The sequence below is a fragment of the Ambystoma mexicanum genome, chromosome 2q, assembly GCF_040938575.1.
Source record: "Ambystoma mexicanum isolate Mex_15411 chromosome 2q, UKY_AmexF1_1, whole genome shotgun sequence".
Lineage (NCBI taxonomy): Eukaryota > Metazoa > Chordata > Amphibia > Caudata > Ambystomatidae > Ambystoma > Ambystoma mexicanum.
Window position 1 is genome coordinate 487372439 of NC_090924.1, and position 72089 is coordinate 487444527.

The window sequence follows — 72089 nt, forward strand, 5'->3', positions numbered from 1 at the left end:
TGCAGAAACGGTTCCTTCCTCCTTGTAAGTCAACGAGTGAAGAAACGCAAATTTGCACAAGGGATGCGCTTAGATGGATTTCAGATATGTCGATATCTCCCTTAGAAGTATATGATACATATAGTCAGTATACTCCAGAAATGCAGAGGAAAGTGTTACAGGTAATGGTAGAATACCTGCAAGATGATTGTATAAAGAAAATGATTTGTTGTCCTGCAGAATTATTGAATACCTAGAGAGCTTTTGCATCTGATACTACTTCCACCACTTTAGCGCTCGATTTGGCTCTGTTGCTTAGCAAACGTTCGGAGTTGCCTACTTCTCAGTTGCCTATGAGAGAGGTTCCTCCGACATTTGTTCTCAAAGTTGAGATTCCGGCTAATGTTGCAACGGGTGCAGCAGCCTATGATATTGCAGCTCAATACGTATCACAGTTTGTTCATGTCCCGTTCTCAAAACAGGAAGTGAATACTATTAGACAGTCGATTCCAGACATAAGGAACAATCCAACAGGGTTTTACAAAGAAATAGAATCTGTCTTGCATTCGTCAGTCTTTACTCTGGTGATATAGACTTGTTGTTTCCTGTGCTCCTATCTGCTGATTTATGGAAACACATTAGGACTGTAGATGATCCAGCAGGGTTAGGTGACACCTGGGTTAACTTGGTTAGGTTTGATGGAGAAAGGACAGCTGGTGAAAGACCACCACAGGTGATATTGACTTTGCCAGATAGAATAGTAACAAAATTGAAGACTTTAATTCCCGAGAGAAGGATTGTTTGGGACAAACTCACTGCTTGTACCCAAGGAAAATTTGAAGGTGCTACCGAATTCTTTCATCGGTTCGAACAAGTATTCTCAGATTTCAGAGGACAGGATTTAAGCACTGAGTCAGGGAAAAGATTTTTTGTGGACAATTTTGTGCGTGGATTGTTGCCTGATAGCCAGTCACAAATTATGACTTCTGCGAGTGCTTGCCAAGCTAAATCACAGTCCTAAGTATTGCATATGGCTCAGTATTACAAGAATAGAGTCAATAATGAGAAAGAAAGGATTGAAAAGAAAAGGGGAGATATGAAAACTAAGGTATTATTGCAACAGATGGTCAGAGGGCCTATAGGCAGAAGTATGCAGTTTCAAGGTCAGTTTGTTCCACAAAGTAATGTGCCTTTGGGTCCTGTACACGCGAACCAATGTGCTTATTGCAGACAAGAGGGTCATTGGCGAGCACAATGCCCGATCCTCCAGCAAAGATCGAATAACACATATGGTGTCATGGGTAGAAGATCCAGAGGCAGCCCTGCGGTAGGGGGTTCTGGTAGAAGCCAGTTTGCTCAAAATTCTCAGTCTTTCTCGCAAGATAATCAGCAACCTAGTGTAGATAGCAGAAATATTTTTGATAATCATTTACCTGCCTATCTTTCCGAAGATCTTGTCTTCGATGATATATTGTTCCGCTAGGACAGCCCGAAGCAGGGTCTGGAACCGATGCCTATTCCTGTTAATCAGAAAGGTCCCTACGTTGAGATGATGGTGGGAATAGGAAGCATCTATTTTTGATAGACACAGGAGCACAGAAGTGTTCCATTGATCATTCACGGGTTCCAGACATTCCACTGTCAGGGCAGAATAATGTTTCTGTAGGGTTTCCTGGTACACCAGTGGTTAGTCTGGTTTCTCTGCCTGTACCGATTTCACTGGGTCCATTTACAGATCACTGTCCATTTCTTCTGACAGTGAACTGTGGAGAGAATTTGTTGGGGTTGAATCTGTTGAAGAAATTAAATGCAGTAATTCATTGTTCTTCAGATGGAGTGCGTTTGATGTTTTCACCACAACAATTTTCTGCCTCACAGTTTCTGACTAGACCTTTGCCGCCAGAATTTAGTGAAGTTCTGGCATTGTTATGGGCGATTGATGACAATGATGTTGGTATTTTACAAATTGAGCCTGTTAAAATCGTTTTGAAACCAGGAACTAAGTTGCCACTAATTCCACAATATAAGATTTCAGTCGATGGTGAGCAAGCTTTCAAATGTATAATTTCCGACTTAGTACATCGTGGAGTAGTGGAGTGGAGTAGTGGAGTAATTGAAAAAATTGCAGGAAGTTTGTGCAATAGCCCCATTTTACCAGTCTATAAGAAAGGGATAATGCGATTCCTTTCCGTTTCATTATCGATTTATGAGCTATTAATAAGATTGTTGCTCCACAATTTCCAATTGTGCCTGATATAACGACAATACTAACAATGATTCCAGCTTCTGCTACTCATTTCAGTGTGGTGGATTTTAAGAATGCCTTCTTTAGCATTCCCCTACACGTGGATAGCAGATATTTGTTCGCGTTTACCCTAGGGGAACGCTCGTTTACATTCACCCGTGTGCCACAAGGGTACACAGAGAGTCCGAGCATTTATAGTAGGGCTTTGAAAGAGCAGCTCGATACACTTGAGTTGCCTTCTACTTGTACAATGCTACAATACGTCGACAACCTTCTCTTAGCTGCAGACTCAGAAAGTGCTTGCAAGGAAGGCACTGTGTTATTGCTTATTCATTTAGCAAACATGGTTATAAAGCTTCAGTATTGTCGACAGGAGGTCACCTATTTCTCCTGTCAAAGGAGGAAAGAAGATTTACACCTGAACGAATTAAGAGCATTTCTATCATGTCTGTCCCATATACACAGAAGGAAGTCAGAGCCTTGATAGGAATGGCTTCTTACTGTAGACAGTGGATCCCTAATTTCTCACTAGTGATCAAACCATTGTTGGCATTGACAAAGAAGGGCATTTCTTTGCCACTAACGTGGAACTTGGAACACAAGAAAGGTTTTGATCTGCTCAAGACTGCACTGTGTTCAGCACCAGTTTTGGGCACACGAAATTATGTTAAGGAGTTCAAGTTGTATGTGCATGAACATGATGGATGTGCTTTGGCTGTGTTAACGCAGGAACATGGGGGAAGAATAGACAGTGCGGTTATTTTTCCTCCACACTTGATCCTGTTGCATGTGCTTTGCCAAGATGTTTGAGATCTGTTGCTGCTGCTGCTGTGTCTGTAAAGCAGAGCGAGGGTATGGTCTAGGCCATACTTTAACTGTGTTGGTACCTCACTATGTAGGCGTTGTATTAAATAGAACGCAAACGCAACACCTTACTTGCGCACGATTAACAAGATACAAACTGATCTTATTTGCACTGCATATTCAAATTAAAAGGTGTTGTGTATTGAATCCGGTTGAATTGTTACCTCTTCCGCAAGATATTGCTTGCATTGACGAAATTTCACATGACTGCCTTGATACCACATAGCAAGAAACTAAAGGCAGGATCGATTTGAAAGATACACCTTTGAATGATCCACAAGAATATTCAAGCTGATGCCACTCTAGAAGAACTTAAACATTGGGCTGAGGGTTTGGCAAAGTTGGATGAGGAAGGGTGTTGGGTAGATAATTCAAAAGGTAGATGGATGTTACCCGATGCATATGTCATCGCCATGATCACAATGGCCCATGGTCCCACACATATATGTGCTAGGAAAATCTGCAAAATGTTAGAATCTGTTTGGGTGAATGTTAACATCTCAAAAACTGCAGAGCGTTTTGTCCAGAACTGTATGGTTTGCTTACAGCATAATGTGGGGAAGGGTACGATGACACAGAGGGGTAGTTTTGGTCCCCCCCGTGCCTTTTGAAGTAATTCATTTTGGCTTCATCGAGATGGAGCGCTATAATAATTACAAATATGTCCTGGTAGTCATTTGTGCCTTTAGTAAGTGGGTTGAAGGCTTCCCTGTGAAAGATGCTACAGCAATGACAATGGCAAAAACCATGCTTAAGGAATATTTTCCTAGGTTTGGTTTGCCGAGTGTCATCTGGTCGGATAATGGTCCACGTTTTATCACTGCTTTTATTCTGTAAGTATGCGCGGGATTACAGATCGATAAACGGTTCCATTCGGCTAGACACGCTGAAAGTCCTGGACTTGTAGAATGCCACAATGGTATCTTGAAGAATAAAATTGCCAAGGTCTGTGCTAGCAGTAATTTGAAATGGCCATATGCTTTACGTATAGCACTACTGTCCATGCGGACAACCCCACAGACTAGGACTGGGCTCTCCCCATTGAAATTGTTATGGGGAGGCCAGGTAACATTTTGAGCCTGCCCAAGCCAAAGCAATTAAAGGATGTAGAGCATTTGCTTCTTTCTGAATACTGTGACCAGTTAACTCAAACTTGTATTTGATTTATCAACAGGTGCAAGAAGCCCTCCCAGTTAAATACGAGGGGCCAGGTCACAGAATTCGACCCGATGACTGGGTGCTCACAAAGTCTTTTGAGTGAGCATCCAGCCTTGCACCGCATTGGAGAGGACCATTCCAGGTCTTGTTGGCTACACAGACTGCTGTACGAGTAGCTGGAAAACGACCTTGGATACACGCGACACACATCAAGAGTATACCTTTCCCTTTGCCACATGAAGGAGAAGAAAAGATGAACATGACTTGCTCTGTTTCTGATGACCAATCGGTCGTGAATGACACCAAGGGTATTTCAGAGACTCTTCCTGAGCCCGAGGAGCTTGGGAGACTGCTGCATTGTCTCTGAATTCTTCTTCCGATCTTTCTGCATGTTTGAACAACCTTACTTCTGTTTCACCACTTCCATCAGGAAGCAATGACACACTGTTCGCAGATCACGCAGTACCTCGAGTCTTAAGGTACGATCTGCATCCACTAGACTTACTGCACAGCATTGCTGTGCCCACAGGAGACAATTGCTGAGCTTGTCCTTTGCCACTTTTGCACAGAAACATAAGTAAGTGGCTGGGGACCAGGAAAAACTATCTTCAATCAAGATCATGTGATCAGGAGATCACCACCAAACGAACTACAGTATTTATCACAGGAACTTTTCGGGAAAGAGCTTCGAGGAACAATGCCTATCACTATCGCTACTCGTACGGAGCAACCAATTGATTGTGTGGCTAACAAAGACATTGGACAGAAATTTACATGGTCCTTGAGGACGTATTGTTTCCTTGTAGTTATGTTAACCGGTCTGACAGTAATAATTGCTCTTGGGTTTTGGTACAATGAAGGGGTGCGTCCACTTGAAACATGTTTACCGACTGAAAGTGTTCCGACTATGTCTACACCTTTCATGCACCTGCACACTCTATCTCCTAGGGATTCCCAGCACAGACAGAGTTATCACAATAATACACTTTTGTTAATAATGTATGCGACTCATGCGATCCTGAACAGAACTAATTGTTGGATCTGTTCGCAATTGCCACAACACGGGGGAAAAGGGTTGGCTGGTATATTCATTCTTTGCCTCTAACTACTGCATGCTATGCCTCTCTAAGGGCATTATTCTTTGGTCTTTGGAACGATAGCATCTCAGGGAACTTTGATGGGACGAATTTGAATGAGTTTGAAAGGCGAGTCCTGACGCCTCTGGGATGCCTTCTTTTTGCAAATAGGAGCAAGCTTAATGTTGCTTCTTTTAGGCCTTCTGATAGACTATCTAGACCTTTTCAATCATTAATCTTTTTCAAGATGGCTCCCGCAGGCAATCGGGATGCTACGCCTCCTTCCTATACTATCAATCATAGCCCCAACTCTGTTTCCTTCTGCATACAAAGGAATGGTTCTCAGTCAATGGGTACTTTTGAGGGTTGTACTAATGTTGCGAACTTGACTAGTGAGGACAGACCTTTGTATGTAGGTGATCCTGTTTAATCATTTGCGGTAATTAAACTTATCTGTGGCTACCTAGGGATTGGCAAGGTACTTGTTATTTGGGTATCTTGCTACCAGTGGTATATGTAGTTAGCACCTCTGAGGTCTCTAGGGCTCTTCCAAGGTGGGACAAGAACAGTGATACTCCTTCACAAGTCATGGGTGATGTAGCAAAATCCTTTGTGCCATTTTGGGGACAGATCATGAATTCCAAGGATATTAGAAGACTAGCAAGAGTATTGGGGAGAACCATCAACCGGACCACCGATATACTTTTCAACATGATGCTAGAACAGAAAGTAATTAGATTAGTGGCTCTACAGAACCGGGTGGTGTTAAGACGTCATCCTGGCTGAGCATGGTGGAGTATGTAAATTGGTGGGATCTGCTTGTTGCGTTTTCATACCGGACTCCTCCCCGACCACATTCAAGGCAATACAAAATCTGAATGTCCCAAGTACAGAAGCGCATGTTCCCGAGGGAAACTGGGATCTTAGTACTTGGTTCTGGGACTTTTTACAGTCTTGGGGATGGAAACTTCTTTCAGTCTTAATGGTTATCCTTGGTATTCTGTTGTTCTGTTGTTGTTGCATACAATGGGCCTCATTACACGGTAGGCAGTGACCCATGGCGCTATTAGCACCATGGCTCATGCCGGTAAAATACCGGCACCGCATTGGCGGAAAGGGGATTTACCACCCCATTCCAAGGTTGGAGGGGCGGTAAATCCCCCTTCCACTATTGCCCTTCCCCATTCCCATTTCTGCCCCATAGGGCTCTATGGGAATGGGGATGGCGCAAATTACAGCACCGCAATTTTGCGGTGCCGTAATTAGCTCCGAGGTCCCTTAGCGGGTTGGATTTTAACGCCTGCAAAAAGCAGGTGTTAAATCCCTCAACCCGCAAAGGGACCTCGTAGTAAGGCGGTAAGGATTTACCGGTACCGGTATTTTACCGGTACCGGTAAATCCCTACCGCCATCCGTGTAATGAGGCCCAATGTCTTCCTGCCATATGTTCGATGTTAGGGGGATGTTGTGCGCAAACTGTAGGAACATTAGGACCGAAAATACACACACCTGAGACTATGACTAATGTTTTTGTAATGAAGGATATTACTGTTAAGGATTTGATGGCAATTGATATATCTCATGAATGTGATTCAGGATGTATGGACATTGAAACATGGAGTTACGAGCAAAACAAATATTTTTAGTAAGGCTCTTGGTTTAGGCCAAAAGGAGGGTTTGTTAAACGGTAATTATATAGTGCCTCCTTAGTATTTATATTGGCCTAAGTCTACTTGCGCTACACGGAAAACGGCATTGCAAATTTCCGATTTTTGGGTTAACTTCGCCACCATTTTAAGATTCATCTGCCATTTTGATTTCTACTTGTGTGTTCTTCGTTCTAAAATGGTGGACTATGTTTTCAACTTGCAACCAAGCCTTCCGACCTTTGAGTTCTGTTAATGTTTAGGCTACCCGAGAGCCAACTGTTTAGACTAAGTAACGAGACCTTGTGCTTCATATGAACTGTTGTTTAAGTGTTGTCTGCGCTCACAAGACTCATCCTTGTATTAACATTGGGACAATGAAGAACAAACCTCGAGCGTATAGTTTGGTCGAGCTGTATTGTAAAGGAACATTGTACAAGGTTTACCGCGGGATCCGAAAACATACATCACTATTGTGCCTTCATGGAAATACAAACCTATGTGATCCTTTGCATAATATTGTATAATCTGTATGTGAACTAGGCACGAACTCTAGACCACAAATTATTAACGTGAAGAGGGGCTGGACAATATGACACAAATTGTATAAAAGCATGAATGTTTAGATGTCCAGCACTCTCTCACCTCTCCCTGTTGGCTAGTACACATTGTGAGGTGTTGGGAGCCAGATAACTATCTGTTTTGCTTTGTAAACTGTACAGTAATAAAATATCTGTGAATCGTTTTAGCCCGTGATTGGTGTATTTCCTTTGTGGTACTCAGCCTCGATATTTCTTTGGTCTTTCATTTTAAAATGTCTTGATATACTCCTGGGTGTCACATTCCAACTAAATGTGACATAGAGGACTGCACCTGTAGGCAGTGTCCACCCAGAGTACACAGGTCTATGTGTTTGTTGTGAGGTAAGCATAGGAAAATGTGTGCAGATTAGCCCCGCACATTTTCCAGAGGTTGATCTACCATCATTCATTTTCATATAAAATTTTTAAAAAAGCCCATGTGAGTGCACGCCCACCGTGCTGATGGTCGAATTCCTCACAACGCCTGAGGCTTGCCTTCCTGTTTAACAACCATGCCTGGGCGGGCTCTAGCAAAACTCATAAAATATCTAGTTCTGCATGCAGCTGCATCAGACAACGTGGGTGAGCAAAAATAGAGTTGACAGGTTAGCCGAGACAGAACAGCTCTGTGCCCCTCTGTTCTAGCGCTCAGGATCAGTGACGTACAGCAACTAACAATTAAGTGCTGTTGTTATACAGACAGCAGTCCAGTGCATAAACATCTATCGACATAGTGCATCAAAACTTCAGCAAGTCGGCCAGCGAGCACGGGATGAGGACGTGATTCCTCGGAGCTCCCGCGGCCGTCAGCCAAATCCTGAAAATATCCTGCTATTTGGGCACCACAACGGCCGAAATTATATCCAGGTGCGGCGGAACCTTGGACGCTCAGGTCGCCATACTACCGACCCGAAACACAGCACCAGTCGGGCACATTTGGTCCGAGAAGCCCGAGACGCCGACGATGGACAAAATGGCGGACTAGGAGAAGGCGCGTAATACGGCGCCAACGGCAAGAAGCAGACACCCTGCCCCGATGGTGCCTGGAGCAGCCGCTCAGGGTTACAGCAAAGAGCGGAGGGGAGAGACGAGCCCGTGGACTCCTGCCGGGCGGAACGGATCATACAAGCGGGAGCCGCCTTCGATTGGGAAGGTAGGCGGTCCCCGCTGCTAGCGGCCATATCCTGCCGTGTGCTTTCGGGCGCATACGAATCCGATCCCTGCAGCCCCCGCGGATGCGTTTGGCCGCCGGAGCGGCAGGCGAGGAAAAAACGCCAACTGAAGAAGGCAGACACCCTGCCCAGCTGGAGGGCGGAACGGAGCGAGCTGCCCGCAGTTGGGAAGGTAGGCGGGCCCTGCTGCTAGCGGCCACATCCTGACGTGTGCTTTCGGGCGCACATGAATCCGACCCCCGCCGGAGCGCTATCTCACCGGAGGCAGGCCTGATCCCATACCCCCCCCCCGCGTGACAGAGCCTGAGCAGATCCGGGGGAAGGGGGAAAGCCGTTGGAAGTCTGGGGCCCTGGGGACCGGTTTTGGGGGGACGGCACCGCGACGCACTAAACCAGCAAAAAACACTATATGAGCTGGGTGCCTGGGACGCAATCAGCTCCACAACCAGAGGCCAACAATCAAACATATAGTGCGGCAATAGAGGAGTAGGGTCCTTGCGGAGACACCACAAGGAACACACAAGGAAAGGGGGTACAGAAGGGGGTAACCCCCAGGTGCGCAAACCAACCCACCCATCAACCGTTGGGCGCCAACATATCCTATCAGCTCCGGAACGGGGTGCAGCACCTACCCGCCCTACAAACCGTCCTAATGAACATACGCCGCAAAGCCCTATAAACAGTGCGTGAGTGGGACCTCCCGCGGTCCACTATATACCTTCAGAAATGGGTAAAGATAAGGCAAGAGGCATGACAACACAGAGCAAAATAGAGCAGTATACGACCCCCGCCCAAGCCCTCCCGCCGGAGCAACCCAATACTAGCGCAACACCAGAAACAGAGGAGAACATTTCGCTGAAGGATGTCATGAACGCTATAGCAAGTTCGAGAACCTCCATGGAAAAAAAGATGGATGGCATCAGTGCAGATGTGTCATTATTACGCCACGACCTCCAAAAACTCACAGCCCGTACCGGAGAAGCTGAAGGTCGAATATCTGAAACAGAGGACAATTTAAGAACAATGAACCAGCAAATGTCAGGAGCGCTAGCCCGCCTCAAAGCATTGGAAGAAAGGGTGGAAGAAGGGGAGGGCAGGGCAAGACGAAACAACATTCGGATCCTCGGTCTGCCGGAAAAAAAAAGCGGAAGGAGCAAGCATGGAACTGTTCTTAGAGCAATGGCTCGCAGACATCTTTGCCCCCAAGACCTTGTCGAACTTCTTCTCAATTGAACGGGCCCACCGAATGCCAACTGGCAGGCAAATCCCAGGTGCCCCACCCCGCACAGTGATTGCGAAACTTCTGAATTATAGAGACCGAGATGCAATACTCCAAATGGCCAGGGCCAAGGGCACTATAACGTTCAACGGCTCCAAGATAGGTTTCTTCCCGGATTTCACTAGAGAAGTGCAAAGAGCTAGACAATCCTTTGGCCCTCTTAAAAAACGTCTCCAGACCCTCAACGTAAAATACGGACTCTTATTCCCGGCGCAGCTGAAAATATACTTTAATGGAACAACTGTGCACTTCACGGACCCAGCTGAAGCATGGAATTGGGCAGCAAGACACCTGGAGGGTGATTGGAGGCCAGACGGAAGACAAGATAATGGTAGGAATCGCCCGAGATGAGACAGGATGTCCCCTGAACTCCCGCAGCATCAACCCCAGGCACAGCCAAACAGGGACAATGACTGAAATGAAGAATAAGGTACCCACTCGTAGTTACGCTTTGAGACCCGGCGCCATGTTATTAGCCCATGTTAACAGCGAATTAAATGTGAACCCGATGTCTGTATAACTGACGGCCCGGACCACGCAACCCCCACGGCCGGAACAAGGCAACTTAAGATTAAGTAGTGTTATACCACTTGTGGAACAGTTCTAGGTTGATGAGTTGACTGTCCCTTGACAGTCGGTTGTATTCGTATGTTCGGGCGACAGGTACTTCAAGTTGGGGTGGAGTATGGGGTGGGGGATATAAGGGAAAGTTTTAAGGTTGCTTTGTTAGTTCGGATCCATGGCATGTCCAACCACAGACCTAAAAACAACCCTCTGCACATTACACCCTGCTGTACTAGGTATTGGGACCACATTCCCGACAGATACACCGAGGGGAGGAAGCTCTCCCGACACAAGCATCCTGTGTGCCCTCTAACGGGAAGCTCTAGATGACACACCCACAATTGCACCCACCCGATCGCCCCAGGTCCCTCAAGCTGCTCAGTTGGAATGTGAACGGAATGGGCTCTGGGATTAAAAGACGCCTGATTAAACAACTGTTGAATAGGTACTCTCCCGACTTGGCCCTTCTATCAGAGACGCACCTAGCGGGAACACACTGCACCCTTTTCCAGAGAACAAATTACAGGACCGCATTCCATGCAGGGTACACGATGGGATCCAGGGGCACCCTTATTCTTATACACAAGAGGCTCCCGTTCTCCCCACAAGTTGTGGAACTGGACCCACGGGGTCGCTATGTACTCATTCTAGGTTCACTCTGGGGTGAAACGCTGGCCATTGTGTCAATATATTCCCCACCCGGACTGGGCCAGGGACTCTTGGAGGACGTCACCACTCTCCTGGGGAAACACCAACCAGATCGATGGGTCCTGGGGGGAGACTTTAATGATGTCATGTGCAATACTATGGACCGTACCCATCTTAGAGGGCGTAATCCGGATGTTCCCACGAAACTCTCCAACTTTGTGTCCGCCCTAGGCCTCCGAGATGTGTGGCGCGAACTGCACCCCCAGGATAGAGGCTACTCGTTCCACTCTGGAGCCCATGGCTCTCTCTCTAGACTGGACTACCTCCTGGTCCCGAACACAGACCTACACAGGGCAATATCCGCAGAATACCTCCCTCGTGGAATCTCGGACCACTCCCCCCTATTAATTGAAATACGAACGCACTCTGTAACTCCCCTTAGAACGTGGAGGCTAAACAGCTACCACCTTGGCTTCCCAGAATTGGTAGACCGCCTTACGGAGGTGTCTGATGAATACTTTGACATAAATATACCAGCAATGGATGACCCGGTGGTGGTGTGGGAGGCTTATAAAACAGTGCTGCGTGGGGAAATCATCTCCTGGGTAGCAAACAAAAAGCGGGAGAGACTCCAGAAAATAGTAGAGGCGGAGGCTGAAATGGTCCAGGCCGAAAGCACGCATATTCTTGACCCTACCCCGCAGACTCAAAGGTCCCTCAAACTAACTACAGAAACCCTTAGAAATATTATGCTAGATAACGCCAAGCAGGCCCACTGGGACACCAGAGCGAGGATATACGAGCTGGGGGACAAGGCGGGTAAAATGCTGGCCTGGCTGGAGAGGAGGGAGGAGGGGAGACGTCATGTCAGAGAGATTGTTGCCCCAAGTGGTGTTGGGTACCAGACGGATGCTGAAATTGCAGAGGCGTTTGCCCAGTTCTACGCGGAACTCTACCGAGCCCCGATAACACCTTTCGACCCGACCCTACTAGATGAAATTACACTCCCAGCACTGACACCACAACAACGGGAGGAGCTAGACTCGGATCCCTCTGAATCCGAAATAGCCGAAGCCCTAGCGCAACTCCAAACAGGGAAAACACCGGGCCCTAATGGTTTCCCGGCCGAGACCTGGCAAAAACTCGGGGGGAATAAAATGGCGACCCCCCTTTACAGGATGTTTCTTGGTGCCCGCGACCAGGGCACCCTCCCACCTGACCTATGTAAAGCCACCATTGTGGTCATTCCCAAACCCAATAAACCCCCGGAACAGTGCGCCTCTTATCGGCCTATCTCGTTAATTAACAGCGAGGCCAAAGTTCTTGCTAAGCTCCTTGTCAACCGGCTGCAATCAGTGATCCATACCTTGATCCACCCGGATCAATGTGGCTTTATGCCACACAAATCAACGCGTATGAACCTGCGCCGGCTCCATCTGGCACTGGAGCGGGCCCCGATCATTGACACCCCTCTCGCCCTACTGGCAGTGGATTTCGAGAAGGCCTTCGACTCGGTTAGGTGGGACTGCCTTTGGGAGGTCATGAGGCGTATGGGGTTCGGAGACAGCTTCTTGAAATGGGTGAAACTACTCTACACTAACACCCGAGCGGAGGTCAGAGTGAATGGTTGGCCGTCCCGGTCCTTCTCGTTGGGAAAGGGCACGAGACATGGATGTCCCCTTTCTCCCCTTCTCTTTGCCCTGGCGATTGAACCTCTGGCCCTTTGGCTTCGACAAGACGCTGCATGGACGGGGTTCAGATGGCCTGAAGGACATGAGGACCGTGTCTCCTTGTATGCAGATGACCTCCTGATCTACCTGGGAGACCCGGCTCGGTCCTGCCCCAAGGTGACGCAGATGCTTGCCCGCTTTGGTGTCCTTAGTGGGCTTAAAATCAACTGGGGAAAATCAATCCTCTTCCCGGTGAAAGGCAATGTGCAGGCTGACCCTCGGGAATGTCCGTACCGAGTGGAACCGCAAGGTTTTCGATACTTGGGGATCTGGGTGACCGCGAACCTGACTGAATACACACTACACAATTTTCAACCGATCCTTGACCGCTTTGTCAATGACGCCCACCACTGGAGACTTCTTCCTCTTACGCCCATGGGAAGAGCCGCACTCTTTAAGATGATGACTCTCCCAAGGTTTCTCTATGTCTTACAAAATGCCCCACTAAGGATCCCAGACTCTGACTTTGGGCGGGTTGAATCTCTCTTTCGGGAACTGATGTGGGGGGGTGGTCAGCCGAGGATAGCACTGACTACGCTCCAAAGATCGGTCTGGGAGGGTGGGATAGGAGCCCCGCGCCTCCAAACATATTACTGGGCTGCACAGCTGGCAGTGGTCAACGACTTGCTTCATGGAGATAGGGAGCTCCCCCACATCAGGGCCGAGGTTGCAGCCATGCACGATACCGACCCATGGCAACTACTATACCAAACTCTTCCGAGACCCCTTCCACCAACGACCACGGTCCATACCATCGTGGTTTGGAAACAGGCGCATAGATTCGTTGGGTGGGAAAATAGTGTAACTGTGGCACAACCCCTGTGGAGAAATAGTAACCTGCCCGAGATAAAGAAGCTTCAACCATGGCCCCGATGGGTGAGGGCTGGGATTCTGAGGGTTGGGGACATTCTTGAGGAGGGGGATATAGCCCCGTTTGAAACTATCCAGCAAAAATTCCAACTCCCGGGCACTGAGCGATACCACTATGTACAGCTGGCCCATGCCCTAAGAAACCACATACCTGCAGGCACCAATATCCCGGACTACACACCAATAGAACGTAACATATTACCAGCTCTCATCCCCACCAAATGCACCTCCATCCTATATAATGCTATTGCATCCTTTGCTACGCCAGAACTCACGACCCTGAAAACTAAATGGGAGGTGGATGTAGGGGTGATAGATCCAGAAGACTGGATCCAAGTACTAATGCACCCAAGGGAGGTGGCCATCTCTTCCAGGATTCGACTGGTTCAATTAAAGATCCTGCACAGGGTCTATTACCCCAGGACGATACTATATAGATGGGGGAGAGCCCTGAACCCGAACTGTCTCTGTTGTGGGAATGAGGAGGGGACCTTCTTCCACATCCTGTGGGAATGCCCCCAAATCCGCACCTTCTGGAGTGAATGCTGTACTGTACTCGGCAATGTCTTGGCGTGCCGCATACCACTAGACCCGAAGATTCTCATTTTGGGTGCTCCGGATGAGATTGAACTTACTAAATGGGGCAAGCTGCTCCTGAACACAGCAGCGGGACTGATGAAGCGCAACATAGCGCAGAAATGGGGAGCCCCGGAGTCCCCAACGATGGAGCAATGGGCAACAGACATGAGCATTTGTGCCACTATAGAGCACCGAGTATATACTGCCAGAGGATGCCCTGCTAAGGCGGATAAGATATGGGGGAGGTGGGAAGAAAATGGACCCTAGAACCGGCTGGACCCTGTTGTATGCAGGGAGGGGGATACGATCGGATGACACTAAAACCTGGGGAAATGTCATGGGAGATTGATACTTGATCTGTTAATGGTTGAATTTTGGAAGGACATGCCAATCCGCACAAGCTGTTGTTGTGTAGTTTTGAATGTAAAACAATAAAAAATGTTTTATCAAAAAAAAAAAAAACTTCAGCAAGTCAAACAAAAAGTGGCACATTGTAAAAATGTGTAATTTTCTGTTCCTTACCCTTGAGGCCCATTAAGCTTACCATTCTCTGTGCTCCAGTGAGTGAAATACAAGTGAATCATTATGCTTTTTCTAATTAGCTACTCCATACCTTAAGGCCGCAGGAAGCAATACAATTGCATCTCCAGGTTACAATATTCTACTCTCTGTGTGCTGATGATTGACTGAGCATGTGTGTGTCTACAGACCAGCCGATGATCAATAGGCACATACCATGCACTAGAGAGTTTTAATTGGTTTACTTTTATTGGCAAGGGTAGCGGCAAGCCTCAAACAAGTGCTGCACATTACGTCACACAGATGCCCTATGGCATTCCCAACGTGTGCATATTAATGAGCTGAATGGGAAGTGTAAATGTTTCAGTGACTCACTAAGATCCATCTGTCCAGCCACTGAAAGCAAGCTACACATATTGCACTTTATTGATTTTAGTGCAATGTGGAGCATGCATTTATTACTTATGTTGAAGACAAAATCAAACATACCAAAATAAAAACTTCCCACATGGGTTGCCACTGCCAGACTCGTTCGTTCGGGTGGGTTGTCAGCCCGACCACCCAGTTCAACACTGCATTGTCCTACTCTCAAGGAAGTGGTTTGGAAAGGAGGGGGGTCTAGGGAATGTTGAGGTGTGATGATGTTCATTGTGCTATACCCCAGGTGGTCGTCCTTGTCCCCAGAGGTGGAGTCCCTTCCCATGAGGTCCGTCTGCATTAATCCACCCTCACTGGACTATTGGGTACGCGGCCTGACCTCGCTGGCGTCATGGTAAAGGGCTCTGCCCTGGGTAGAAGTGGCGATACCTAGCAAATCATCAAATACCCTTCCCCTAATGCTGCTGGCTTCCCCTTTTTCCTCTAAGGAAAATCAGGAAAGGAAATCAACTTTGCCTTTCCTATGTTCCACACTAAAACAGAAAGGCTGGAGACTGAGTAGCCAGCGCATTATTCGTGGGATTGCATCTTTTCTAAGACTGACCCAGGTGAGTGGAGAGTGGCTGGTTATTAGTTTGAACTTTCTACCCGTCAGATAGTATTTCTAGTAACCCACCATCCATTTGCTTAACAGGGCCTCACGCTTGATAGTTGCATAATTATTCTCCCTTGAGAAGAGCTTCCGAGTGATGTATAAAACAGGATGCACTATCCCATCATATTCTTGGGATAATACAGCCCTATTCCCACCTTGGAAGCATCCGTCTGAAGGATGAATTCTTTTTTAAAATTGGTAACCTTCAGGATGGGTTCACTGCACAATGGTCCATCTTTAGACCTTCTTTCCTCTTCAGGAACTACCTTTAAGAAGGTGTTCGACTGTATAGGGTAATTCCGCAGAGCGAATGCTAGGTTGGGAATTATCTCTGTCTCTTCACCAGACATTCTAGGGGTTGCTGGGCTCACTGTAGATGGGGAATCTTTATCAGGCTCTCTGAAACCCTGAGTAGCTCTTTCCATGAGCTTGTCCCTTAAGCTCTACTGGTTTGTGAAAGAGGCCCCTTCCTAGGATTCTCTGTCCAGTTTTCATATGGAAGGTTTGTTTGCCATTGTTCTGAATTTATATTTTTACATAATCTCTGTAGTCTGGGTCTATCATTCCTGTCATTAAGTCTAAACCGTATCTCCAAGCTAGGATGGAATTGGACACTAGGCAGATGTAGGTGCCTTTAGGAGGCGACAAGATTAGTCCTGTGGGGATCCACTGATGTTTTCCCACCTCTATAGAAACATCCCAACTACTATGTAGGTCTAAACTGACAGACTCATTAATAGCTGCATTGGGACCAATTGTTGGCTGCTCAGTTTGGAGTATTTCAGGTATCCCTAATTTATATCAGTTGTGTCATATCCCACTTTTCACACTGTATATAAGGGTGTCGAAGAAGGAAGCTGACACAAGGGTTGTATATTGGTTGTTATACACTTTTATTTATAGTATAGGAAATCCTCACTATCCCTATCCGGTGGAGGGTTTCCCTGCTTCAAACTAATACTGAAGGATCTATCAGAATGTCAATCAAAATCAAACTCCACCATTATGTATCACAACTTACTTCTATCCCTTATATTACATCTAAAGAATAAGATCATTGAAACGAAATATCTTTCTTCATGAGAATGACTCCCTTATCCTGATATATGGACGTTGTTCCAAAATGTCCCCTAGCACAAATACATCAGGGGGAATGCCTCCCTTCCCCAGGCTTGTGGTTCCAATCAGTCTTGGTACAATTTCTCTTTATCCCTTCTCCTGGTATTGCTAAGCACTCTCCAATATAGTTCACAATTAGGCCAGGGGTAATGACTCCCTTCCCCTGGTGATTGTAAAGTCTACTCAAAAAGTCTGTTTCCTCATCAGGAGAATGATTCCCTTCTTCTAGTGTTTTGAGAGATCCTTCTGGGGTCTTTCCAACTTGGGGTTTCTTTTGCTACCCTCCCAATGTATCAATAAAGTCCCAAGATCCTAGTTGTTAGTGGGCTTATCTCTGCCACTGTTGTGTGGATAACTTCCTCTGGTGTTTAGTTTGCTTTCTGTTAGTCAGTGGGCTTCTCTCTGCCACTGCTGTGAGGACAACTTCCTCAGATATTTGGTTTGTTTATATCGGGGTGCCAGACCCTTCTCTTGTGGTCAGTAGACTTATCTCTGACACTGCTGTGAGGACGACTTCCTCAAATGTTTACTTTGCTTACTTCCGGGTGCAGACCCTTCTCTGGTTGTCAGTGGGCTTATCCCTGCCACTGCTATGAGGAAGATTAACTTGGATGGACGGCTGACCCTTCTTAGATCCACACAGCCATATAACTGCTCATGAGCCGGGTGAGCATCACCTGAGCCTGCCCTACTTGCACAGTGCAATAATCTTGCGATGGCCCATGGGGAGCATTGACTTATGCAGGGGTGGCATGAACTACTAGCACACACACACAAACACACATACACACACACACACACAAAGCATAATGGGCTGGCACCTGGGGTGGCCAATACGATTCCAGGGGTAGCATGTGCCACCTGGGCTTGAAAACGTCTTTAGTCCATTGTCTCTTTTTATACATTGTTGCCAAATCCTCCCGGGTGAATTGTAAAAGTCCTTTGCTTATTTTGACACTTTGATCTCTACTCCTCCTCAGGGCCTCCTCGTACCAGTACTAGCACAGTCAGTAATCTTCATGTCTTCTGTGCTCTTCTCCATCCTCATACTTTATATTTCACTGCATCCAATATACTACAATAATACATTGTCCTACTCTCAATGAAGTGGTTTGGAATGTAGGGGGGTCTAGGGTATGTTGGGGTATGGCATTGTTCAGCAGACTATATCCTAGGTGTTTGTCCTTATCCCCGGAGGGGGAGTCCCCCACATGAGGTCCTCCCAAATTAGCCACCCCTAGGGGGACTATTGGGTAGCTCCTTAGCCTCATGGGACAGCGATCACCCTGAAGAGAAGTGATGATACCTAATGAATCGCCACACAGCTCACACCGTCCCCTCTACTTCAGGTTTTAGACTACAAAATAATTATTCTGTCTTGGCTGTTGACAAATGTAGCAGCTGGGAATGTGTAAACTTTTGATGATGTGGTTGTTAAACCATATACACATAAATACTGCCTGATTATAAACATTGGCCTAAGCCATTTCGCATTTGTATTAAAAACCTATGCTTAACTAGATCTAGACAGAATTGACTTTAGCCGCCATTTTGGAAAACATCTGCCATTTTGATTCTGACTCTTGCTCTCTGTTCAGAAATGATTAACCATGTTCTCAGCTGCCAGAGCAGACTGACCTTTGAGCCTATGTCAACACTAGAGCTGCCAAGAGCAGACTATTTGTTCTGTGCAAAGAGACCTTGTAGTCAGAATTAACTCTCATTCAAAGTGTTATCTATGTCTACAGACTCATCCTCCCTCAAACAGTGACATACAATGCAAAGTAACTAATGCAGTGAGTTTTCGAAGAAATCCTTTGTGCATCTCTTGGAACCGGACTTATCCTAAAGCTCAAGAAAAAAGGAAAGATCTACACAGCTGGATAAAACAAAGTTTGCCAGTCTCTTTAAGGAAACTTGGAGCCACAGTGAACTTCAATTCAAAGTGTTGTCTGCATCAATAGCATCAGCCATTTACAAACATCAGAACTGAATGGTGTCAGCACAGGCTTGATATTCTTGCCAAAGAAGTGGAGGTCAATCTTGGCAGTTGAACCCGTCGTATAGCCGATGAGTTCTTTCTGCCAATATACCCTTCAGAGGGACTCAGAAATACCCACTGACGGATCTATTAACCAAAAGATGGATGGACGCCACAGGAACCATCAGCCTGCAAAGGAAGTCACAATTAGCAACAGCCAAATAACAGTAATAACCCAATAATGGAAATGCAACAAGGTAATACCTGCAAGTCTAGAAGTAGTCAGTAAGAGGAACCATGAGCTATCTAACCTATAAGAACACCACAAATATTAGACACTAATCATGGATATAACTAGAGTACTGAATGAAAAGTTAACATGGAACGCTCTTACCATTTGTATGTTTCTTGCAGGGTCATGAAGAAAAGGAATATGGGAATCCAAGGTAAGTCTGGACAACCCTAACACCCGCCAGCACGAGGATGCTGGTTAGTCACAATCCCAGTGTCCGTGCAAAAGGAGTTCAGATATCCACCTACCCACCGCCGGCACGAGGGCGCCTAATCAGCAGCACGAAGCGTCTCTAGTTCAGAACGCCGGGAGGAACTGAAGTCCACGGTAAGTAAGGCTCCAAAGTCCAAATGAAACATCACAGATCCGAAGGAGGTCGAGGAAGCAGTCCGAGTCAGTACAGTGCAGGTAAGGAAGGGACCAGGGTTAGGCATTAGCAGGTCGATGAGTAGTCCGTGGGTCAAAACCGAGCAGGAGACAGATGACAGAATCACGAAGCAGGGAAGGTCGATAAGTGGTCCGAGGTCAACAAAAAAGGTTCAAAAGCCAGGAGAGAAAAGGGCAATCCAAAGAAGTCCATTAAGCACGCCAAGGTCAAAAGAATACAAGGTTCAGAAGCACAAAAAGCAAAGGCAAAAGAATACAAATTCAGAAGCGAAGCGCTCAGTTTGAACGTCCATTAATACTCCTAATACCGGTCACGTGATCCGCCACAACTGGGCTCAACGTGAAAAGACACGTGATCCCAACAACGCAGAGCATCCACGTTGCCATGGCAACCCCCAGCACTTTCGGAATGACTGAAAAAGTACCTTATGCGTACGGGTACGCCTACCATAGGGAAGTGCTCTATTTTCATGACTGTTAAGGCAGATACGTGTGGAAACAGCAGTTGTAACAAGTCTCGCTACTTGGCAGCTGGCTCCGGACTGTTCTGGATTCCGGATCCCTCTATGTTTCCTGACAAATGGTAGACAAACTAAAACTATGTGCCTTAGCAATAAACTATTGAATTTGTTTCTTGAAACTAGGATCAACCTATACTGGAGAACCAACATCGCCATTGAATCATTAAGGATAGGACAACATGTCAAAGTGTATACTAATATTGTTATATTTGTTATGTGAACTGGGCACAAACTCAAATGTGTAACTTATTAGTTTGGAGAAAGACTGGGCTATGACCAGGACTGTGTATAAATACTACGTGATTTGGGATGACCACTACTCACTCCCCTAACAGTGTCTGCTGGTACACAACGCAGGGCGCTTGGGAGCCAGATAGCTATCTGCTTTGATATATGAATCTGTACAGAATAAAGATATATTCATAACTTTGACTTTGAGACTGGCGGATTCAATTTTTGGTGGTACTAAGCCTCAATATTCCTAGCTGATCTATCAGATGGTGCCCGAATAGGAACCCTCAAGATTGATGTCACTTTGCTAATCAGGGACGCAGCAACCGGACCGGGATCAGAGCGTGAGAAAGGGGCCCCTTTTTGTATGAGACGCAACACCTCGACAGTACTGCACGATCTGTTCCCTGAACGGTGAGCAAGCGGTTCAAGAAGAGATCTTGATGAAGGTCCCCATATCCAAGTGGGTATTTTTGCCAGAATCGCCAGCCACGTCGATCCTTTGTAATCCAATCGGACCTCCTTTGTTTTGAAATCAGGTGAGTCGTGCCCCGAGTCCTAAGAATCCAGATATTGGTTGCAGTTTTTCACTTGCAAGTACAAACGATGCCAGGTAACACCGGTGATCTGATATACCTGGGAAATTGTCTGCCTGTTTCAGGGTTTTATTCCGCAGAGACAGACAATCTTTGGGATATGGCCGACCTGTGCCACCGGAGGGGTCGCCAGCGTGTACTCTGTACTGTAAGTACAGCCTTGGTAGTATAGTATTCACAATAGTTGGCACAGACAAACTAGACATGCTCCCGTATTTCAGTGGCCAGTTCATGGTAGTTTTGAAATTGCCCGTATAAATTATTTAGAGTCTATATTGTTAAAGAGAAAGGGCAGGCCGGCAGCATTTTATATAATTAGGAATTGGAGAAAGGAAGCTATGCAGAAACTTAAGAGTAAAGAGAAACGTGCACGTCGACATATGTCTAACTCAGAGAAAGCATTATTGTATGACCAACAGAAACAGTTGGAATCTATTCGAAGCATGCATAGGGCTTTTCAACTTGGGGTACAGAAAATATATCCGTCTGAGGACTTTCATGCCTCAGACAAGCTAATCGATAAGCTTTTAAATGAGCGTAGGCCTGTTGCTACTGCACCACCTCTCTATGTGACTCTCCCTGTTGTTTTACCTCTTCCTGCTGTTGCACATCCTCCCGTTGTTATTCCTGTTATTCCTGTTCCTCCCGTTGCTGCTCCTCCAGTCATATCTCCTCTTCCTGTTGTTTTTCCCCCTTCTGCACCCCCACCATTATCGATAGTTACCGTTCCCTTAATTCCGTCTCCACTGCCAGTGGTAGTGTATCCACTACTTATTGAACAGTATTTGACTGAATTTCCTTTTCCAAGTGGTTCTGCTCCACTTGCAGTGAATGAAGGAGCGGGTGCTGATTCAAGAATAGTGACTCGAAGAGCAGTATCCAAAGCTAGAAAAAGATAATTGTATGCATGGGCTAAGAAATATATAGAAGAAGGTTAAGAATCAGCTCTTTTAGTTGTGATTTCTGTTCAAGAAAGTATTCCCGAACAGGCTATTTTGATAGAGGGGATGGGAATGCATTTAGCTGATATTTGGAGTTATTTGACAGACATGAATGTCCCACAGGGGTTGCACGATTTGAATGTCCTTGCCCACTCAAGAGGCACTGTGGAGAAAGTACATGAGCATGTTGAGAAGGTATTTGATTTTAAAAGGGAGCTAGATCGGTTACAGAAAGATTAATTGGATAGTAATAGATTGGAAGCCTCATATGTGCAGGAGCAGTTTCTTCCTTCATTGAAACCAGTGAGTGAAAAAATGCGCATTTGCACAAGAGACGCTCTTAGATGGATTTTGCATGTTTCAATTTCTCCCATTGAAGTGCATGGCACGTTTAGTCAGTATGCAAAGGAAAGTGTTACAGGTGATGGTGGAGTATCTACAAGATGAGTTCATGAAGAGAAAGGTTTGTTGTCGAGCAGATTTGATGATTATTTTATAAGAGAGCATTTTTGCCCGATACTGCTTTGACTACTTTGTTGCTAGATTTAGCTTTATTGCTTAATAAACGTTCAGAATTGCCTATTTTACAATTGCAGATGAGGGAGGTTCCTTCAACATTTGTTCCCAAAGTAAAATTTGAAGCTATGGGAGTATGCTGCGAATAATGATTTAATCATTAACCAGGAGAAAACTCAGGTGATGATATTCGCAAGTAAGAAGATTGCACGCCCTAGGCTTCTACTGCGTAAAATTGAAATTAAGTACACCCAGCAATATAAATATCTTAGGGTCGAAATGGATGTCAAGCCGGGCTATAACTCCTGTATTCAAATGAGACATCGGGCAGCTCAAGTAATGTCGCTGATTAGCCAATTTGCAAGACAGAACTGTGGATTTACATTGCACGGAATCCGTCAATTATATACCCAGGTGTTAACCCCTATGGTTGTTTATGGGCTGGAAGCCCTGCTGCAAATGGACTTAAGCTGGCTGCAAATCATAGAGGGGAAGTTTTGGAGAAGAATCCTAGGGCTCCCCCAATCTATTCCAATGGCATTGTTAAGATTGGAAGTGGGGGTTTCCTCTTTAGATTCCATTGTCCTGAAAAGGAGAGCCAAACTTTATCTTAGGATTTCCAATCAACCAGAGAATCGGTTATTGAAAGAATTTGCCATTGAAGCTACAAAGGAAACTACCAAATGCCATCTTAAAAAGGAGACTGAAGCCTTCCTGAGGGTAATAAACTGGACTAAGAGTGGAGAGAAGTTTGATGATCCCCAAAAAAATGCCCTGTCCAAAGAAATTGCCCTCTGGGACTGGTTGGAAAACTAGGCCCATCTGGATAAGCTTCCAAAATACAAATTCATCCACTACATGCTCTATTCTTTTAAGAAAATGCAGCCGTATCTAACCCTCTGTCCATCAAGCAGACTCAGGGGATTCTTACTTCTATTGAGGGTTGATAATTTACCGCTGGTGTCTAATAAAAGTAAATATAATGGTTTATCTTCCACAGAGAGGTATTGCCGACTATGTAAGGATAACAGATGTAAAGAAACCGCTAATCATGTACTAACTAAATGTGTAAATATGATGGATACTTACAAAGTAAGTTATAGCAATTCTGTCCACGATACGGCATCCATTGGGGAATCTGCATTTTGGCTTCGCCTTATGAATATGCAAAGTCGGCAGCTGCAGATTGCTACCTTTAGAGTCTGGTTGGTAATTGAAAGAACTCTGAACATATATATATGAACCTGTCTGATACTATGATACTGACTCTATTAGAGGTTTGGTGATCTCTATTTTTCGTAGGAGCAACTTTATATTTTCGTAGGAGCAATTTTATTAACAATTAATGTTTAGAATAATAAGTATAACATGCCGGAGTTGTGCTTAACTGTTTTTTTTTTTCTCGATCAATAAGCAATATATGTATTATGAGATCGTTTTTTAGGCTAGTTTTTAGTTTTTGTCTATGCTTAGTTATAGTTATGTTTAAATTCTATCTTTAGTTTTTTTTTTTATGTGTAAAGTTTAGAATAAACTGTAACACATTATTAATAAATAAAGTAAAAATTCCAGCTGATGCCATGGCAGGAACACTAGCCACTACTATTAAAGCACACTAAGGACCCGATCCATAGAATTAATGTGTGCTGAAATTTTCAGCGCAAGCGTGCGAAAGCGTGCGAATCGCAGTGCCAGTGCGAAAATCGCAGCGAAACCCGGGCACAGCGATTCATGGAAGTCCGTGCACGAGGAAATTCCAGGATGTGTGCCAAAATTCTGCGTGGTGCACGCTGGCGCACACGTCTCCAAACAGCGTGCGCTAAGCGCAAAGAGAAATCGCACATAGCGTGGGGCACACACAAAAGTAGAAGGAACAGGGGGCGTGACATGCGGAATGGGGAACAACTTGTGAAAATGTGGGCGTCACGGGGGAAGTACAGGAGGCAAGTGCGCGGAACGCCAACACGCTCGCCTACAACACGTATTCATGGAATCGAATAGGGCAAACCAGTGCACGGGCAAAGACGCGCACAGGCCTAAACACGTCTGCCACACGAAGGCAGGCGGTAGCGTCCCTGCGCATGAAGAAAATGTGCGCTAACAAAAATCACGTACATACAGCTATGATGAATGCCCCATACTGTGTCCCTCTAGGACAAATGACGGGCAAAGGGGTATGCGACAAACACGGACATCCGCTGTGTGAAAAATAGCGTGTGCGTGTATTTCGGGGGTGCGCGGGAAGTTTCACACGCGATAGGCCTTGGGCGAGTGGGGTACGTGTATAACTGGGATTTGCGTGCAGTTTCATACGCGATTGGATCCGGGTACGTGTATGTCTGGGGTGCGCGGGAAGTTTCACACGCGAAAGGGCCTGTGCGAGTGGGGTACGTGTATTTCTGGGGTGCGCGGGAAGTTTCACACGCGAAAGGGCCTGTGCGAGTGGGGTACGTGTATTTCTGGGGTGCGCGGGAAGTTTCACACGCGAAAGGGCCTGTGCGAGTGGGGTATGTGTATTTCTGGGGTACGAGTGGAGTTACACACGCGATAGGCCCTGTGCGAGTGGGGTACATGTATTCCTGGGGTTCGGGGAAGTCTCACACGCGATTTCAGCATGGTACGTGTATTTCGGGGGTGCTGGGAGTCCTACACATGAATTGGCAGTGTGGGTCCTCCCAGGTGTTCCCTCTACACCCTCCACGGCCCCTGCAGGCAGCCCACACCACAGAGGACTCCCCTGCACCCCTGGTCATGTCCCGCAGGCAGCCCATCCACCATGGGCATGCCCCCCAGCCAAGCCACATGTCACCTTGCACTACTGATCACCAAGCATGACCCCCTGCACCCTCACCCCCAGCAGTGCAGGGCAACTGCCAGCAGGCCCCCACACATGTCCCCCAGCACCCCCGTGCAGTCAGGGGCACCTGCCAGCAGGCCCCCACTCATGTCCCCCTGCACCCCCACCCCCCAGCAGTCAGGGGCACCTGCCAGCAGGCACCACTCATGTCCAACTCATGTCCATCTGCACCCCCAGCCCCCAGCAGTCAGGGGCACCTGCCAGCAGGCCCCCACTCATGTCCCACATATGTCCCCCTGCACCCCCACCCCCCAGCGGTGCAGGGCACCTGCCAGCAGGCCCCCACACATGTCCCCCAGCACCCCCACCCCCCAGCAGTCAGGGGCACTTGCCAGCAGGCCCCCACACATGTCCCACTCATGTCCCCCAGCACCCCCACCCCCCAGCAGTCATGGGCACCTGCCAGCAGGCCCCCACACATGTCCCCCTGCACCCCCACCCCCCAGCAGTCAGGGGCACCTGCCAGCAGACCCCCACACATGTCCCACTCATGTCCCCAGCACCTCCACCCCCCAGCAGACAGGGGCTCCTGCCAGCAGATCCCCACACATGTCCCCCAGCACCCCCACCCCCCAGCAGTGCAGGGCACCTGCCAGCAGGCCCCCACTCATGTCCCACTCAAGTCCCCCAGCACCCCCACCCCCCAGCAGTCAAGGGTACCTTCCAGCAGGCCCCCACTCATGTCCCACTCATGTCCCCCAGCACCCACACCCCCCAGCAGTCAGGGGCACCTGCCAGCAGGCCCCCACACATGTCCCCCACTCATGTCCCCCAGCACCAAGATCAACATTGTGGCATGCACAAAACAAATGAGATAAGACGGTCTATGGTCAAAATCACGAATAAATAAATCTCGAAAAAATAAATCTCGAAAAAAAAGGCCGAAAAAAAAAGTCTAATTTTTTTTTTGACGTTTTTTATTCGAAATGGGGGGGGTTCCCCCTCCAAACCCCCCTTTTTTTTGTTTTTTTACCATTTTCTTTTTAATCCCGGACCCCAAAATAAATATATAATAAAAAAAAAAATTGACTTTTTTTTCGGTCTTTTTTTTCGACCTTATTGTTATTCGAGATTATTTTTTCGAGATTTTGACTGACCACCAGATAAGACCACATCAGTAAAGAATATAAAAAATGTGTATTCAATAATTAACCAAATGAATAAAATAAAATCACAAAATAATGGAAAAAATGAAGAAAAAGCTGCATGTCCAAAACATTAAAAAAAAATGTGTGAAACCAGAATCCAAATCAATCCAAAAGCAAATGTGTCCAAAGAGTCTGTCCGTCCAACCAAATCCAAAGTGTAAAAATAAGACACATCCTTTGATCCATGGTAAAAAAGAAACTTAAATGAAATGAAATCCAGTTTAGAACTATATACAAAGTACAAATCCAGGGTCCATGAGCCCAACCATTGAAAGGAAACCTACAAAAACCCTACCTAATGAACAACTATGTTCAAAAAGGTGGGGCATTGTCCAAGCGCCCCAAATGAAATGAAAAACAAAAGGAAACCTAACACTAATTAACTATATACAATGGCAGCAGGCTAGTCCGACGGCTCACTTCCTGATTTCCAGGGCCAGGGCATCATCAAACTCCTGCTCGATGTCCAATGGAATCGCGTGAGTCTGCTGATGCACTTACGCGCTAAGGCCCTTTCCTCGAATTACACGTTGACGTGCAATTTTATCACGTGCCAAATCACTCCGTATCAAGCTGGCCACGCGAAAACACACGGAAGACCACGCTCCTGCACTGAAGGCCATTTTCCTGCCCCCAAGAGCCCCAAGCACGCTCCCACCTGCCATCTGCTGCTGCCTGCCTGCCTGCTGCCCACGTGCCCTGCTATTTGGAGCCTGCACCTCAGCCATCTGCAGGGGTGCAGTTGCTGTGACCACTCCTGCTGGAACAGAAGACTTCCGACTGCGATACCATCGCTCCACAGCCCAGCCCCAGGACCCAGTTGCCCACCCACGCCTGCCTCTGGGGTTGCCATGTCGGGCACACCACCATCTGAGACCACTATCAACCCCCAGCCAGAGAGGCAGAGGGCCACCAGCTTCACTGCAACCGAAGTTGGTGTCCTGGTGGAGCAAGTCCTGGGGCAGTATGATGCCCTCTTCAGAAGTTCGCGCGCTGACAAGGAAGGACGGACCAGGATCTGGACGGACATTGTGAGTGCCATCAACGCGGAGGGGGTGGCAGTTTGAAGATTATAACATGTCAAGAAGCGCTGGGAGGACTTGAGGTCCGGGACCCTCAACAAGGCCCGGCTCCTCGTGGAGGGGGGCCGGGGCAGCATGAGTACCATCCAGATGAGGGTCCTGACGCGTAGGCCCAGCACTCCACCCCCAGATCCTTCGGAGGCAGACCCGTCCGGAGTTGAGCGGTAAGTGGCCAAGCATTGCTGTGTGAGACAGGGCATGTTGCAGGGTGCTGGTTGTCTGATACTTGCCTTTATGTGTGACATAGGCCATGTACGTATGTGTGTGTGCAGGGATATCATGGTCATGCATGTGAGACCAGTAATGTGTGAACCACATGGTTGGTGCATGTGTTACAATGCAACATGCGGAGCAGCATGGGGAATGCACACATTAATGCATGCCTGTCTCTGTTATTGGACACGGATGGGGTGTGAGAGATGGGTGCTGCTGTCATGGACATGTATGGTGTCCATGTCTGTGTGTCTGACTTGTGTGTCTGTGACTTGGAAATGCCATGGATGCATGACACATGTCTGTGACAATGTTCAGATTCACTGATGCAGCCTACTCATCCTTGTACCCACTGTGGCTGGGGTGTACGAGGCCAGATGAATGAAACTAGGGTGAAGTGTGTGCATGTGATAGGCATGACCCATGATGCATGTGCGTTTCAAACCAGCATTGTATGTTTCAAGAGTCCCTTGGACATGTATGCTAATGTTCATAGCATGCGCCATGCCTGTTACTGCATGTGTTTTGCCTGCACTGACCCATGTGTTGTGGAGGGACATGATGGAAGTGATGTTTGACAGTGCCACGCATCTGCTATTGCTTCCTGTCTAGAGGACCATTGTACAGTACCCTGATGCTTGTGTTCTATGTCTCCCTCTACACAGCGGCAAGTGATGAAGAGGGCAGAGACGGCGCTGTGGAGCAAAGCGGCGGAGATGCCCCCACCGGCCGGTGACGCAAGGCCCATTCACCCTCCCAGAATTTACCATCGTCTGGGAGTGAGGGGACTGGTGCTGCGTCTGCCACTACCGCTGCAGCGGAAGGGGTGGGTGAGCCCCCACAGGGCCTTGCAATGGCGGAAGACGGTGTGGAGCCATCCAGGTTGGTGGTTTCCACAGAGGAGGAGGAAGCCGCTACTGAGCCATACATTGGGCCTGGTGGGGGTGGTACCACTGGTGCAAGTGGTGCAGTCCAGGGCCAGGGGCAGGAGCAGCAAAGGTCACCGCGGAGAGGCCTGTGCATGTCGCTGTCCCTGACCCTGTGACTGCACCACCATGCACCAGCAGGGATGCCCCATCCCAGGCCCGTCCGCAGGTAGGGGGGATGTCCATGTCATCTGACACTCCTCTACCTGTGGACGAGGGGACCCCTGACCGTATGGAGAAGGTCCTGATTGGTGTCGCGTTGCACACGCGTGACATTCGTGATGCCGTGCGTGCTTTCCGGGGGGGCACGCATGTCATCACGAAGAGCAGCGTGCAAACGTGCCCAGTTGGGAGTTTCCATGGTCGGGGGTTTAGTACATGTGTCGGCCACTCTGGCGGCCCTCTCCTCCTCTGTGGAGACTATGCGCCAGTTGTTCTCCATGCCGTCTTCCGGCCCAGATGCCACCAGGGCCCCCTGTGGACCTGCCCTGACCAACGCAGCCAGCCCGGTGGGGATCCCATCCCTGCCACAGTCGGAAGTCGAAGGTCCAGCAGGGGTGGACACCACAGCAACTGGACCCCAACAGATGGAGGATGTGCCGCCATCATCGAGCAGGGCACGTGCACGACGGCGTCGGTGGATTCCATCAGCCTGGATTCCGTCGTTTTACAGTGTATTTTTCTCCTTCATCTTTATTTTTCTTCACCATGGAGCAATAGAAATTACGCTTTTCTTTCCCTTTGGATTTGCTTTGTTTGACGGTGACTTTGGACACATTTTCATTTGGATTAATTTGGATTCTCATTTTTTTTTATTTATCTTTTTTTGGGACATGCTGCATTTTCATTATTATTGGCATTAATGTGTGTTTTTATTTCATTCCCTTCACTTTGACTTGATTACATTTTTGTTTCTTACTTCAATGTGTGGTCTTCTCTCATTGGTTTCATGCATGTCACAATGTGGGTTTTCTCAGTCATGTGTTTCCATTGTGTGGGTCGGACAGACTTGTACTCATGCGCATACTGCTTATTTGTGATCTATCATGTAATGGGGATTTCAATTTGGAGTGGATGTAAAGCTTGGTTGGGTGTTTCGACTGGGGTGCTGTGGGGTGGGATTTGTGTGGCCATAAGAGCCAGGGATCTGGATTGTGATGACGTGTTGGCTGGGGGACATGTGTCAAGGCCTGCTGGCAGGTGCCCCTGACTGCTGGGGGGTGTGGGTGCAGGGGGACATTTGTGGGACATGTGTGGGGGCCTGCTGGCAGGTGCCCCTGACTGCTGGGGGGTGGGGTGCAAGGGGACATGTGTGGGGGCCTGCTGGCAGGTGCCCCTGACTGCTGGGGGGTGGGGGTGCTGGGGGACATGTGTGGGGGCCTGCTGGCAGGTGCCCTGCACTGCTGGGGTGTGGGGGTGCTGGGAGACATGAGTTGGTGATCATATTGCAACGTGACATGTGGCTTGGCTGGGGGGCATGCCCATGGTGGATGGGCTGCCTGCGGGACATGACCAGGGGAGCAGGGTAGTCCTCTGTGGTGTGGGCTGCCTGCAGGGGCCGTGGAGCGGGTAGAAGGGACACCTGGGAGGACCCACACTGCCAATTCACGTGTAGGACTCCCCGCGCACCCCTGAAATACACGTACCCAGGCCAATCGCGTGTGAAACTTCCCGCGCACCCCTGAAATACACGTACCCAGCCCAATCGCATGTGAGACTTCATGCGCACCCCTCAAATACACGTACCCAGCCCAATCGCGTGTGAAACTTCCCGCGCACCCCTGAAATACACGTACCCAGGCCAATCGCGTGTAAAACTTCCGCACACCCCTGAAATACACATACCCAGGCCAATCACCTGTGAAACTTCCCGCGCACCCCTGAAATACACATACCCAGGCCAATCGCATGTGAAACTTCCTGCGCACCCCGGAAATACACGTACCCAGCCCAATCACCTGTGAAACTTCCCGCGCACCCCTGAAATACACATACCCAGGCCAATCGCGTGTGAAACTTCCTGCGCACCCCGGAAATACACGTACCCAGCCCAATCGCGTGTGAAACTTCCCGCGCACCCCTGAAATACACGTACCCAGGCCAATCGCGTGTGAAACTTCCCGCGCACCCCTGAAATACACATACCCAGGCCAATCGCGTGTGAAACTTCCCGCGTACCCCCGAAATACACGTACCCAGGCCAATCGCGTGTGAAACTTCCCACATACCCCCGAAATACACGTACCCAGGCGAATCGCGTGTGAAACTTCCCACGCACCCCTGAAATACATGTACCCAGCCCAATCATGTGTGAAACTTCCCGCCCACCCCTTAAATACACATACCCAACCCAATCGCGTGTGAAACTTCCTGCGCACCCCTGAAATACACGTACCCAGGCCAATCGCGTGTGAAACTTCCCGCGCACCCCTGAAATGCACGTACCAAGTCCAATCGCGTGTGAAACTTCCCACGCACCCCCAAAATACACGTACCCAGGCCAATTGCACGTGAAACTTCCCACGCACCCCCGAAATACACGTACCCAGGCCAATCGCATGTGAAACTTCCCACGCACCCCCGAAATACACGTACCAAGCCCAATCGCGTGTAAAACTTCCCGCGCACCCCTGATATACACGTACCCAGGCCAATCGCGTGTGAAACTTCCCGCGCACCCCTGAAATACATGTACCCAGGCCAATTGCGTGTGAAACTTCCCGCGCACCCCTGAAATACACGTACCAAGGCCAATCGCGTGTGAAACTTCCCACGAACCCCAGTAATACACGTACCCCACTCGCACAGGCCCTTTCGCTTGTGAAACTTCACGCGCACCCAGTAATACACGTTCCCCGCTTGGCTTTTGCTGTTTCGGAGCCCTGTAAACTTGTCCAGGGTTAGCGCAACCCTTTGCGCTGAATTGGGAATTTTGATGGCTTTTCCTTGCGCGAGGGCATTCTTGGGGGCGTAACTGGCGCTGCTGCAGGGTCGCTGCGCCACTCTGCGCCACGGCTGGTTTTGGACGCTAAAATCCATGAATACGCTGTGCGCGGAAATCGATTTTAGCGCACGCGGCTGGCGCAGACATTCGCACACGCACCCTGTGCGCCAGCCGCGTGCGCCACTTTTGTGCGAAATTCTATTAATTACCCTGTAAATCTCACAGTTTGTGCATGTACCATTTTCTAGACAGGAAGTGAATATCATTAGACAAACATTCCAGATATAAGAAGGAAGCCAACAGGATTTTATAAAGAAATTGAATCTGTCTTGCATTCATCAGTTTTCAGACTGGGTGATATAGATTTGATGTTCCCTGTGATTCTAATTGCTGATTTATGGAAACAGATTAGAACTGTAGATGATCAGGCAGAGATGGGTGATACATGGGTTAACTTGGTACGGATAGATGGAGAAAGGAAGGCTGGTGAGAAACCGCCACGGGTGATATTGACACTGCCAGAGAGAATAGTAACTAAATTGAAAACTTTGGTTCCAGAGAAAATAATAGTTTGGGGCAAGCTTACAGCTTGCATCCAGGTGACATCTGAGGGTGCTACTGAATTTTTTTATCGATTCGAACAAGTGTTTTCAGATTTTTGCGGTCAGGACTTAAGTACTGAGTCAGGAAAAAGGCTATTTGTAAACAAATGTGTGCATGGATTGTTGCCTGATATCCAATCACAAATTATGATTTCTGAAAGCACCTGGCAAGCTAAATCATAAGTCTGAAGTATTGCACATGGCTCAGTATTATGAAATAGAGTCAATACTGAAAAAGATAGGATAGAAAAGAAGAAAGGCGACTTGAAAACTAAAGTACTACTGCAAGAGATTGTTGGAGGGGCCAGATGTGGAAATACACCGTTTAGAGGTAAATTTACACCACAGAGTAATGCGCAACTGTGTCCTGTACACATGAACCAATGTGCATATTGTAGACAGGAAGGTAATTGGTGAGCACAATGCCAGATCCTTCAGCAGAGGTCAAATAGCACATATGGTGCCATGGGTAGATGTTCCAGGGGACGTCCTGGGATAGGGGCTTCTGGCAGAAGTTAGTTCACTCAGAACCAACAGTCATCTTCACAGGATATTCAGCAACATGGTGTCAGTAGTGGGAACATTTTTGATAATCCTTCAACTGTTTATTTCTCTGATGAGCTTGCATTTGATGACATACTGTTGTGTTAGGACAGCCCGAAGCAGATTCTGGAACCAGTACCTATTCCTGTCAATCAGAAAGGGCCCTACATTGAGATGCAGGTGGGGAATTGGAAGCATCTATTTTTGATAGATACAGGAGCACAGAAGTGTTCCATTGATCATTCACGGGTTCCGGATATTCCTATGTCAGGGCAGAACAACATTTCTGTAGGGTTTTCTGGTACACCAGTGGCTAGTCCGGTCTCTCAGTCGGTACCTATTACACTGGGGTCATTTACTGATTTGTGTCCATTTCTTTTGACGACAGATTGTGGTGAAAATTTGTTGGGATTACATTTGTTGAAAGAATTGTATGTCGTAACTTACTGTTCTCCGGATGGAGTGCATTTAACAATTTCGCCTTAACCAACTTCTGTCTCACAGTTTTTGTCTAGACCTTTACCATCTGAATTGGATAAGGATCCGACATGTCTAAGGGCAGTTAATGACAATGACGTTAGCATTTTGCAAATTGAACCAGTTAAAATTGTGTTGAAACCAGGTGTTAAACTACCACGTATTCCGCAATATAAGATTTTGGTTGAAGGTGAGCAGGCTTTGAAGAGTATTTTCTCTGATCTTGTACACATTGGTGTTATTGAGGAAATTGCAGGGAGTGTGTGTAATAGTCCGATTTTGCCTGTGTATAAGAAAGGGGAAAATGTGATTCCTTTTCGTTTTATTATTGACTTGCGGGCTGTTGCCCCACAGTTTCCGATTGGACCTGATGGGACTACAATATTGACAATGATTCCAGCTTCAGATACTCATTTTAGTATTGTAGATTTAAAGAATGCTTTTTCAGTATTCCTGTACATGTTGACAGTAGATATTTGTTTGTGTTCACTTTAGTTCACTTTAGTTTACATTTACTTGTGTGCCACAAGAGTACACTGAGAGTCCAAGTATCTATAGTAGATCATTGAAGGAACAGCTTGATAAACTTGAGTTACCTTCTGCTTGCACGTTGTTACAGTATGTGGACGATCTACTTTTAGCTGCCGATTCTGAAGTTTCTTGCACTGAGGGCACCGTTTTGCTGCTTACCCACCTAGCAGAACATGGGCATAAGCTTCACTGAACATTTTTCAATATTGTCAACAGGAGGTCGCCTATTTAGGCTACCTCCTGTCGAAGGAGGGAAGACGACTGACACCTGAACGGATACAAAGCGCCTCTAGCATGACTCTCCCAAATGCACAGAAGGAGGTCAGACCTTTGATAGGCATGGCTTTGTTCTGTAGACAGTGGATCCATAATTTCTCATTAATGATAAAATCAATGTTGGCATTGACAAAGAAGGGCATTTTTTGCCTTTACCGTGGAACTTGGATTGCCAGAAAGCTTTTGATCTGCTCAAGGCTGTGTTGTGTTCAGCAACGGTTTTGAAAACACCAAATTATGAAAAGGCCTTTGTGTTGTATGTGCATGAATATGATGGATGCGATTTGGCTGTGTTGACGCAGGAGCATGGAGGGAAGAATAGACTGTGCGGTTATTTTTCCTCCACACTTGACCCTGTTGCATGCACTTTTCCGAGATGTTTGAGAGCTGTTGCTGCTGCCGCTGCATCTGTAAAACAAAGTGAGAGTATGGTTCTTGGTCACCGCCTAACCGTGATGGTACCTCACTCTGTAGATGTTCTATTAAACAGAACGCAAATGCAACATCTCACATCAGCACGATTAACAAGATACAAGCTGATTCTATTTGCACCGCATATCCAAATGAAGAGATGTTGCACATTGAATCCGGCCGAACTATTGCCTCTTCCGCAAGAAATTGCTTGCAGTGACAAGATGTCAGATGAATGCCTCTATACCACAGAGCAAGAAACTAAAGGCAGAATTTATTTAAATGATACACCATTAAAAGATCCACAAGGGGAGCTGTTTTGGGATGGCTCCTACTTCAAACTTCCGGATGGTACATCCACTGCTGCTTATGCCATCACTACATTAAGTACTATTGTTCAAACCAAAAGAATTCTGCATAACTCGGCGCAGGACACAGAGATTATTGGATTTCGAGCTTGTGAACTTTCCGAAGGGCTTAGTGTGAATATATTGGGGTGGTTCACAACTTCAGTAGATTATGGGCAGAAAGAGGTTTCTTGACCTCACATTGAACTAAGATACAACATGGCACACTTTGACAGTTCGGCTACTCTCAGCACTTGCGCTTCCTACTCAACTAGCAATAATGAAGTGCGCAGCACACCAGAAAATAACATACGATGTGGGAAAAGGAAATTACTTTGCTGACAGAAAAGCCAACCAAACTGCCATTGATTTACATTCTAAAATGTATGTATTGGACCCTACAAAAGGGGTCACTAACACTTGTGTGATAGATGAAGGGATTGGTTGCATAAAAGAAATTCAGGCTGACACTCCAGATGAAATCAAACAGTGGGCTGAGGGTCCAGCAAGTTTAGATGATGAGGGTTGTTGGGTAGACACTAAACAATATAAATGGATGCTGCTCAATGCTTACATTACTGCTATGGTGACAATGACAATGGCTCATGGTCCAACTCATATGTGCCAAAACGATTTGTAAACTATTATAACCTGTCTGGGTTAATGTAAATATTCCAAAGACTGCTGAGCGTTTTGTCCAAAATTACATGCTATGCCTACAGCATAATATTGGGAAAGGAACACCGACACCAAGCGGTAGTTTAGGCCTCCCTTCTATGCCTTTTTAGGATACCAGAGACAAAGTTACTAAAAGATATTGAGAATGTACTTCTTTCTGACTATTGTGACCAGTTAACTCAGAACTTGTATTTGATTCATCAACAGGTGTCAGAAGCCCTCCCAGTAAAATACGAGGGGCCAGGTCATCGACTTCGACCCGGCGACTGGGTGCTCACTAATTCTTTTGAAAGAGCATCCTGTCTCGCACCTCGCTGGAAAGGACCGTTCCAAGTCCTATTGGTCACACAGACCGGTGTACGAGTAGACGGAAAACAACACTGGATTAATGCAACCCACATCAAGAAGATACCTTTTCCTCTGCCTCACGACAAAGGAGAAGAGAAGGAAATAGTTCACTCGGTTCCCCATCACAAATCTGTTCTAACCGGCAGCAAGGGTGTCCTGAAAATCCTTCCTGAGCCCGTTCGAATGACAGTATTTCTGGGAACTTTGATGGGACTAATCTGAATGAGTTTGAGAAACGAGTCCTAACACCTTTGGGATGTTCCCTCTTTTGCAAATAGGAGTAAACTCAATGTTGCTTCTATTAGGCCTACTGATAGACTCTCTAGACCTGTTCAATTACTGATTTCTTTCAAGATGGCTCCCGTAGGCAACCGGAATGCCATGCCTACTTCCTATACTATCAATCATAGCCCCAACTCTGTTTTCTTCTGCATACAAAGTGATGGGTCTCAGCCAATGGGTTCATTCGAGGGTTGTACCAAACATCGTGAATCTAACCAGTGAGGACAGACCTTTGTACGTAGGAGACCCCGTTTACTTTGTCTGTGGCGATGAAGCTTATCCTTGGTTACCTAGAGATTGGCAGGGTACTTGTTATTTGGGTATCTTGTTACCAGGGGTATATGTGGCTAGCACCTCAGAAGTCTCTAGAGCTCGTCCAATGCGGGATGACAATGGAGATACTCTTTCACAAGTCTTGGGTGATGTAGCAAAATCCTTTGTGCCATTTTGGGGACAAATAATGAATTCCGAGGATTAGAAGACTAGCAAGGGTACTGGAGAAAACCATCAATAAGACCACCAATATTTTGTTCAACATGATGCTAGAGCAAAAGGCCATTAGGGGAGTAGCCCTTCAAAATAGAATGATGTTATACATCATTCTAGCTGAGCGTGGTGGGGTATGCAAAATGGTAGGATCTGCATGCTGTGTTTTTGTACCCGACTCCTCTCCTACCATATTCAAGGCAATTCAAAATCTACATACCTTGAGTACTGAAGTACATGTCCCAGAGGGAAACTTGAATCTTAGTACTTGGTTCTGGGACTTGTTACGATCATGGGTTTGGAAAATCTTTGCAGTCTTAATGGTGATTCTTGGTATTCTCCTGTTCTGATGTTGTTGTGTGCAATGCCTCCCTGTCATATGTTCCATGATAGGAGGATGCTGTGCACAAGCAGTAGGTACACTAGGACCTAAGATACAAATGCCTGAAAAAGCAACCAATGCCTTAGTAATGCAGGAAATAACTATTAAAGAGGTAATGGCAATTGATGTTTTTGAATCCAGCAACTCAGAGTGTCCTGCCTATGATGCATGGTCATCGTATGGTCAGAATGTTTGAATTATGCTCTTGGCTTAGGCCAAAGGGAGGGTTTGTTAAACCATATTCGCATAAATACTGCCTGATTATAAACATTGACCTAAACCATTTCGCATTTGTATTAAAAACCTATGCTTAACTAGATCTAGACAGAATTGACTTTATCGCCATTTCGGAAAACATCTGCCATTTTGATTCTGACTCTTGCTCTCTGTTCAGAAATGATTAACAATGCTTTCAGCTGCCAGAGCAGACTGGCCTATGTCAACACTACAGCTGCCAAGAGCAGACTATTTGTTCTGTGCAAAGAGACCTTGTAGTCAGAATGAACTCTCATTACACCACGTTATCTATGTCTACAGACTCATCCTCCCTCAAACAGTGACATACAATGCAAAGTAACTAATGCTGTGAGTTTTGGAAGAAATCCTTTGTGCATCTCTTGGAACAGGACTTATCCTAAAGCTCAAGAAACAATGAAAGATCTACACAGCTGGATACAACAACGTTTGCCATTGTCTTTAAGGAACCTTGGAGCCACAGTGAACTTCAATTCAAAGTGTTGTCTGCATCAATAGCATCAGCCATATACATACATCAGACCTGAATGGTAGACAAACTAAAACTATGTGCCTTAGAAATAAACTATTGAATTCATTTCTTGAAACTAGGATCAACCTAAGCTGGAGAACCAACATTACCATTGAATCTTCAAGGATAGGACAACATGTCAAAAGTGTATACTAATATTGTTATATTTGTTATGTGAACTGGGCACAAACTCAAATTTGTAACTTATTAGTTTGGAGAATGGCTGGGGTATGACCAGGACTGTGTATAAATACTGCATGCTTTGTGATGACCAGTACTCACTCCCCTCACAGTGTCTGCTGGTACACACCGCGAGGCGCTTGGGAGCCAGATAGCTATCTGCTTTGATATTTGAATCAAGGACCAGCAAGGCAAAGTCCCCATTGAACGCACTGTGGTGGACGCATGTATCATAACCCAGTATGCCATTCCACCAGAAGAATGGTTATAGAGACGGACAATAATGATGACGCCCTTTCAAAAGCCAAAGACCTAGACAGGAAAGGTTAGCCTCAGGTGAGGAATCTCGAGGACATTCCCAAGCCATACGCCTCAATGAGTGGAGACTTATCTATGGACTTATCTATGGAAGGAGACCTATTTAGGAGGGGAGAGAAGTCCATGCCTGCAATTGACGTAAGGAGCCTCACTACTGCCAGGACACACATATTGGTCTACTGGATTGTCCACCTTCAGTGTTTGGTGAGAAAACAAAGTTATTGGCTGGGAATGTATATAGAGATTGATAGATGTGTCTATGAATCCATGGTATGCAGCCAAAGTGTTAAGACCCTCACATCAGACATTCCACTCTGTCTCCATCGAGTATGTGCATGTGACCTATGCAGAAAGTAGTACTGGACTGTATAGGCCCCTTCCATATTTCACACAGTATTAGGCACTCTAGCATTGTGATGTTCGACTACTACAGCCATTGTCCAGAAGAGATATTAGTTAGGGAGACATCCATAGAGACAGCGATACAATGTAAGTCAGAGATATTCCAGGCAGAAGGATTCCTGGTGACACAACTCACAATGGTACCAAACATACATCTACCAAAATGCAGGAATTGCTCCAAATGCATGACGTTGAGCACATAATCACACACCCGTGTATCATTACCGAGCCAATGGGGGTGATAGTGAGGGTGGATAGCTCAGGGGCAACATTCTCGCCTTGGAAGCAAGATGATACGGAGCAACATAGGTTTGGTCCCCAGGTCCGCGCTTAGAAATCTCTGTGTATTAAGCGCGTTATAAGTAACCAATTATAATTATAACCAATTATAAAGGAGAGAAGAATCCCAACTGAGATGTTATGTAAGACTTGGGAAACATGATCTAGCCATACAGAGTGAGGGCAGACCTCACAAGTGTGGTTCAGTCGAGCTCATGAAGGGCAGAGGGCCCAAGGACACTAGGTTGCCTCTGTGGTTGCGCAAGAGGGACACGATTTGCGGTGGAACAGTGTCCACCCAGGCTTCCAGTGTAGTTGCGTATCAATACGCAGACAAAAGCAAAGTGGCAAATGACAAGAAGAACTGAGTTAGAGACAATATCTTCATGGTTAGAGACTTAGTGAAAGTGAAGTTATCAAATGCCATACCTAACACTGAGTCTAGATATAGTAGAGTCCTCAGGGTGCAATGGTATTCAAACGCAGTGTAGTTACTCAGGATGGAAATTTATGGTGCTTGGAGAAAGTATTTTTTTATTGAACATTTGTATGCCGCCTATTCAGGAGAACGTGTTTCCAGGCGCCTCATGACTAAGAAGGGAAGAGGGAACAGAGGAGGATAAAAACAATAAACGGCCCTACTAGGCCTTGTGACATTCAGATCGTGCAAGTGCAGCAAAATGAAGTGCAGGGGGTGGAGGGGAAGGACAGGGCGAAGGGAAGGCAGGGGGGCATAAAGGAAGGAGGGGCCAAGGGGCTAGGGAAGTGCTACAGGGATCCTGGAGGGCAAGTGTGCTAGGGAACAGGAAAAGAGTCAGCTAGTGCGATGAGGGGTAGACCAGACTCAGAAGCCAAGTCAGGGGAGGGTGCCCGAAGGCAAGTGCTAGTAGGGAGGTGCTGAGTCAGACTGGTCAAGGGAGGGCCTGGTCCCTGTATGACTCTGTAGCAAACCCACCCTCAATTGCTAATGTAACATGTTTCCGCCGCCATGAAACACCCCCCTAGCACTAATTTCCTATGTGTTAGTCGAGTTTTTTACTGTTTTCCAAACAGTTCCTCTCTCCTACTGTTTTCCCTTGATTTTTACCCTACTTCTAATCTCCCATTCCTACTTTACATCAAGACATCCACCTTTTACCAACAATTTACTCCATGACAATTAAGGGAGGATGTGTTGTATGTATTCTTTGCTAGTAAACTTCTGATGCTATCATGTCACCAAGGTGATGTTCTCACTTATCGTTATCTCCTATGATAAGAGATTCTGCAATGTCATGGGATGATTGTCAGTTGCTGAAGGAGGAGGTTGCGTGTGGCCTTGACTACAGCAGGCAATCTAAGTGCATGCAGTATTATCATTCACAACAAAAGCTAACTTCAGTTTCCATAAAATGACATTGCAGAGAAAACTAAAACACAGAATAGTCGACATTCAAATGTCACAAAACACATACATTGTTAATCAATTAAACACGTGGGATACATAAAATGCAGACAGTGTTCAATACTCTAAGATTCCCTCTGAAAAAGTGGACATTCCATGTCACCGCTGGAATGGTGTGGAACAACTATTTCAAGAAATTAAAATCGATGTTTTAAAATGGAATTTCCATTTCCTCGAAAATGTTGCAGTAATGAAGAGAGACAATGAGACTGGAAGCTGAGGTTCGCTGCAACATTTGAGGACTGTATCACTTACCTGAGACCTCCAACATCAGTCTCCTATCATTCCACATTTGCCCAGTAGATAGAAGCTAATTAGTAGAGGGTGTGTAAGGGTTGATTTGTTTTTTGTGGGACGGGGCACTGACCTTTAATGTGAATGCCCTGTGTCAGACAGTGCATTGTCACAACCTGAATATGAGTGTCCACCTGGAATCAGGGCAGTGCTTCCTGCCATTAGCCACTCTCGGTTCTGAGACCATATTAATTGGAGTGTTTTGGCATCCGTTTGCTGGATTGGGAAGGCTATGGGAGGTGAGATGGTGAGTAAAGTGCGATACAGTCAGACAGGTACTGAGGAGCAGGGCCATTGATAGCTTTGCATAATAGGAGCACTTGAAAAGAGAGAGGTTGTGCATGAGGAGCCAAACAGCATGTTTCTGATACATAGAAGTGGGGGAGGATCTAGGTAGGGTTCATTTTATTGTTTAATTTTATTGTTTAAAGTGCAGACCTAGCTCGAGAGCATTGGAATGCTGTACAAGCATTGGGTAGCCAGCGGTTGGGCTGGCATCATTTAACAGTACCACAGCACTGTGTGTTGCATTCTGTGCATCCATTGGGATTAGACCATGGCCAGGGTGTAGAGAGCGTTGGTAGAAGGGTTGAGGACTTTGTTTAGAGTGAGGAAGGAGCAGAGAGGAAGGCCAAGGAGAAGCTTGAGCAGTAGTACAGTTTGCTGAGCAAGAGAGAGGAGATTAGAGTGTTTGTAGAGTGTTTACCAAGAAAAGGATGAATGTGTCCCTCTTGCGTTGGTAAGTCACTTTTGTTCTGAAGAAATGCACCTGCTCTGAGCAGGTGGTATTTGTTGGTACTTGTGCATGCAAAAACAGGTTTGCTCTTTCAATATTATTTCCATAGGAGTTTTCCAAATGCAGTATTTTGTACCTTAAATGAATGCTGGTAAAGACACACATTCAATCTGTGTGCTTTCATTGCCTTGCCGGTTCAGTATTAACAAATGTCTTTACACTTTAACAGGCATAAAATGCAACCTTTAAGGCCATTTAGAGGAGGATGTTGTGACACGTAAATGTAAGGAGTAAAACCTCTTTGCCTTACTTTCATGACCCGCACTGACCTCAAACAGGCCATCGTAATGTATTTTCTTTCACTGGATGTGTGACATAATGCCATCTACGAGAGTGGCAAAAGCCTCCGCTTTTTTGATTGTTCATGATATAATAATGCAGGTAATTCTGCATCATGTGTTAATCTGATAATCAAGCTTATTCTTAAAATTCTCCATGACAAAAAGTATTGCACGCCCATGTACATCTGCTTTGACTGTCTACTGACACCCCCCGCCCAAGCAGCAGCCTTGCAGTGGCGACAGGGCAGGTTCAGACATTACGTGTATTCCTGAACACAGCTTCTGGAAGACACAATTCCAAGACACAGGGGTGGCTTTTTAACTGAAAGCACCTCTGGTTCAAAATATCAAAACGGTGTGCCCCAGACATCTATTTGCAGTTTTTAAAAACTAAATAGAATCCATGTCTGGTTTTGACATGGTGACTACTGGGATTACACTTCGAAAGAGCCACAAGCAATTGATCTAATTTTATTGCAAGCAGTATATAGTTCATGACAGGGCCTGACTTTTATTCCTCTGTTTGGGTTGGCTGTACCCAAAACAACCATGTGGTTCCCATCCAGGAACACTCCCTTTGGTCCTCCATAGAAGTCTTGACACATTGTTCACGGAACATTAGCACTCCCTTGGCGTTCAGCAGGGAAATAATGCTCCAAGGACAGTCCTAGCATTACAATGGCTGCTTCTCAGCAGGGTACAGATTACTGGAGTGCTTTTAATTCAGGCAGACAGAGGAAGGGGCAGAGTTATAGTGGCCCAGAAGATAGTGTCAGTCCACTGAGGAGTCCCACCATGTTGGATTTTGCTAGGACTCTCAAACGTCCTGTTCCCTTCCCAGAAGCACTCTGGACATGACATCAGAAGGCAAAGGACACTTGTTACAGCAGCCTTGAGTGGACCCTTAACAACAGGCTTGGTATGGAATAATTAGCTGTGGTGTTTGGCCTCTATAAGGGGGAGAGACCAAACCCTTAGTTGATTCGTCTTTGGTATTTTCTTGAAGGAAAATTCTTCTGCATCCTCATTGCGAATACAGTCTACTCCAGATTATTCTGCCTGATAGAATCTCCAAGGAAGAGGAAAGCGCTCCTCCTTAACCATCCAAAGGGAACATCTAGAGTTACTACTGTGGCTAAAAGCCCACCTGCTGCCTTTACACTGGGACCAGGATCCTGCCTATTGGAGGTGAAGCATCCCTGCAGGAGCTCTTTGGTGACCTTCCTGGCATGGAAGTGCAAAATTATCAAGTACTCACCTTGCCCTGGAGACCCTGGATTGGTGACCCAGCACTTTAGAAGCCCAGAAGAAGCTCAAAATCTTTCTCCTGCCTTGTGAGGCTTTTCAAGCCGGCTTGACCGAACTCGAGTCACTTATTTGCACTACAGGCGCTATGGTGCTGTCTTTGGCACTATCCACATACCTGTTTTTCAAACCATCATGATGTCGACACACCCCTTGAAGCTAATCTTCTCACGTCAAGTTGACTGCTAGCTCAACTCCATGCAAACAACTTGCTTGGTACATTTCAAACTCTGACTCGACCCAGCAGAATCATTGAGAATCAACACCAACTTGACCACTTACTCAACACGCCAGCAACCATTAACTCGACCCCTCTTGAAAGCTGACTCAATCTGAAGCCCTCACCTCAAATCATCACTGGCTCGACTGCAGTAAAGTGCCCAGAAGCCTTGATCGAGCCTCGTTATCCACAAAGACAAGAGAATTGACTGTTTTTTAAATTGTACATACCCAACTTAAAGGGTTTAGTGACTGTAAAGACGCCAGTGGGGGTTGTCTGTACTTCCGCTCTCTATATGGTAGAGGAGAGGCACAGAGGACCCCAGCCAAGATTCTCTATTATTGGTGCGTGGTCGAGCAATCAAGGCCTACCTTCTCAGGAGGTGATGCGGGCTGGTTCTTAAGTACAGTGTAGTCCCCAAGCACCCACAAAGGAATGTCCACACACTGTATCGGTTACAACACAGTCTTTATATAATGAATATTCAAAGGTATATACAATATCACGATAACTCACTTTGTACTCCGAAAATCAGCAATGGTAAATATATACAGTTCTAAAGTGGCACCACTAACGTTATTAGATCTCATCAAAGTGCATACGGTTAGAATGACACACAGATCAGAATAAAGAGGAAACCAGCAGTAGAGAAAGGAAGGAAAGCAAGATGGTTGAGCAATTGGCAGAATACTGGCCCCATCTACCTAGGCACGGTTCTGTGTGGAGATCCCCCCCACCTGGGCAACCTGTAGAAGAAAGATACAAGCCCAGTCCATATACTGTTCACACTAGACTTTCCAATAGTTCTGCAACCCCAAAGTACCTGGCGCTGGAGCGTTCCTCGTCGGGGAATCGACGGCCCTTCTGGAGTGTCCTCCCTTTCAGGCACGAGTCACAGGTCGAACGTCCGACAGAGAACAGGTCGTGCTATGACGTTGAAGTGGCTGCGTCATTCCTAGCTGTGCTCATTGACAGGGAAGCGTAAACGTCCTGCAAGGAAGAGGCGTGCGGGGCACCTCGGTGTTGATAGTTCTGGACTGCAAAGAGTTGAAGAACTGTGGCCCAGCAAGGGCATCGAGTCATCGGCGTCTCTGTGGTCTTTGGGTGGCGGGAAACCCACCGGTGGATGCTCCTCGGCGCGTCGACGGTCAGGCCTTCTCCAGCAGGATACAGCAGCGACGATGCAGACAAGAGTGTCCTTGGATCAATGAGGTTCTTAGGCAAACGGGAGCATGGCGGCTTCGGTCGGCGACGGCGGTCGGCGACAGTGGCAGACAACAGTCCGGGTACTTTTCTTTGGAGTTCCGCAGCAGTCCCCGTATCAGGTCGGCAGCCTGTCGAAGGCCTGTCTACCAGGGAGCTTGGGCAAAGGTCAGCTGGTGCACGATGGTCCCTCGTAGCTCGGGAAGAGGGCGCCTTATCAGGTCCTCTATGGGTCAGTCCTTGGAGACACAGCAGCTTTCAGATTGTGAAGGAGAGCAACAGCAATTCTTCTCTTCCAGCAGGGTTTCAAGGTCAAGCATCAGTTTCACTCCAGTTACTCGTCGTAGTTTGGACTTCAACTTTGAACACTTCTGAACATGATTCCTAGCAGTGAGAGGTCCCCAGATATACTGTTGATCTCCCATTCATTCCGCTGGGTCACACTGAAGCATCCAATCACTACAAAGGGCATTCATGCCACCCGGCAACCAATCAGGCACACAGTGCATTCAGGCCATTCACTTCTCTCCAGGCACTCACAACAAGTTATGTGTATTGGGACAAGTACCGAGCCATTCAACACTTCATACTGCATTCATACCGGTCTCAGGCAGGGCTGTCTCAGTCATTGTGTCGACCACCAGATACTAGACACCCATAACATTAAATGCATATTCGTCACACACTCCATTCACCCAGGTCCCACCCACAGGAGTACCCACAACATACGATAGTTGAGAAGGCTCCAGCCAGTCTGGTCGGCTCTTCCCCACACTACCATATATGGAACTTCCACCCAACAGCCAGTCAGGGGAAGGGACAGAGTGAGGGCTTCCCGGGATTTCGGGAAGATCAAGGTAACAGGCGAAATCTCTGTGTATTAAGCGCGTTATAAGTAACCAATTATAATTCTAACCAATTATAAAGGAGAGAAGAATCCCAACTGAGATGTTATGTAAGACTTGGGAAACATGATCTAGCCATACAGAGTGAGGGCAGACCTCACAAGTGTGGTTCAGTCGAGCTCATGAAGGGCAGAGGGCCCAAGGACACTAGGTTGCCTCTGTGGTTGCGCAAGAGGGACACGATTTGCGGTGGAACAGTGTCCACCCAGGCTTCCAGTGTAGTAGCGTATCAATACGCAGACAAAAGCAAAGTGGCAAATGACAAGAAGAACTGAGTTAGAGACAATATCTTCATGGTTAGAGACTTAGTGAAAGTGAAGTTATCAAATGCCATACCTAACACTGAGTCTAGATATAGTAGAGTCCTCAGGGTGCAATGGTATTCAAACGCAGTGTAGTTACTCAGGATGGAAATTTATGGTGCTTGGAGAAAGTATTTTTTTATTGAACATTTGTATGCCGCCTATTCAGGAGAACGTGTTTCCAGGCGCCTCATGACTAAGAAGGGAAGAGGGAACAGAGGAGGATAAAAACAATAAACGGCCCTACTAGGCCTTGTGACATTCAGATCGTGCAAGTGCAGCAAAATGAAGTGCAGGGGGTGGAGGGGAAGGACAGGGCGAAGGGAAGGCAGGGGGACATAAAAGAAGCAGGGGCCAAGGGGCTAGGGAAGTTCTAGAGGGATCCTGGAGGGCAAGTGTGCTAGGGAACAGGAAAAGAGTCAGCTAGTGCGATGAGGGGTGGACCAGACTCAGAAGTCAAGTCAGGGAAGGGTGCCCAAAGGCAAGTGCTAGTAGGCAGGTGCTGAGTCAGGCTGGTCAAGGGAGGGCCTGGTCCCTGTATGACTCTGTAGCAAACCCACCATCAATTGCTAATGTAACATGTTTCCGCCGCCATGAAACACCCCCCAGCACTAATTTCCTATGTGTTAGTCGAGTTTTTTACTGTTTTCCAAACAGTTCCTCTCTCCTACTGTTTTCCCTTGATTTTTACCCTACTTCTAATCTCCCACTCCTACTTTACATCAAGACATCCACCTTTTACCAACAATTTACTCCATGACAATTAAGGGAGGATGTGTTGTATGTATTTTTTGCTAGTAAACTTCTGATGCTACCATGTCACCAAGGGGATGTTCTCACTTATCGTTATCTCCTATGATAAGAGATTCTGCAATGTCATGGGATGATTGTCAGTTGCTGAAGGAGGAGGTTGCGTGTGGCCTTGACTACAGCAGGCAATCTAAGTGAATGCAGTATTATCATTCACAACAAAAGCTAACTTCAGTTTCCATAAAATGACATTGCAGAAAAAACTAAAACACAGAATAGTCGACATTCAAATGTCACAAAACACATACATTGTTAATCAATTAAACACGTGGGATACAAAAAATGCAGACAGTGTTCAATACTCTAAGATTCCCTCTGAAAAAGTGGACATTCCATGTCACCGCTGGAATGGTGTGGAACAACTATTTCAAGAATTTAAAACCGATGTTTTAAAATGGAATTTCCATTTCCTCGAAAATGTCGCAGTAATGAAGAGAGACAATGAGACTGGAAGCTGAGGTTCGCTGCAACATTTGAGGACTGTATCACTTACCTGAGACCTCCAACATCAGTCTCCTATCATTCCACATTTGCCCAGTAGATAGAAGCTAATTAGTAGAGGGTGTGTAAGGGTTGATTTGTTTTTTGTGGGACGGGGCACTGACCTTTAATGTGAATGCCCTGTGTCAGACAGTGCATTGTCACAACCTGAATATGAGTGTCCACCTGGAATCAGGGCAGTGCTTCCTGCCATTAGCCACTCTCGGTTCTGAGACCATATTAATTGGAGTATTTTGGCCTCAGTTTGCTGGATTGGGAAGGCTATGGGAGGTGAGATGGTGAGTAAATTGCGATACAGTCAGACAGGTACTGAGGAGCAGGGCCATTGATAGCTTTGCATAATAGGAGCACTTGAAAAGAAAGAGGTTGTGCATGAGGAGCCAAACAGCATGTTTCTGATACATAGAAGTGGGGGAGGATCTAGGTAGGGTTCATTTTATTGTTTAATTTTATTGTTTAAAGTGCAGACCTATCTCGAGAGCATTGGAATGCTGTACAAGCATTGGGTAGCCAGCGGTTGGGCTGGCATCATTTAACAGTACCACAGCACTGTGTGTTGCATTCTGTGCATCCATTGGGATTAGACCATGGCCAGGGTGTAGAGAGCGTTGGTAGAAGGGTTGAGGACTTTGTTTAGAGTGAGGAAGGAGCAGAGAGGAAGGCCAAGGAGTAGGCTTGAGCAGTAGTACAGTTTGCTGAGCAAAAGAGAAGAGATTAGAGTGTTTGTAGAGTGTTTACCAAGAAAAGGATGAATGTGTCCCTCTTGCGTTGGTAAGTCACTTTTGTTCTGAAGAAATGCACCTGCTCTGAGCAGGTGGTATTTGTTGGTACTTGTGCATGCAAAAACAGGTTTGCTCTTTCAATATTATTTCCATAGGAGTTTTCCAAATGCAGTATTTTGCACCTTAAATGAATGCTGGTAAAGACACACATTCAATCTGTGTGCTTTCATTGCCTTGCCGGTTCAGTATTAACAAATGTCTTTACACTTCAACAGGCATAAAATGCAACCTTTAAGGCCATTTAGAGGAGGATGTTGTGACACGTAAATGTAATGAGTAAAACCTCTTTGCCTTACTTTCATGACCCGCACTGACCTCAAACAGGCCATCGTAATGTATTTTCTTTCACTGGATGTGTGACAGAATGCCATCTATGAGAGTGGCAAAAGCCTCCGCTTTTTTGATTGTTCATGATATAATAATGCAGGTAATTCTGCATCATGTGTTAATCTGATAATCAAGCTTATTCTTAAAATTCTCCATGACAAAAAGTATCGCACGCCCATGTACATCTGCTTTGACTGTCTACTGACACCCCCCGCCCAAGCAGCAGCCTTGCAGTGGCGAGGCGACAGGGCAGGTTCAGACATTACGTGTATTCCTGAACACAGCTTCTGGAAGCCACAATTCCAAGACACAGGGGTGGCTTTTTAACTGAAAGCACCTCTGGTTCAAAATATCAAAACGGTGTGCCCCAGACATCTATTTGCAGTTTATAAAAACTAAATAGAATCCATGTCTGGTTTTGACATGGTGACTACTGGGATTACACTTCGAAAGAGCCACAAGCAATTGATCTCATTTTATTGCAAGCAGTATATAGTTCATGACAGGGCCTGACTTTTATTCCTCTGTTTGGGTTGGCTGTACCCAAAACAACCATGTGGTTCCCATCCAGGAATACTCCCTTTGGTCCTCCATAGAAGTCTTGACACATTGTTCACGGTACATTAGCACTCCCTTGGCGTTCAGCAGGGAAATAAGGCTCCAAGGACAGTCCTATCATTACAATGGCTGCTTCTCAGCAGGGTACAGATTACTGGAGTGCTTTTAATTCAGGCAGACAGAGGAAGGGGCAGAGTTATAGTAGCCCAGAAGATAGCGTCAGTCCACTGAGGAGTCCCACCATGTTGGATTTTGCTAGGACTCTCAAACGTCCTGTTCCCTTCCCAGAAGCACTCTGGACATGACATCAGAAGGCAAAGGACACTTGCTACAGCAGCCTTGAGTGGACCCTTAACAACAGGCTTGGTATGGAATAATTAGCTGTGGTGTTTGGCCTCTATAAGGGGGAGAGACCAAACCCTTAGTTGATTCGTCTTTGGTATTTTCTTGAAGGAAAATTCTTCTGCATCCTGATTGCGAATACAGTCTACTCCAGATTATTCTGCCTGATAGAATCTCCAAGGAAGAGGAAAGCGCTCCTCCTTAACCATCCAAAGGGAACATCTGGGGTTACTACTGTGGCTAAAAGCCCACCTGCTGCCTTTACACTGGGACCAGGATCCTGCCTATTGGAGGTGAAGTATCCCTGCAGGAGCTCTTTGGTGACCTTCCTGGCATGGAAGTGCAAAATTATCAAGTACTCACCTTGCCCTGGAGACCCTGGATTGGTGACCCAGCACTTTAGAAGCCCAGAAGAAGCTCAAAATCTTTCTCCTGCCTTGTGAGGCTTTTCAAGCTGGCTTGACCGAACTCGAGTCACTTATTTGCACTACAGGCGCTATGGTGCTGTCTTTGGCACTATCCACATACCTGTTTTTCAAACCATCATGATGTCGACTCACACCTTGAAGCTAATCTTCTCACGTCAAGTTGACTGCTAGCTCAACTCCATGCAAACAACGTGCTTGGTACATTTCAAACTCTGACTCGACCCAGCAGAATCATTGAGAATCAACACCAACTTGACCACTTACTCAACACGCCAGCAACTATTAACTCGACCCCTCTTGAAAGCTGACTCAATCTGAAGCCCTCACCTCAAATCATCACTGGCTCGACTGCAGTAAAGTGCCCAGAAGCCTTGATCGAGCCTGGTTATCCACAAAGACAAGAGAATTGACTGTTTTTTTTAAATTGTACATACCCAATTTAAAGGGTTTAGTGACTGTAAAGACGCCAGTGGGGGTTGTCTGTACTTCCGCTTTCTATATGGTAGAGGAGAGGCACAGAGGACCCCAGCCAAGATTCTCTATTATTGGTGCATGGTCGAGCAATCAAGGCCTAGCTTCTCAGGAGGTGATGCGGGCTGGTTCTTAAGTACAGTGTAGTCCCCAAGCACCCACAAAGGAATGTCCACACACTGTATCGGTTACAACACAGTCTTTATATAATGAATATTCAAAGGTATATACAATATCACGATAACTCACTTTGTACTCCGAAAATCAAAAATGGTAAATATATACAGTTCTAAAGTGGTACCACTAACGTTATTAGATCTCATCAAAGTGCATACGGTTAGAATGACACACAGATCAGAATAAAGAGGAAACCAGCAGTAGAGAAAGGAAGGAAAGCAAGATGGTTGAGCAATTGGCAGAATACTGGCCCCATCTACCTAGGCACAGTTCTGTGTGTAGATCCCCCCACCTGGGCAACCTGTAGAAGAAAGATACAAGCCCAGTCCATATACTGTTCACACTAGACTTTCCAATAGTTCTGCAACCCCAAAGTACCTGGCGCTGGAGCGTTCCTCGTCGGGGAATCGACGGCCCTTCTTGAGTGTCCTCCCTTTCAGGCACGAGTCACGGGTCGAACGTCCGACAGAGAACAGGTCGTGCTATGACGTTGAAGTGGCCGCGTCATTCCAAGCAGTGCTCATTGACAGGGAAGCGTAAACGTCCTGCAAGGAAGAGGCGTGCGGGGCACCTCGGTGTCGATAGTTCTGGACTGCAAAGAGTTGAAGAACTGTGGCCCAGCAAGGGCATCGAGTCATCGGCGTCTCTGTGGTCTTTGGGTGGCGGGAAACCCACCGGTGGATGCTCCTCGGCGCGTCGACAGTCAGGCCTTCTTCAGCAGGATACAGCAGCGACGATGCAGACAAGAGTGTCCTTGGATCAATGAGGTTCTTAGGCAAACGGGAGCATGGCGGCTTCGGTCGACGACGGCGGTCGTCGACAGTGGCAGACAACAGTCCGAGTACTTCTCTTTGGAGTTCCGCAGCAGTCCCCGTATCAGGTCGGCAGCCTGTCGAAGGCCTGTCTACCAGGGAGCTTGGGCAAAGGTCAGCTGGTGCACGATGGTCCCTCGTAGCTCGGGAAGAGGGCGCCTTATCAGGTCCTCTATGGGTCAGTCCTTGGAGACACAGCAGCTTTCAGATTGTGAAGGAGAGCAACAGCAATTCTTCTCTTCCAGCAGGGTTTCAAGGTCAAGCATCAGTTTCACTCCAGTTACTCGTCGTAGTTTGGACTTCAACTCTGAACACTTCTGAACATGATTCCTAGCAGTGAGAGGTCCCCGGATATACTGTTGATCTCCCATTCATTCCGCTGGGTCACACTGAAGCATACAATCACTACAAAGGGCATTCATTCCGCCCGGCAACCAATCAGGCACACAGTGCATTCAGGCCATTCACTTCTCTCCAGGCACTCACAACAAGTTATGTGTATTGGGACAAGTACCGAGCCATTCAACACTTCATACTGCATTCATACCGGTCTCGGGCAGGGCTGTCTCAGTCATTGTGTCAACCACCAGATACTAGACACCCATAACATTAAATGCGTATTCGTCACACACTCCATTCACCCAGGTCCCACCCACAGGAGTACCCACAACATACGATAGTTGAGAAGGCTCCAGCCAGTCTGGTCGGCTCTTCCCCCCACTACCATATATGGAACTTCCACCCAACAGCCAGTCAGGGGAAGGGACAGAGTCAGGGCTTCCCGGGATTTCGGGAAGATCAAGGTAACAGGCGATGGAAGGCAAGAGGCCATGGAGGCCATTTTGTCTCCATCAGTAATCTACCGATTCCAATGACAGGACCTGGGCATCCCAAAATGGAGGACGCTCAGGGCACCTGTCATTTCAGCACAGAGCTGCCACCAGCCTGTACCCTGCTCTGTGGGCCACCCACAGGTGCCCAAAAACATACACTAGGGGCACAGGGTTGCACCCCTACCCATGGGTGCCATAAGGATATCCCATGGGTCTGTTCACCAAACCAGGAGAGTTGCACCGCCAGGAGTCCCACACAAACTCCTGCACGGAAACCACGACAGAACACGATAAAAAGCAGTAAAGGACAAGGATTCGGAGGCCCTGTCCCTCCGATACATTTCCAGCATCACAGTCACCCCCCCCGACTGAGGTTAGGGTGCCTAATCTCCCACGAGATAGACACCCTCATCCAGACGGTCAACATACCTTCTGGAAAGGCCATCTGCATTATCGTGACTCTTCCCCGTTCTGTGCTCTATGGTGAAGTCTAGCCCTTCGAGGCTAATGTACCACCTGAGTAGTTTCGGGTTTTCCCCCTTCATCTGCATAAGCCACTTAAGGGGCTTATGATCTGTTTGGACCTTGAAGGTAGACCCGGTAAGGTAAGGTCTAAAACGCCTAAGGCTCCAAACTATACTAAAACATTCCTTTTCAACAGTAGCCCACCTAAGTTCCCTACCCTTAAATTGTCTACTGATGAATATGATCGGATGTTCTCTTCCTTTGTCATCTAACTGGGACAAGACAGCTCCAATTCCGGTGTTGCAGCCGTCAGTTTGAACGATAAAGGGATTGCTGTAATCAGGCGCACACAACACCGGGGCCCTACACAGACTTCCTTTCAAGCCATCAAAGGCCCTCTGACAGTCTTCAGTCCAATTAACCTTCCTAGGCTGTTTGGGTGAAGTCAGAGCTGTCAGGGGTGCAGCTATTGTTCCATAGTCTGCCATGAAATGGCGATAATACCCAGTGAGGCCCAAAAAGGCTCTCACCTGGGTTTGAGTAGTGGGAGTCTCCCAGTCCTGTACATCCTGTACCTTACTGGGGAGAGGTTGGATTCGACCCCCTCCTACCTCATGACCAAGATACATGACTTTCCCCTGAGCTATCTGGCACTTGGTGGCCTTGATAGTGAGGTTAGCCCTCTTTAAGGCCTGCAACACTTTATCCAGATGCGTCAAATGCTCTTCCCAGGTGGAACTGTAAACTGCAATGTCGTCTAAGTAAGCCACAGAAAAGGTTTCCAGCCCACTGAGCGCATGGTTGACCAATCTCTGGAAAGTGGCAGGGGCATTCTTCAGCCCAAAAGACATGACCCTAAACTGGTAGAGTCCCTCTGGTGTTGAGAACACCGTCTTTTCCTTGGCATGGTCCATCAGAGCTATTTGCCAATAGCCTGAGCTAAGGTCAAAGGTGCTCACAAATTTGGCAGCACCTATGGTGTCCATGAGCTCATCAGCCCTGGGCAATGGGTGCGCGTCAGTTTTGGTGACGGCATTGACTCCTCGGTAGTCCACACAGAACTTCCAATCCTTGGTACCAGCCTGGGAACTTGCCTTGGGGACAAGGACCATGGGATTGGACCGAGGACTGGTTGAGTGTTCAATAACACCCAGATCCAACATCTTGGCGACCTCAGCCTGGATGTGGTTCTTTACAGTATCTGACATACGGTAGCACCTGCTTTTGACAGGCACACTGTCACCAGTGTCAATCTCGTACCTACACCACGGTGTAAGGCGTGGTGTCTGTGAGAACAAAGAGGCGTACTGCCGGAGCAAAGTACTGCAGGCCTTCTGCTGCTCTGTCGTCAGATCGGGAGAGAGATGTACTCCCTCCTCTGAGCCATCCTGAGGGATACTATGCAGCAAATCAGTAAGGGGCTCACTCTCATCCTCTTCTTGCTCTGAAGCTAGCAAGAGACATGAAACTTCGGCTCGCCGGTGGAAAGGCTTGAGCCTATTAACATGGAATACTTGAGAGGCTACCCCCAAGTCTCCCATGTCAACCAGATAATTGACCTTGCCCATCTTGGAGATTATCCTGAAGGTTCCAGTCCACTTATCTGTCAAAGCCTGAGTCTTGGTAGGCTCCATCACAACGACCTCCTGTCCCGGAGTCCAGTCCACTTGCGATGCTTTAAGGTCATGCCAGTACTTATTCAATTCCTGGCTGGCCTTAAGATTTGCCGTTGCCTGACCCATCATCTATGTCATCCTCCGTCTGAGGCCGAACACATAGTCCCCCACTTGCTTGGCGGGACCTGGAGCGGTGGCCTCCCAACCTTCTCTGATTAAGGTAAGAGGCCCCCTCACGGAATGTCCAAAGAGTAACTCAAAGGGGCTGAAACCAACACCCTCTTGAGGTACCTCTATGTAGGCAAACAGCAGGCATGGCAGGAGAAGATCCCACTTCTTCCTTAGGGGCTCTTCCAAAGCACCTAGCATGCCTTTGAGAGTTTTATTAAATCTTTCAACCAGACCATTGGTCTGGGGATGGTAAGAGGTGGATAATTTATAGGTTAATCCACACTCTTTCCACATGGTTTTCATGTACCTCGACATGAAGTTGTATCCTCTATCAGAGACAACCTCCTTAGGGAATCCAACACGGGTGAAAATGTCCAGGAGAGCCCTGGCAACCACCTTGGCAGTTACAGTCCGAAGGGGTATAGCCTCAGGGTACCTGGTGGCATGATCTACCAAGACCAGGATGAACTGATGTCGACCTGACAGGGGAGGGTCAAGGGGACCGACGATGTCGATGCCCACCCTCTCAATCGGTGTGCCAACCACTGGCAATGGCTGCAGTGCGGCAATGACACTGCCTCCAGTCTTGCCAGACAACTGAAAAGTTGGGCAGGTCCTGCAGTGGGACTCTATTTCTACTCCCATCCGGGGCCAGTAGAAATGGGCAGAGAGCCTCTGCTTAGTCTTCTTGGTACCAAGATGACCTGCCAAGGGGACCTCATGTGCCAACTGCAGCAGGAAGGGCCTGTAAACCTGGGGTACCACCAACCTCTTGAGGGCACCAGGTTCAGGCTTGTGGACTTACTAACAAGGAGCTCACCCTCCCATTAAATCTAGAATGTCCTAGGCACTTCTCCTTGTGGAACACTTACCTGAGAAAACTCTGCGGGAGCGCTTTGGAAGTTCTAGGTGGTATTTCTCTTTCCTAGACCGTCAGGTTAATTCTGTAAGAGAAAGCATGGAAGGCTAAGCTATCTAGCTAAAACTGTATCTCAACCAAAACCCTTAACAATAGGACTCCCCTTAGTTCAAGAATGTCACCAAGCTCACCTTAACCTTTAGTTTGTGGAGCTATCCATCCTGATCTCAAGCAGAGGTGCTAGTTCTGAAGAAATGTGAAGTAATTCTGTGGAGTGGACCTCAGGATAGGGTTAAGGGATTGGGAAAAGGAGAATGCAATGCAGTGAGAAGGAGAATGGAATTTCCTAAATGAGCATTGACAAGGTTGGTGCTAAAAGAGGCAACAGGTGTCTAATGCGCTATCATCAGTGGACAACCATAAGGAAAGTTTAATTAACCAACGTGTTAACAACCCACAACTAACCACGGTAATAGTGCAGTAAGCTTAGCTAATGACCATAATAAACACTAGCGAACAGCGCTCATTTATCTCCAAATAACGTCACAGATAACGCAGAAAAAACCTGCAGTGTGCTTTTAAATATACACTAGGAACGCTAAGTACAATAAGCAATAAATATGTGTATGACTAATCCAACATAAGAGTTAAATGTACTTGTGTGACACCAGAGAACAGGGTTGTGATTTTTGTATAAAAAACCAACTACGAAAGGTGACAGCTGCGGTTTACACAAATTCTCAGCCACGACTGACAGGAATATCAGCTGTTTCTGACAGGAATTCTGAGTTGCGGTTTACAGGAATTAGTGGAATTATTAACGGGAGATAAAATTACGAACAGACTGGAAATATAGGGACCGGATAGGAACTGCGAACAGTGACTGAAAATAACAGAATAGTCTAGGGAATTCTCTGAGGAAACTTCTGTGGAAACTCAGAGCTCGCGGTAAGCGTTGCTCTGCTGAAGCAGTCACGACGTGAAGCGCGGACCGCCAGGGGGGCGGGGCTTAAAAGGAAGATTTGGTCTGAAGCCTAGACCTGCTAGTTAGTTTCAAGAAGACAAAATGCAGGCAGCCATGATAAGAAGGCAGAGTGTACCAAAATCCACATAAAAGCCTATGCCTCCTCTGAAGAAGTTCGCCAACCGTGCCATGCCAGAGCACAACCTTTCAAGACCCTCTTATGGGAATGAACACCTAGTGTCCTGCCCGTGATCATGACAGTTTGCGCCTGGGACAGGGCCTGTTTCTTCAGACCCTCGAGAGAGAGTGGCACTCTCTCTGTCCCTTACAGAAGTCCACCCGGAAGGGTCCCCCTTCAGCTAACAAGCATTAAAGGTCAGGATGATCCTCCGGGTTGAGAGCCTATCCCACAGGAATGTCTTCTGGCTCTTCTCCCACAGGAGTTGAGACGGGTTTCACCACTGGACCCAGCCTGTCCGGAGCATGGATCCCAATGGGTGCTGTCAGAACAGCAGGAAGAGCAGGGGCTCCCTCCACAGAGGTGGCCTTCTTACTTTTCCGTTTCCTTCGTGCCTTGGGTTTCACCGTCGGCAAGGATACCGGGCTTGCAGCCGGACTCTCTGTGACCTGCGATTGGGTGACCACCACAGCAGCCATGGGTAGACCATCCGTGATCATCTCCAACTCGACCAAATCATTTCCCAACAAAATGTTCGCAGGCACGTTGTCCTGAACCAGGACCGGAAGCTTTGCTGTCTTGTCTGCAATCGTAATGTTGACTAAGGCTACAGGTGATAATTTGGGAGACCCACCATTTAACCTGGTGGTTTTCAGAGGAGCACCTACATAGTCCTCTGGCTTGAGCAGGGTCCTGTCCACCACTGTCATGCTTGCCCCAGTGTCTCTCAAACCAGTAGAAGGCTGGCCATTCAAGAGGACACTTCTCAAAAACCTACGAGTGTTCTGTGGGATAGTCGCCAGTACTTCTGCGTACAGGTCCCAGGCCCCAAGGGACACTAAGGAAAACTCTACGGGAGCACCAAAGGTGATCCCAATAGAGGAGGGGAGGACATTGCCTCCACCTCAGGTACGGAGTAGGGATAGGTCAGGCTGACAGCCTGGACTGCAAGTGCCTTACCGTTTCACTTGGGGTCACCCCTTCGGTGATCCAGGGCCCCACAATCCCAACAAGTGCCAGGAGTGCGCGGTACAGTACTGGAACTACTGGGACCCTGCTTCGCAGCAGGTGGACCACTATTGTTACTCCCACCCACAACACACTTATCCCCACTAGGTTTTTGGGTCTTCAAAGAGGAGGGTGTTTGGTTTACCCGACTGTGATTGCTTTTGGGACTCCTCAGCTTTCTGAGAGGCCCGTTTTCTTTGTCCTTGTCCTTCCCACTGGAGTCCTTAGGGGACACCCGGTGGGAGACCCACTTGTCAGCCAACCTAGCCAGCTTAAAGGGATCCAAAATGTTCTGGTCAGCAACATACTGATGCAGCTCCGGTGAACAGGATTCCGAAAAATGCTCAAAAAACAAGAGGTGGGACAATTCAACAAACGTTTTCAGTTTGTAACCATCAATCCACTTCATCATGTTCATGTGCGCAGCACACTCCCAGTCAATCCAAGACACATTCTCTCGTTTCTTAAAATCCCTGAACCGTTTAAGGTATTGGGTAGGCGTTTTGCCAAACTTGGCGATTAAGGCAGACTTCATGCACTCATACTGACCCCTTTCTTCCACACTCAGTTTCAAAATACAGTCATATCCAGTTTGAGGCACTCTGCTTAACAAACACTTAGCCCAATCTCTCTTATCAACATCATGAATTGCACAAGCCATCTCAAACGTTTCAATCCATTGGAGGATATCAGAACCCTACGCATACACACCAACCAAATCTTTCATAAACTTGGTTGCTGGAGACCTGACACTCTCAACTGGTTTAGCTGAAGTCTCCACTCGAGCTTTCTCTAACTGGATTCGCTGACATTCAGTGTCCTTGTCTTTGAGTTCAAGATCCCTATTCTTGAGTTCCAATTGCTGTGCCAACTCCTCTTTCTTAAGCTCAGCATCTATTTCCAACTTGCGATATTCAAAGGCCAATTTCATCCTTAATAACAACAGAGGCAGCAGTATTGGTGGCCTTCCCAGAATCAGTTTCGACGACAACTCCCGGGGTAGAGTCCTCATGCGTTGCATCCCCCCCTTCAAGAGTTTCACAATCGATCTGGTAGTCCACCATGGCAGCTATCAGCTCAGCCCTAGACTTATCCACAAAGTCTAATTTCCTGGCTTCCCAAGCACTCTGGAGAGCCTCTAAGCTCATCCGAGTCAATTTACCATTTGCAATGAATTGCTTGTAATGCAGTTATCTTGTACCCGACTAAACATTAATTTAATAAAGTGCAGATATCCTTCGTAAGTGGTACGGTTATACACTGATTCTTAAAACCATAAGCATCCCACCGCTGCCACCAGTGTAAAGTCACCGGTGGGGGGTGTCTGTACTTCCGCTCTCTATATGGTAGGGGAGAGGCACAGAGGACCCCACTCAAGATTCTCTATTATTGGTGCGTGGTCGAGCAATCAAGGCCTAGCTTCTCAGGAGGTGATGCAGGCTGGTTCTTAAGTACAGTGTAGTCCCCAAGCACCCACAAAGGAATGTCCACATACTGTATTGGTTAAAACACAGTCTTTATATAATTAATATTCAAAGGTATATACAATATCACAATAACTCACTTTTTTCTCCGAAAATCAGCAATGGTAAATATATACAGTTCTAAAGTGGTACTACTAACGTTATTAGATCTCATTAAAGTACATACGGTTAGAATGACACACAGATCAGAATAAAGAGGAAACCAGCAGTAGAGAAAGGAAGGAAAGCAAGATGGTTGAGCAATTGGCAGAATACTGGCCCCGTCTACCTAGGCACAGTTCTGTGTGGAGATCCCCCCACCTGGGCAACCTGTAGAAGAAAGATACAAGCCCAGTCCATATACTGTTCACACTAGATTTTCCAATAGTTCTGCAACCCCAAAGTACCTGGCGTTGGAGCGTTCCTCGTCGGGGAAATCGACTGACCTTCTTGAGTGTCCTCCCGTTCAGGCAGGAGTCACGGGTCGTTGAACGTCCGACGGAGAAAAGGTCGAGCTACGACGTTGAAGTGGCCACTTCGTTCGTAGCGGTGCTCTTTGACGGGGAAGCGTGAACGTCCTGCAAGGAAGAGGCATGCGGGGCACCTCGGTGTCGATAGTTCTGGACCGCAAAGAGCTTGAAGAACTGTGGCCCAGCAAGGGCGTCGAGTCGTCCGCATCTCTGTGGTCTTATGGTGGCGGGAAACCCACCAGTGGATGCTCCTCGGCACGCTGAAGGTCAGGCCTTCTCCAGCAGGATACAGCGGCGACGATGTGGATGGGAGCGTCCTTGGATCAATGAAGTTCTTAGGCAAACGGGAGCACGGCGGCTCCGGTCAGCATGGCGGTCGTCGACAGTGGCAGACAACAATCCGGGTGCTTCTCTTTGGAGTTCCGCAGCAGTCACCGTATCGGGTCGGCAGTCTGTCGAAGGCCTGTCTACCAGGGAGCTTGGGCAAAGGTCAGCTGGTGCACGATGAAGGTGCCTTGCAAGTTCCTCTCTGGGTCAGTCCTTGGAGACACAGCAGCTTTCAGATTGTGAAGGAGAGCAACAGCAATTCTTCTCTTCCAGCAGGGTTTTAAGGTCAAGCGTCAGTTTTACTCCAGTTACTCGACGTAGTTTGGACCTCAGCTCTGAACACTTCTGAACATGATTCCTAGCAGTGAGAGGTCCCCAGATATACTGTTGATCTCCCATTCATCCTGTTAGGTCACACCGAAGCATCCAATCACTACGAAGGGCATTCATGCAGGCCGGCAACCAATCAGGCACACAGTGCATTCAGGCCATTCACTTCTCTCCAGACGCTCAAAACAAGTTATGTGTATTGGGACAAGTACCAAGCCATTCAACACTTAATACTGCATTCATACCGGTTTCGGGGAGGGCTGTCTCAGTCATTGTGTCAACCACCAGATACTAGACACCCACAACACAGAATGCGTATTCGTCACACACTCCTGAGTATTATTTTTGATTGGTTTGCTTCTGTACCAACTCACACTCCTGCCGAACAGTACATCCTGCCCTTGGCCTGTGCTGCTGTGAGGTAAAGGGGGTGTACCACTCGGGTTGTTCCGGTTTCACCTTTATCATTGTGATCACTGAGTTAGTAGCAGTGTGGGGCTGAGTAGGAGTTTCACTCACTACTCACCCCTGTACTCTTTCAGAGCATTAATAATTTTGTCACCGAGTGCCATGTTCCACAAATGGAAAATTGCACAGCTCTGACCCGCTCCATTTGCATATTTGTGCAAAAGTGTCCCTTTCATCCTTTCCATTTAGCATAAAACAAATTGCAGAATTCCCTTCACTCTTTACTTTTCCATTAGGTATTTGAAAAAGTGTAAAAGCTTCCCGCAATTAATGCTTGAGGAAGGCATTTGCACTGGATTCAACTGGCCTAACTGGGGGCCCTGCATGCCTCGTGGTGCAGGGGGGTCTGTCCATGTTCTGGGAGGGGCCCCTCAGACTAAAAAAATAAATATTTTTTACTAACATTTTTTTTAAAAATCAGAAACCAATAAAGTTTCTTTTTGAAGTCACTTTTCTTTTTTAAATAATTATTTTACAGAAATAATGTCTTTATGCAGTCAGAGTGACTTAAAAAAAGATTCTATTTCTTTATGAAGTCCGAAGGCTCCCCCACCTCATGACATGGAAGCCTGAACGCTAGTGGCCTCCAAGGAGTGGGGCGGCAGCGGGTGCCACCAACCTCGCAACACCATTTCCGACACCTAGCTTCCTGGTGCTACCGGGAAATTACAAGTCCTGGCGAACCAGGAAGCTATGTGCCAGAAAATGTTTGTCCCCATGGGTTCATGGAAGCACCGGCACTAATGGTGCCGTTGCTTCCGTGATGAGTCAGCCTAGTGGGGCTGCTGCGCCCGTCAGAGTCAGACCTGTCGGGCACCCTTGATTCTGGACCACCCCACTCATAATGAGGCCCACAGTTTCTGTTTTCAGTCACTCTGCCTTCATTAAAAAAAACGTCTGTTCCAGTGTGGTCCTTTAATGGAAATAATTTCTTTATGAAGTCAGAGTGACTTAAAAAATAAACCATTTCTATTTGAAGTAATGGGACTTCCCTCCACCCTGTGACACGGGGGCCTCCCGATCCTCTGCAGATGACGGGGACAAGCATTCCTGGCTACTGCAGGGAACTAAAGGTCTCATTCCCTGGACCAATGGATTAAAGGTAAGAAAATGTATTTTCTTTAAATGTGTGTGCATGCATGGAAGTGTGTGTATATGTATGTATATAATGTAATGTGCATTAATGAGTGAGTGCATGATGCAGCCTGGGTATGCCTGTGTGAGTGTATGGTGAAAGTGTGCACACTCAAATGTATGGGTGGCTGGGTGTGCGTGTGTGAGTGGATGGTGAAAAGGTGCACACTTAAATGTATGGCTGGCTGTTTGGGTGTCTGTATGGTGAAAGGGTGAACACTTAAATGTACGTGAGGCTGCCTGGGTGTGCCTGTGTGGTGAGAGGGTAAACACTTAAATGTATGGGTGGCTGCGTGTGAGTGCGTGTATGTGTATAGTGAATGATGTGTTTGCTTGTGTTCAGGGGCTCTACAAAACCTACATTTTGGGAGACCACTAACCCTTCAAATGTTGGGAGAGGCGCTAACTTCACGAGCGGTGGGGGAGGGGCAAACGTATTTGTGTGAGGGCATCTAACTTCTTCACACATTCTAATGAGACTATTCTACTGCAGATTCAATGTTATAAGCTCTCTCGTTTAAGTATGAAAGCACCCACTTATGGACTGCTGTGAGAGTGAGCGGTCACCTGTCCCCTCTCTACCCTTCCAATCACTCCCCTGGCATGCAAGCACTAAACCCACATCACGATTTCCACTGCCTAAAAACGAACAGTGAAATGCTTTACGTTAGTATTTGCTGGGCCTTAACGACACCGTTTAACATCTGTGTCCTGTTTTGTAGGTCAGCCAGGTCGAGTCAACATATCCAAAAATTTCAGGGGGTGGGGGAGAGGACTAAAGCCCAGTCAGATCAATGGTGCTGTGCCACTGCTTGTGTTTACCGCCATGATTACCTATTGGTAATCTTCATTACTCATTTTCCCATTCTTCCTCATCCAAGTACTTGTCCACTCATACACAAGTACTGGGATGAGGTAGCGGGACATGCAGGTAATGCCTGGCTTAGTTACCTGTAATCTTAGTTACTTCTATCCCCACTCTTCCTACTCCTTGTACTTACCTATGAGGGAAGGTTCCTCATACGTCAGCACTGGGACAAGGAAGAGGGACGTGGAAGTAATTCTGGGCCGATGTGCTGATTTTGGGCAGTCGAGGAGGGGGTTGGAGGGAGAGGGGATGTGTGCTGGGAAGGGATTGTGGGATACATCGTAATGGCAATCCATATCCAGGCTAAGCAGGCATGATATGTGGTATTAGTGGCTAGAGAGGCATTTTGGTGCATCCATCTATTAGTTTGGCTTGACTTTCTTTCACTGAGCATCTCTAATAAAACAGTTTTGCTAAGTGTAATTGCCTGGCTAGTCTGGCATTTGGTTGCTGCCAGTCTAGCTGGTTCTTACTGTGGCAGTATATATGTTTCTGGGCATCTGTCATAAAACAACCATGATGCGTGTTATTGCTTCGACTGCTATTTTTGTGCAACCAGTCTAGGTATGTCTAAATGTGGCCTGGCATGCTTTCCTGTAATATGTTATTACGTGTCTGAACTGGTCTACATTGTAAAGCCACTTGGACATGTTTTCATTGCGGCATGGCATTATTAATAGCAGTGCATTCAATTAATGAAAGCATTAATGTTCCTGTGCACTGTTGGTGACGAGCATGTATTGGATTTTTGGACTGGTGTTACCCTACAAAACAATAGCAAAATCTCTGTCATTTTAGCCAATTTTTATCAGAAAGTGTGCACGCTTTTGCGTATTGTGCAAGCTTGGTAATCTAGGCCGGCCCAGAGTGTGGCGCAACCCATGATTTGTTGCTGAACTAGGGGCACCATCAGCATGGCCCCCAAATGTTTTGTTGCCACTGCTGGATTGCTATGGAATCTGCCTGCTTTGGGTGTAATAATCAGACAGATTCTATAGAAATCCATTGTTTAACACCAGAATTAAAATGCATGCTGACAGAAAACCAGGCATGTTAGGCAGGCGGAGCTGGAAGGGCAGGCGGATGTGTTAAATACGGTAGTTAGTATATAAAATTACACCAGTCCTAAAATATGTTGCAGAGGGTGTTTGGTGCATTTAAATAAAATAATGAACATATCGACAACACTGCCATTATTTTTTCCTTCGTTATAAACACATGCAACCGTAACACGCCGCTCTCCAAATCCACATGCAAAATGTAAAACTATCTTGCAGAGGGTAAATGGTGGCGGTAACCATGGAGTACTGTTTTTCCCCCCACACTTTAACGCTCTGGAAGACTTGAAAAATGACCATCGCTGTGTTTCCTTCATTCATTTTAGCAAATGCAAAGCCAGATCAGATTTTATCAGATTAAAATTATGAGGAGGAGTCCCTAAATTGACTTAGCCACCCAAACTTCTCTTTCTATTGATACCTATGCAAAACAATGTGCTGGATGCCTGTTTTCAGAATTGGAGACAGCAAGCAATGTGTTTTAATCATATTACCAACCCAAAGCAGGTTTACGACACCTCAAGTTGTTTCAGTGTCATGTGGGAATAGAGTAACCCAGGCGTGCCTCCTTGTTTGCATTCTGTCATTTACAGCCCTGCAGTGATACATGAGAAGCAAATACCAGAATGCAGAGACACACTCACACTTGACCAACATGCTGTTATGGAATATTCATCTCTGCTTCACAACCAACATATAGACTAAGGGCGCAGTGGTGGCAAAGAAGCAGACTACTGGTATCTGTTTACATTTTAGTCAATAGTGATTTGCAATATACACATTTGGGAAAGCTAAACTACAAGCCCCATAATGCAAACAGCTGTTTAATGGGCAGCAAGGCTTGGATGGGAGGTGTCGGACATGTCATAGGACCATTTCTCCATGTGTCACGCTTTGTTGGCATGTAGTCCCCTCTCTCTAGATCTAATAAGCCAACCAATTCAAAGTGTGGGTTACACCATTCATGGCCTCCAGGCTTGCACCAACTTTCCATTGGGAAAGTAAAGTGCACTGTTGTACAAGGGAGCAAGATATCTATAGTACTGCAGTATGATATGCTTAACAAGTGCAACAACAACAACAAAGAAGTGCCCTTGAAAGGCGAGGAGTAGCGGAGAAATGTCAGGCGCAAGTCCATGTACCCAGCTCAGCCTCTTATCTCAGCTGATAAAATCAATGCGATCCTGGTGGAAAATATGATCTGGCAAAATATTATGACTGTCCTATGCCTCTAAAAGGTTGTAGTGGAAGAGCCAGCTTAATGGTAGAGGGGCCTAAATCAAATGTTACACTTTGTTGCTCCTACTAACATTGATTTGGTTGGGCAATGATGACAATGTTTCTTAAGAATTGCATCAGGAAAATGGTTAATGCGCCACTCGCATTAAAAGACAACTTTTCTCGCTGTGAATTTATTTTATGAATGTTGGCTTGGTGGGTTAATGTGCCCGCTGCAGTGATTGATGTGAAACCTGCAGCTGGATCTCTGCTGCAGGCTCTTTACTCGCTTAACTGTTCCAAGTATTTACTGGCTTCACATATTAAAATAAAGCTTCTAGGAATGTTTTATGGATGCTTCTAGAACAAATAACATTTTCAGAAATTACACGATTACTGTCATCTGTTGTGGAAAGATGGGCAAATGGGTTAATGCACATCTTGATCAAATCTGAGCAGCTTGATGGTCATTGAATCCAATTTTGTCAGACGCAGCACAGCTTTTCATAATTCCAAGGTAAAAAAGTATGTTATATTATTTTGTGAAATGTCATTTTCAGCCTTGTATATATCATTTTATTGTAATAATGCACATTGCGTTTAAAAAAAGAATACAGGTTTGTTCTAAATAAATTAACTGCAAGCACAATTTCTCTCTCCCTTGCTATTGTACTACTTTCAAAGCTATAAAAGGACTGTGTGAAGGCGGTGGGGCTTCTAAAACGTCATGGAGAGGTCCCAACATAGAAACATAATGTCTGGAAGAAATGCTAAAATGTCTAATTGGTAGAGACAGCATTTGTCACTTATATGATGTTTGGACAGGCAAATTGTTAGGAAAGGATACCGATGGGTTTAAACTTAGGGTAGGGATTGTCGGCCCTGTTTTAGAGAGAGGATACTGCTTGGGAGCATGATAGGTTCATACAAATTACAATTGGAATCTCACAGATACAGGATAATGGACTGAGCCCTGTAGGAGGAAATGTTTTGCCAGAAGGCCTGATTGGAAAAAGTTGGCCATGAGGCCTAGTAATTTGGAGGTTAGACAAAGGGGTCCATGAGGCCATTGAGAGTGGGATGATTTGTTTAAGGGTGGGAGATTGTAGGTATTCACTCATTGCTTATCGATAAACTTGATAACTCCTAGTCCTACTCTTCCTCGTCACAGTATGTGCTTATGAAGGCAGATTTTCCTTTCGACAGAACTTTTTCCAAAATTCCTATATGTTCCCATCTTTATCTTTATAGCTCCTTTGCCTCATATTTGTGGTGTAAAGATCCCGATCTGTCCCGGAATCTTGCGGTCCATACCCAAGGAACCTGGACGACCTTACCACCAGGGAGGGAGAGGTGGGTGCCAGTACTGTGAGGAGAACGAGCAGAGTTAGGAGTAATGAAGGTCACTGGCCAGTAATTTGAGTAGTACCTCCATGTCTCTCTTCCTTGTGGTAGTATTTACCCATGACCAAAACCAAAGATGGGACCAGAATATGAGTATACGCCGTAGAACAGCAAACATCTTCAAGTCTGAGAGAGAATTCAGGTGATTGCTAAGGGTACGGACGATCCTGACCTATGCAGCATTCCTGAAGGACAGAAAGCAAAACAAGAGGATGCTGGGACAAGTCACGTGCTTTCTACCCTGGATGTGATGGGAAGGGGCTATAAAGAATAAATGACGGAAATGTGTTGGAATTTTGGGAAAGGATTCTGTCAGAAGGTGGAGCACTTGCATAAGTACAACCTGTGACGATGAAGAGGGACGTGGGGGTGATAATGATGGATTACTTCACCAGTTAAGGGCATTTTAGAGTGTACGGCAAAGTGGACAAAGGAGTGGAAGGAGGTGTTGGACCTTTCTTTGACTAAAGCTGACCTTTATCAACTTAAGCAGAACCTTCTTCCCAGCTTCCATTGCTGCCCATGTCCACCAAGGCTGAAAACATGCTTCCTGTAAAGTGGTGCTGCTCGGAATGCGACACTGTTCTGAACAGGTGTGTCAAACGAAAGAGAAAATATTTCTCAGTGATTGTCCACACATCATACCGCATTATTCATTTATTGTTGGATTTTTATAAAGGCATGCAGAACACCACCAGAAGGTACAGAGTATAGCTATCACGTTAAGACATGTCCTCTAACCCAGGGCCAAACTCCAGTGCCATCTAATTTAACATTATTACCAGGGCCATCACAGGGAATGTGTGGGGGGGAGGGGGAGGCACGGGGTGCAGTTTGCCCTGAGCCTTATGCTGTAAATGGGGCCTCGGAAGCTGTTCACACCTTCTCCACAGCACCACCCATTCATTTGCTGAATCCCTTCAATGTCTACTGCCAGAATGCTGGGCCCTTCTGCAGGACCATTCTCACCCTCTGAACATCAGAGTGGCAGGGAGGGCAAACACAATGGCGTGAAGCTGCAGTGCCAACAGCTGTCTGCAGACATGTAACCTGAGAGCAAGCTTTTATATGAGTGGTCTCCATTACCTTTAAATAGGTAGCGGTACATCTTCTATATTGCAAACTGAAAGTACACATTGGGCCTCATTACGAGGTCGGCCTTAAGGGGTTAACGGCGCCGGTAAGGATGCCGGTGCCGTTAACCCCTTACCGCCGCATTACAAGGTCCCTTAGCGGGTCCCGCTAAGGGTGGCTGTTAAACCAGCCGCCCTTAGCGGGAGCCGCTAAAGGACCAGCAACGGGCCCGTTGTTAGATCCCTCCCTATTCCCATTGAGCCCTATGGGGGCTCAAATGGGAATGGGGATGGGTTTCCTGAATGGGGAAATACCGGGTCCTCCAAGGTTGGAATGACCCGGTAAGTCCCCATTCAGGGAACCCGGACCGGGTATGGGGGTAGCCATGGCGCTAATAGCACCATGGCTACCTCGATACTCGTAATGAGGCCCATTGTTTAAGTTTGCCAAGTCCTCGAATCATAATTCAGAGCATGTGTCCTTCCTGGTGTATGACCTTCACATTCCACTTTATAGAATAACACAGATGCATTGCTAATGTTTTAATCCACCAACTTTACTGCATTGACATTTGAAAAGATCCCATCGTACTTGTGGCCATTTCTCCTCTAAAAGTAAAGGATGCTTGCTTTTCCTATCGAACATGTTTCTATAACCTAGCCTGTTATCAGGTCCACTTTTGAGATCTGGTTATTTCACAAAAAAGTCAGTCAAATGACAGGCTGAGGTGTTTGGGGGGTCGGCGAGATTCCCTGGGGGCGTTGGTATCCAAAAGACAACAAAGCTTGATGAAAGATATGCTTCATCCTGTACCACGGTTGAAAATCAAAGTTATGCCAATTATTTCTACCCAATGCACAATACATATTTGGGTGGGAGGCTTGGTAAGTTTTCTTGATATGCCAGTTCACTTTTGGGTCAAACTGATGTAGGTATAGCTATATAATATGGTAGCAAGAAAGCTGGAATCCGAACATCACCACAGTTGTCTGCTCCTGGGAAAATGGCCATCCCTCTCAGTGCCTCCGTCCATTCAAGTGTTAAAACTGGGATTGAATAACACAGTGAAGTTCTTGCTTTGGATATAGGCAACGAGGGGATGAGGGGGAAAAGCATGAAGAGGAGTGAGGGAAAGAGGGGAAGGGATTAGCAGAGAAAGAATGATGCTTCCATGGCAGTGTCTGCATGGGCAGGCAGAGGAGCAGTGGCACATTACAGTAAAACATGTCTTTAAAAAAAGTGCTTCAGCAGGTGCATACAACCGCATATGTTAGAAAATGGATCCAGAAGAAAGTATTTGGAAATAGTTATGCAGAATTTCCAATAGGACACTCTACCTAAAAGTAAAACTAATAACAAAACAGGTACAGAAGACTGGTTGCAGCAGGGGTCGAATATCAGAAGTGTTTCCTCTCAGCTGTGAGTAGCTCATGCTTGTAAATGTACAATAAAAAAATATGAAAAGACCAACCAAGGCGGTTGCACACCGCTCATTCATAGGCAACTTACTTTAAAATTCAAACTCTAGAGCAGGCGCCTGCATTACTTTTCCCAATATTGGCAATTGAAACTCGGAATCATGAGTGCATTGGTAAATGTCATCATTTTATATTTGAATTAGAGCAACATTATACCTCAGTATGCATCATAGATGTATGAATGTACACTCGATTTTAAAAAACACACAAGGAACAAAACAGTGATATGATCTAATGTCAATACAACACAATGAACAGGACCTGATCTATGATTTGTCCATACATTCAGTCACTCATCACTAGTCTTGAGTGTGATAATGAATATTTAACATTAACAAATCATCATTTGAATAACTGAAAGAGCCATTATGGACACCCAAGGAAAGGCCTGAACATCATTCAAGGGAGCCGACACGTGTTTCGACGTCAAACGGGTGGTGCTACAGATCAGTTGACTCTATTCACTGATGTTTTGCGGGTAGTTAATTAGTATGGTTTGGCCCACACATGTCTTCATCAGGGCAATGTAATGTAAGTTCTGATTTGTGTCGCCGCACTGTGTCTTTGTGCGACATAAGGTAAAATACACTGAGCGATAAGTGTGATTTAGTTTTGCTATGTCTCCAAAGGTTCTTTAACTCAGGCACCGACCAATCACTATTCTCTGATACCAGAGGATGCTAAAAGTCTGCCAAAGTCAGCGATAGTATCCATGAGACGAGTATTAGACGAGAGAGAATCTCTAAACACGCAGGCAAAATATCTTCCGAATGGTAGGCACTCACACACGTGCTCCGAAATTGCTGTGTAAATTGTAAACTTGACAGTTAAGAAATTACTTCCACTCTGTCCAGTTGAAACATATGGGTTTTAATGATGGAATTCACCTAATAAAATAAAATCACCCTGGAGCGTGTGGAAATAGTGGCATGGAGTTTATATCATGGCACCCTGTTTTCAGGTGACACACGTGGCACAAAAGAGTCTATTTAGAGAAAGGCTGCGGTATGTTGATTGGCTTCTACAGGATCCAATTGGTGACGTACACGTTATTTGGTACTCAGATATCCTATGCAAATGGCATACAATAAATAGGCACCCATTCTATGCACTATCACTAAAGATTTGGGGCCTCATTACACAGTAGGCGGTAACCATGGCACTATTAGCGCCATGGTTGCCGCCGGTATTTTACCATGTCCGCCTTGGTGGATGGCGGAATTACCGCCCTACTCCAAGGTGAGCGGGGCGGTAATTCCCCATTCACCAAGGCACTTCCCCATTCCCATTTTTGCCCCCATAGGGCATAATGGGAATGGGGAAGGTGCTAATTACGGTACCGCAAATTGCGGTACCATAATTAGCTCCAAGGTCCCTTTGCGGCACCCTACTTTAACGGCTGGTAAAACCAGCCGTTAACGTCGGGTCCCGCAAAGGGAACTCGTAGTAAGGCGGTAAGGGTTTACCGGTACCGGTGCCCTTTCCGGTACAGGTAAACCCTTACCGTCTAACGTGTAATGGGGCCCTTAGTGTTAATTAAATGCAGTGCACACATATGATCATATCCTTACATGCGCTTCCACAATAGAAGTCTTTGCTGTAACTGCGCTCAATATAAATAACAAATCTTTCAATTTCCATGCACCTTACAAATGCACTTTAGTGAAAGGATAACATTGTAGGTCTGCACACTTTGCAGTTTTGTTCCTGCTTCAATACATGTTTCTTGATTGTGAGTCTAGGGAGGGTAGCTCAGGGGCAACCTGCTCGCCTTGGAAGCAAGACGAGACGCGCTTAGAAACCTCTGGGTATTACAAGGATTTTGATTGAGATGAGTCTTGCAGGTATTTTTGTATGAAATGCAGCATAGGGAGGCACAGGCAAACTAACTTTGCTTTGTGTTGCTATAAAGCGTTGCATACAGATGTGTATGGGTGTTTCAGTTTGTACTGTTCAATAAGTAGAATTGACCACCTTTGTTTGTTGTTTTGGCTCATTGTCAAAATGATATGTGCTCCAACTGGATCCAGTAGAAACCATTTCCAAAAGAGCCACTGAGATGTCCGCCACGGTTCTCTCAAATGTAGGGAGGTGCTTATATGGAACCGTATCAAAGCGTTTGCGGCCAGAGGGCTGCATTTTAGGGAAGCTTGGTTGAACCCCTAGGATCAGAGAAAGTCTTAGACAAGTCTTACACAATCACAGAGAATCCCTTGAATCATGGGAGACGTGGGTGTGATGAGTGTGCTTTCGGGCATCCCCTGGATGGAAGGATTGATTCTAAGTGGAAGATCCAGGTTTTTCCATTTTTCATCCACCCTTCACCTCACAACACGCCTTGGTCCCCGCTGATGTCATGTTTTTGGCTTCTTCTATGAAGCGGCGCGTGGAGATCACACCAACACACATATGCACAGAAAGGCTTTTTCTATGAGATTTGTTTCGCGTGAGATCATTATTTTGATTTGGAAATGCGACCGTCCATGCCATATGCGAGAATGCCAAACAGTGAGCTACTCATAAGGATGCCACTTTCAGGAATCTGAAACCATGATTGGGCAACCAGCCCTACACATACGCTGTGGGAGCACACCGTCCATGGGCACTATCTTTAAATCATATGAAATCACGGTTTGATAAAGCACAAAACATATGCCAAAATATAGCTGCTTAAGGGTCAAATATGGGGATTTTTATGATATGACTTCTCATTGGGGATATTTGGGTCCAGATGGGATGTAAACCTCTTCTAAGGCAAGGATTATGAGGTGCAGATGATAGTTGGGTTCAGGTCGACACTTACATGACAAAGGAGGCGCCATCCTCTCTAGAGGGTGCTCTGCAGGTTTGGCAAGGGTACATGACACTGCTTATAAACAGTGAGGGCGACAGTGACATGCTTGGCACCTGAAAGTGACATATTCCTGCGTGACCAGTGAGCCTCAATTGCGGACCCTGGTCCTCATTTTGCCTTTGTGGAAATTCCAGCCAACCAGTTGCAACATGTTTTGGAATGCAGCCAGTTGTTGGCATGGTTTTCCTTGGCATTTTATACACTGCCATGGAGACACAGAGTTCGATTTCAATTCCACTTAGGAACTGGCTATTGGTGCTTGCGGGTGTTATTTGATTGGTACTGGTAGCCTGCCCCTTGATTATTCTCTTGGGCCTGCCTGTGTTTTCTTGTATTCACAGTCATACTAACAAACCACATCCAGGAGCCTCCATCCATAAACTCCAAGGGGAGTGCTTGTATTTGTATTTTGTACCGAACCCTGAGGTAACTGGGCGCTGGAAAATACTTGTGGTTTACATACATGAAAATCAAAAAGTCTAATGATTTACATACAAGAGCATGAATGGCAGTGCAATTGAAGTTAGCAGGACCTGTGGTTACAGAAGCTCTGGGGCATACGACAACAATAGTAACAGAGTCTGGCCAGATCTGCAATCAAATGAAGAAAGGTTTGGCATCCGCAAGGGCAGTTTTTGGAGGGGCGTGTGTCTCCGATAAGTGCTGCTTCGGTAAGGAGGCTCCACCACACCCTTTGGCCCCGGGCTCACCAAACACCCCTGATTATAGTGCTTAGAAGTTGGAAGAATTGGGCACGAAGCTCTATATAGAAACCTGAAATGAATATTGTTTTGCGATTGGCGATGTGCGTTCTCTAGGGGAGCGGAGAATATATTCAACCACCTACAAAAGCATGAGACATGGAACCTGAGTGAATATCGGGGGGC